This window comes from Henckelia pumila, chromosome 4, assembly GCF_033568475.1.
Source record: "Henckelia pumila isolate YLH828 chromosome 4, ASM3356847v2, whole genome shotgun sequence".
NCBI classification, from domain to species: domain Eukaryota; kingdom Viridiplantae; phylum Streptophyta; class Magnoliopsida; order Lamiales; family Gesneriaceae; genus Henckelia; species Henckelia pumila.
The window spans coordinates 87,654,890-87,726,978 of NC_133123.1; the positions used below are offsets into that span (position 1 = coordinate 87,654,890).

Sequence of the window (72,089 nt, forward strand, 5' to 3'; positions counted from 1 at the left end):
CAGTATAAAGAAAGAGGGAAACAGTTCAAGAGGCAGGGGAACAGTTCTTCTAGTTCCAGTGGTTCCAAGCAATTCGGTTCAGGACAGAGTTCTGGATCATCATCCTTGTATTGCAGCAAGTGTGGAGGTAGACACTCACCAGATCAGTGTGTGGGAGTCTTTGGTAACTGCAACACCTGTCAGCAACCGGGACACTTTTCTAAGGTGTGCCCTCAGCGTAACAGAGATCGAGCTCAGAGTGGGAGTTCATCTAGACCTGTAGTACAGCCTGAGAGGCAGTCGTCTGCAGCTCATTCTTTCCAGCCTCAGCAGCAAAACAGACAGGGAGGTAACCCTAGTGCGAACCAGCCTCCGAGACAGCAGGCACGAGTCTTTGCATTGATAGAGTATCAGGCTCAGGCAGCACCAGACAATGTTATAGCAGGTAACTGTTTGATTTTCGGTTATTCTGCTCATGTCTTGATAGATACAGGTGCTTCCCATTCCTTTATCTCTGAGAAATTTGTGTTATTGCATGCTTTGCCTACTGAGTTGTTACCTACTGTAGTAGTTGTTACTTCACCTTTGGGTGGAGGAATTGTTTCTGTCAGATTAGCCAGGAACTGTGAACTCTGTTTTGAGGGAAATCTGTTAGAGTTCGACTGTATTGTGCTTGGACTGTCAGATTTTGATTGTATTGTCGGTATAGATGCTTTGACCAAGTACAGGGCAACAGTCGATTGTTTTCTGAAGGTTGTCAGATTAAGACCTGAAATGACAGACGAGTGGAAATTCTTTGGTAAGGGTTCTCGATCTAGAATTTCTTTGATTTCAGTGTTATCTATGACTCGTTTGTTACAGAGAGGTGCATAAGGATTTTTGGTTTATGCAGTTGATGTACTGAAATCTAGCCCAGCTTTGGTAGATTTACCAGTGGTTAGAGAATTTGCTGATGTGTTTCTGGAAGATGTTCCTGGATTGCCACCTATTCGAGAGATCGAATTCAGCATTGACTTAGTGTCAGGTACTCAACCTATTTCCAAAGCTCCTTATCGTATGACACCTATTGAACTAAAAGAGTTGAAAGAACAGCTTGAGGATTTGATTGCCAAGGGATATATCAGACCCAGTGTATCGCCTTGGGGTGCTCCTATTTTGTTTGTTCGGAAGAAGGATGGTTCTATGCGACTCTGTATCGACTACCGCCAATTGAATCAGGCTACAGTCAAGAATAGGTATCCTTTACCCCGAATAGATGACCTTTTTGATCAACTGCAGGGTTCTTCTATTTATTCGAAGCTGAGAGTGCGAGAGGAAGATGTTCCTAAGACCGCATTCATAACGAGGTATGGTCATTTCGATTTTATAGTCATGTCGTTCGGTTTGACTAACGCTCCAGCAGTTTTTATGGGTTTGATGAACCGTATCTTTCAGCGCTATTTAGATGAGTTTGTCATTATCTTCATCGATGATATTCTTATCTACTCAAAGAACAGTACTGACCATGCAGAGCACTAGAGAATCGTTTTGCAGATTTTGCGAGTTGAGCAGTTGTTTGCCAAGCTGTCGAAGTGTGAATTCTGGTTAGATCGAGTTGTCTTTCCCGATCACATTATTTCAGGAGATGGGATTTCTGTCGATCCCAGCAAGATTGAAGCGGTTATGAATTGGCCTAGACCGACATCAGTACCTGATATTCGAAGCTTCATGGGTTTAGCTGGTTATTATCGTCGTTTCATCGAGAGTTTCTCGTCTATTGCCAAGCCAATTACCCAGCTGACTCATAAGAATGCGCCTTTTGTCTGGACCGCAGATTGTGAGGCTAGTTTTGTTGATCTGAAGAGGAGACTGACCAGTGCTCCGATTCTTTCTATTCCGATGGGTACTGGAGGTTTCACGGTCTATTGTGATGCTTCTAACCGAGGGTTGTGTTGTGTCCTTATGCAGCACAAGCATGTGATAGCGTATGCGTCGAGGTAGCTAAAACCGCACAAGATTCGTTATCCGGTTCATGATCTTGAACTAACCGCAATCGTTTTTGCTTTGAAAATATGGCGTCACTATCTTTATGGTGAGTCTTTCGAGATATTTTCTGATCATAAAAGTCTTAAGTACTTGTTTTCACAGGCAGAGCTGAATATGAGACAGAGAAGATGGTTAGATCTGTTGAAGGATTTCGACTGTGAAATCAAGTATTATCCGGGAAAGTCAAATGCAGTTGCGGATGCCTTGAGCCGAAAGCTTTGTTCTTTATCTCTTTCTACTATCGGTGTTTCTCAGTTGATCGATAATTGTTGCACTTCTGGTTTAGAGTTTGAAACAGATAGGGAGACTATCAGAGTGTTTGCTATTCAAGCCGAACCAGAGTTATTTATTGCGATCAAAGAAGCACAGAAGTCTGATCCGAGCGTTCAGGTTTCATTAGAGAAAGTCAGATCTGGGCATCAGTCTGAATTCCAGGTTAGAGATGACTTTTTGTTTGTGAATAACCATATTGTTGTGCCTGATATTTTGGAGTTGAGACAGCGTATTCTCCGAGAGGCTCATTGCAGTCGGTTCAGTGTTCATCCTGGAGGTCATAAGATGTACAATGATCTAAAGAACCAGTTCTGGTGGAAGAGAATGAAGAGCGACGTTGCGAGGTTTGTATCTCGGTGTTTGAATTGTCAACAAGTGAAAGCAGAGCGGAAGTGACCAGGAGGTCTGTTGCACAGTCTATCTGTTCCTGAATGGAAATGGGATCACATTTCTATGGATTTCGTCATGAAGCTACCGCGATCTGTTCGAGGATGCGATGCTATTTGGGTAGTGATCGACCGATTGATGAAGTCTGCTTGTTTTATTCCATACAGGATGATGTATCGTCACGATCAGATGGTTGAGTTTTATGTTAGCAATGTTGTGAGATTGCATGGGGTGCCGAAGTCGATCGTTTCAGACAGAGACCCTAGATTCACTTCGCACTTTTGGCACAGTCTGCAGGAGGCACTTGGTACTCGATTGCATCTGAGTACAGCTTATCATCCTCAGACCGATGGACAGTCAGAGCGGACTATCCAGACGTTAGAGGATATGCTGCGAGCGGTAGTGCTAGACTTTGGCACTAGTTGGCAGGATTCCTTGCCTCTTGTCGAGTTTTCTTACAACAACAGCTTCCAAGTGAGTATCGGTATGGCGCCTTTTGAGGCTTTCTACGGTAAGAAGTGCCGATCTCCGTTGTTTTGGGATGATTTGTCCGAGTCACCTGATTTGGGGCCGAAGATGCTTAGAAATATGGCGGAACAAGTTAAGATCATTCAGTCGAGAATGAGGTCAGCTCAGGATAGACAAGCGAAGTATGCAAATGTTAGACGTAGACCTCTGAGTTTCGAGCAGGGAGACCGTGTATTCCTTAAGATTTCTCCTTTCAGAGGCACTGTCAGATTCGGTAAGAGAGGAAAGTTATCTCCGAGATTCATCGGGCTATACGAGATTCTTGAGAAGTTAGGCGATCTGGCCTACGGACTTGCACTTCCTTTTTGTTGCGCGGATGGGAAGCTAATATGCGCAAGGTCTTGCGCTGAAGAGTAGCGCGATAGCGCAGACGATGATCGTTGTTTGTGCAAGGATTGCGCAAATGAGTAGCGCGATTGCGCGAGATGTTGCGCACTTGGAATTTCAAGGGCCCGAAGAAGCTACGCGGGCGCGGAACCAATTGCAAGCGAGCGCACATTACTTTCTGATTTCAACTCGCAATCTTGAGCGGGCGCCCTCAAATCTTGAGCGAGCACGTATAAGCTACTGCCATAAGACCAAAATCCTAAAACAAAATCAAAAGATTTGTAAAATTAGACCACTAAAATTCCCAAAAGTGCATTCAAAAAAATAAAAATTAACTAATTAACAAAAAAAGAAAATTAAAGCATAAAAAAAATAAAAATGAAATAAAAATAAAATAACACAAAAATTTTGGTTTCCTCCCAAAAAGCGCTTGGTTTAGAGTCGTCAGCCCGACTTTCACCGCTATTAAGTCTTCCATTTCTCTTTTACTTGCCAAATAAATTCCACGAACCGCCTTTTAAATTTTGCTCTCTTTTTCGTGGCCTCCTTTGTTGGTGAACTTGGCGCTTTATTCTTCACAACCGACTCAATTAAGCATAATTCTTCGATGGGTGGATTAGGTGTTTGCGTGAATAGATTGAAAATCACTCGTTCGTGAAAATCACCCTTCTTCACTTCAATTTTGGCATCCGCCGCAGCTAAAAAGGGTCTCCCAAAAATTAGCGGAGCACCATGATCCGCTTCAATGTCCAAGATTACATAATCCGTTGGGAAGATGAATTTATCCACCTTGACTAGAACATCTTCAACAATTCCTAGTGGGTATGTAATGCTCCTATCCGCCAACTGCAATGAAATCATGGTCGATTTCATCTCTCCCAACTCCAAGGTCCTGTAAATAGATAATGACATTAAATTAATACTGGCCCCTAAATCACATAGTGCAGTATTAAAATGAGATCCACCAATAGAACAAGGAATAGTAAAACTCCCTGGATCTTTTAGCTTTTGTGGCATCTTCTTTTGAAGCACGGCACTGCACTCTTCAGTTAGATTTACCACCTCATTCTCTAACAGTCTCCTTTTCTTGGACATCACCTCTTTGATGAATTTTGCGTAGTTCGGCATTTCCTCCAAAGCATCAGCAAAGGGGATGTTGATATGAATTTTCTTGAAAATCTCCAAGAACTTGGAGAACTGATCATCCAACGCCTTCTTCTTGAACCTTTGAGGATATGGGAGTGAAGGCTTGTACATCGGTTTCTCTTCAAGTTCAGGCTTCTTCTCTTAGACTTCCTTCTCTTTCTCTATATCAGCTGCATGTTCCTAGACTCCAACTTCTTTCCCACTCCTCAACTCTATGACATTACACTGCTCCTTTGGATTTACCTCAGTGTTGCTCGAAAACTGGCCTCTGTTGTTATCCTTCAAGGCATTCGCCAACTTCCCAATGCTAGTCTCCATAGATTGCAACACAGCACCCATGTTGGCCATGTGCGTCTCTAAGCTGTCCAGGCGAGTCTCAGTCCTCGCCATCCTTTTACCAGATTCCAGCACAAAAGTACTAACCACATATTCCAAAGAAGTCTTACCCTCATCCTTGTTTGTATTGAACCCCGGAGGAGGATTCAACACATTTTTGTTGTTAGCATAAGAAAAATTTTCATGAGTAAGCAAGCTAGGATGGTAAGTATTAAGGACAGGGTTACCTCGATAGCCTCCATAACTTATTTGATTGATGTACTGGGCTTGTTCATGATAATGAGATTCGTCCATTGCACCCGGCACACCTGCTTCTGGTTCTGAAACACTCAGTTTATTCAACGCAGCTACCTGTGTAGTCAGTGCAGATAATTGAGCAGTGATAGATGTGAGAGGATCCACTGCATACACTCCAACTGGCTTCTTGACTCCCATACGCTCAGATGGCCATTGAAAACTATTAATCGTCATCTGTTCCAGCATATCATAGGCTTGAGCGGGGTCCTTTGCAAACAGTAAAGAATTTTCACTTTGAGATCGTCGCATAGACTGCAAATAAAAATAAGAAGAAATCAATTAGTAACTTAAAATAAACTAAATAAAACTCTAAATTAAAATCTAGACTAATTGGTAACAAGACTAAAAAATAATCAAAATTTACTCTCCGGCAACGGCGCCAAAAACTTCTTGTGAAAAATGCTCGCAAGCGTACGAGTGTCAAGTTTTAATATAGTGAAAAATCAAGTATCGTTCCCACAGAGATTAAACTGAAAATATTCAGTGCTTGTAATTAAAATAGTCTAAACTTTATCTAGAAAATCAATATCTCAGAATTTTGCTGAATAAATTAATTAATGAGTTTTTAATAGCACGCACACAACTTTCAGAAATAATCAATCAGAGAAAAATGGGCTAGAGGTTTAGATTTCACCTGGTTTCAACAACAAATCAATCCTAATTAATTAATCTTCATGAATTTCAATGAATTAATAGTCAAGAACACTTAAGTGTATTATTCCCTCTCCCGAGTGCCGAATAAAATATATCAACTACAATTCAATTCCAATATCCCTATTAAGAATCTAATTGCAATTATCAATTCAAAACAATGTTCTTTTTAAAAGCTCTGTTAAAATTATACACTCTCCCGAGCAATATAAATAACTAACAGTGTTAATTCTAATGGTCCTATTCAAAATGTCCTCTCCCGAGTGCCAGATTTCAAATAAATATTACAAATAAATTATTGATCAGATAATTGAAAAGACAATCAATTCTAGAAAAACAATTAATTTAGAAAAAACTCAATTAAATCAAATCAAAAATTCATAAAAGTGTCTATACCAGGTTCCATCCGACCTCTAAAATTCAAATAAAACCTAAACATGTTCAAAAATCCAGACATGAATTCAAAATTAAATAAATAAAAGTAAGTAAACAAATCCGTCGTCGATGTCGTGTCCGGACTATCGATCTCCATCTTCGTTCTTCAATTTAAGCTCCAAATTTCTTCCGAAAAACTCCACGATCAAATCACTGATATGTGTTGTGTATGTGTTGCGGCTTCCCCTTAAATCTCACGCTCAAGAATCCCTTTTATATCGCATGAAAAAGTCCACTCAAAAGCCCAAGAAAATAAAAACTTTCCTTCCCGATAATTTTAAAACGCTGAAATATTGTTGGGGCGGGCGCTTCAGAATTCACGCGGGCATGCATACGTCTCTGCCTTGAATCTCCAATTCTTCACTTCATATCGCGATTGCTCTTCAATTCCTCTTTTGTAGCGCTTAAAGATGCGCTAACAATTACGCCCAAAAACCAAAAGCCCATTAACGTTTTCTTCTATTTTCTTCTATTTCTTTTCTGCTTCTTATTTTTCTTTTAATTCTTTTCTTTTCTCTTCTCAAATTCTTATTTTTCTTCTCTTTTTCAAATAAATTCAATAATCTGCTACAACCACAAAAACAACAAAACTCCGCATAAATCTGCTCGAAACAAATAATTAACAATTAAAATCATATATAAATTAAGTGTATAAAATACACTTATCAAGGGTATGATATGAATCTAGAAAGCGCTCGAAGATTCATATTGTTCCAAGATTTGTTTCGTGATTTACTATCGAGAGTTGAAGAGTTTGGAATTCATGGGAATCAAGTTGGAATACTTGATATTCAATTTTGAGGTTGTTATAATAATATTGAAAACCAAAAAGATCAAGGAAGTGAAGAAAATATTGAAGAAAAGTCAAAAATGCAAAGCTGGGTCCGAAGCCTATGCACGCCCGCGCCATACAAGTTGCGCGCCCATGCGTCTGAGTGATTTTTTTGAAGTATTGGACAGAGCCCTTTGCATGCCCGTGCATGTCTTGACACGCGCCCGCTCATGAGAGTAATTTTCAACAATGTCGGACAAAATTTTATGCATGCCCGCGCCTTCTCTTCGTGCGCCCGTGCACTTCCGAAAAACACACCGAACTATGTGTGTGTGTGTTAATTTTGAGTATTTTTTATATATTTTGATATATTGTGATATTTTGAGTGTTATAAGTCTATTAGGAAACTTCTAGATGATATCTTTGATATCTTTTGCAATATTTTGTATTGTCTTTAGGATTTTGGAATTATAATCCAACTAAAAAATCTTTAGTAATTCTATTAGAATTCCTAGTTTATTTTTCTTCTATATATTGTAAACTTCTCATTAATGAGAGACAGATTATTGAAGTTATTGAATTATTGATTTTTATCAATAATTAAAAATTATCTCTAGAATTTTTCCAAAGCTTTGCTTTGTTTTTATCAAATCAAAATTATCAAAGTTTAATTACTTTGTGGCGTTTGTCAATTGATTATCTTCGTGGATTTTCAGAAACAAGTTTCCTGAAGGTTTCGTTGTGATTTATTGTTTTCTTCTCGTGATTATCTGTTGCTAGTTTCGTTGTAAACTAGAGGTGGATATTCGAAAATTACTTGTTCAAAAGATCGGGACAAAATTAAAGAATCTTTTTGTTATTGGATTGAGGGTACGATTTTAATATAGTCGTGTTTGCCTTCCATGCATCCTAGATTCGCATCATTTTGGTATCAAAGCTTAAGGTTCCATTGATTCAAGTAAGTCGTATCTTTTTACTTGTTCTTCTTATCTATTCTTCGTTCTTCTTATTCGTTCTTCGTTCTTATCTTTCGTTCTTCGTTGGAGTCTATCCTTCGTCGAATTTATGTGTCGTTCTTTCAAACTTGTTTTCCAAATCTCGTGTCTTGTGCTACAAGTTATAAATTCAAAAAAAATCGAAAAATCAAAAAATTCAAAAAAAAAAAAAAGAGAGACAAAAAAAAATTCGGTCAAAAGAGAAAAAAAAATTTCGAAGGGCCGAAAAAGCTTCAAAAAAAAATGAAGAAGCAAAATAACTTGTGGCAAAGTTCTTGTGTCTTGTGAGTCTTTGGGTAAAAAAAAAATTCAATCTTCATTTGGTCAATTTCTTGTTTTTGTGCAATCTACGTGAGTCGATTGACAAGTGTTTACAAGTTTTGAACTTTTGAGTTTGATATTTAAAATCACAAAGCATAAAGCTATTCCATATTTTGAGTATAAAAAAAAAAAGTGTTTGAGTGATTCATTTGGAGTGACTTGTGAGATTTTGGGTGAGGAATATTTTTATTACTAACCTTTGTCTTGCAGGTGCGATGTCCTATAGAAATTATTTTGTTGGAGGAGATGATGAGTATATGGAGAGTAAAAGGAGATTTTATGGGTGTGGTAGTAATAGAAGAAAAGATGAATGTAGTAGTGAGGGTTGGGGGAGAGAAGGGAGAAATTGTGGGAGTAGAAGAGAGCTAAAAATCGAGGGGTATAGTGATGTGTATAGATATGATGAAGGAGATGGGAGAGATTTTTATTATTATTTGGATAGGTTGAAGAAAAATAAAATTTCGTCGTTCCATGGAGATATGGATTCGGAATCATATTTGAAGTGGGAGAAAAGAGTAGAGAATATATTAGATGGTCGTGATTTTTCTAAAGCTAAGAAGGTTAAACTTGTCTTACAAGAGTTTGCCGACTATGCTTGCACTTGGTGGGATAAAATGATGGAGAATAGGAAAAAACATGGAATGAGTCCTATTACTACATGGGATGAGATGAAGAGAGCTATACGGACATTAATCTAGAACGCTGGTGTCTAATTAACTAAGATTAAGGTAAAACAGGAATTTGATTTTCAATGATGAATATTTGATGGAATTAATTATTTTTAAGGAATCGATGATTGAATGAATAAATATCAAGGGTGTATTCGACCGATACCAAGACTTGTTTCTTATTGAATTCTTCAGTTTTAATTTCAATCTTGCATGATAGCTAATAGAATTTTATTATAAATTTCTTTTGAATTTTTGGTAGTTAAGTTCAAACTCAAAGCCCCCTTTTCTTTTATTTTAGAACACATTAAATTTCTCTTTCTTCGTGGGAACGATCCCTGCTCACACTACTGTATAATTTATTTATCTGATTGAGTTTAGTAATTTGGGAGTGACACAATTAAGCGTTATCCGGGCGGAATTTCAGTCTCTCACATCTGACCTATGAGGATGACCTTATTATTTTTTCTAATGACTCTATTCCTAACATCATAACGCTCAGAGATTTCTAATATCACTATGAGCATTGCTCGGGTCAACTGATCAATAATGGAAAGAGTATTATCTTGTCGTCTTTAAGTGCTCGGGTCAGCTGAACCACCACAGCCCTCTGAGCCACTACCACCCTTTGAGCCAACACTTCCCCATTTGGAAGGACCTATATCATTATCGTCGCATCCGGCCACTGAGTATTCTACTCGTGATGATTCTAAGGTTGTGCTTGCTCAGATGAAGAAGCAGTGGAAGATGATGCGAGAGCATATGACATATATGCATGACTTCACTGCAACTCTCGCCCAGAATTATCCTCCCACAGTTGTGCCTTATCCACCTCCTCCACAGTGGTCACCTGATGTTACTGCTGATGCTGCACCTTCTTTCCATGGAGAGGATGATGATGATGCCGAGTCCTGATGCTCGGTGTCGAAGGTACGTGTCTCTTGTTTTGTTCTTTTTATTGATTTTAATCATTAGGGACAATTATTATACTAAGTTTGGGGGGTGAATCAGTGTCTGATATTTTTGTTTGGTTGGTAGTTGAGTTATTGTGTGCTTCATAGATAAAATTTTTGTTTGAGTTTAGTTGTTGTTTAAGTGATAGTTTTGAAAAGAAGTCGAAAAATAATTGGATGCATGGCTGATGAAAAAAAAAATTTGTTGTGCTATAACTGAAATCCATGACTGTCTACCTTTCTGACAAAATATTTTTTTGAAAAAATGGAACCAATTAGATGAAAAATTTCCTATATACTCTGTGATTAATATTTGAATCTGATTTTTGAGACATACAGATATAGAGATGATTGAGGCATTCTTTGAAATTTTGGGCCTGATTTTTATTGAATAAATTTTGTCCTTAGTTGCCCATTTGAGCCTACACGCATATTAGTACTCTGAGGTACGAAAATATGAATTTTTTGTTCAAAATCATCGTTTACTGTTGATGATTGTCATTTCTGCACTGATTGAAATTCATGCGATTTAATTGTGGATTGAGACTTGTCTAGAACTAGTTCGGACACTCTTCGAGGCGAAATACAGGCATAACTGTGATTAGGAATGATTTAGGAAATTTTTTTGAATTCGTTTGAGCCTGTCAAGCTACCTATTAATATATGTATCCCTAGTACCTTATTTGAGCCTTATTGAAAATCGAATGGCATGCGTGTACGTGTGATAAACCTCCATTCGTCATTATTTCAAGGTCCTACATTTATTACCTGAATAGCCTAAACACTAATTCCTACCTTTAAGGGAGTAATTTGAATGCTAAAATGTTATATGATCCTATTTTTATTTGTGAAAAATGGAATGGTGTGGTGGATGAATTGAAAATGAAGAAGGTAGTTATGAAAAGAAACAAAAGAAAAATTGGTAGGAGTTGAAAAGGGGTTTGAAAGAAAAAGTTGTGAAAAAAAGAAGTTGTGAAAAAGATGAAAAATCAATGAAGTGTAAAATTGTGAATGAAAAGGAGTTGAAGTTAGATTGAGCATACATATAAATTACTCCTTATTTTCAATTCTTATCCTTCGTTTGTAGCCATGAGTGTTGTGAAAAATACTCGCAAGCGTACGAGTGTCAAGTTTTAATATAGTGATAAATCCAAGTATCGATCCCACGGGGAGTAAAATGAAAATATCTAGTACTTGTAATTAAAATAGTCCTAATTTTATTTAAAAAATTAATGATCAAAAGGTTTGCAATAAAATAAAATAATCAGGATGTTTTTGATAGCACGCACACAACTTTCAGAAATAATCAATGAGAGAAAAATGGTCTAGAGGTATAGATTTTACCTGGTTTTAACAACAATCAATCCTAATTAATTAATCTTCATGAATTTCAGTCAATTAATAGCCAATAACACTTAAGTTTATTATTCCCTCTCCCGAGTGTCGAATAAAATATATTAACTATAATTTAATTCCAATATCCCTATTAAGAATCTAATTGCAATGATCAATTCAAAACAATGTTTTTTTTAAAAACTCTGTTAAAATTATACACTCTGCCGAGTAATATAAATAATTAACAGTGTTAATTCTATTGGTCCTATTCAAAATCTCCTCTCTCGAGTGCCAGAGTTCAAATAAATATTACAAATCAATTATTGATCAGGTAATTGAAAAGACAATCAATTCTAGAAAAAAAAACAATTAATCTAGAAGAAACTCAATTCAATAAAATCAAATATTTATGAAAGTGTCTACACCAGGTTCCATCCGACCTCTAGACTCTAAAAAATTAGTTCATAATAAAATTTTGAATAAAACAATAATTCAAAAATTCAAACATATTCAGAATTAAATAAAAGATAGAAAACAAATCTGTCGTCGACGCCGTGTCCGGACTATCGATCTCCGTCTTCATTCTTCAAATAAAAGTTCAGACTTTTCTTCAGAAATCACGATCAACTATTGTGTGCCATAAAAATTTAAATATATAATATAATACCTTCTATATACCAATATTTTCTAATACATATTTTTAACACATCCGTTAATTATTTGGCTTCATTATTTTAATTCTACACTTTAAAATAATTATTAACAAATCTAGCCAAAATAATAGAGTAATTAGCATCGGGTCCTTACAATCTCCCCCACTAAAATAAGATTTTGTCCTCAAAATCAAATACACACACAAGACAACATAAAAAGTGGTTTAAACATCTACTACGGATAATACATAGGATAATCAGACTACATGGAATAATTCACTGCATTCTCAAACAAGTGAGGCCATTCCTGACGCATCTTTGCCTCGATTTCCCATGTAGCCTCTTCTACCCCATGTATATTCCACTTAACCATAACCAATGGGATGGTCTTGTTCCTGAGTTTATTCTCTCTACGATCAAGGATTCGCACTGGATACTCAGCATAGTTGTAAGGCCCGAGATTATTTAATTTAATCCGAACTTATTTAATTTTAATCCGAGTATATTTAATTTGGGAATATTTAGAGTTTCAATTTAAATTCTAATATTCTTAAATTATTTAGGATTGAACGTGAGTTGTGGAGATTGTAAGTTTATGAGGTTATTTGGTTATGATTGAAATTTTCAAGTGTTAGTAGGTTGGATGAGATTGGATTTGAATTTTTAAAATTATTTCTGAGGTCATTGCTCCATAATATTTCTTGGCTATTATCGTTGGTTTTTGATAGAATGAGTTTTTGGAAGTTGTTTTGATAGTTTTGTTCGGGACTAGCAAAAGTCTAAGTTTGGGGGTATTTGATAAGTGTATTTTATACACTTAATTTATATATGATTTTAATTGTTAATTATTTGTTTCGAGCATATTTATGCGAAGTTTTGTTGTTTTTGTGGTTGTAGTAGATTATTGAATTTATTTGGAAAAGAGAAGAAAAATAAGAATTTGAGAAGAGAAAAGATTAAAAGAAAAAGAAGAAGCAGGAAAGAAATAGAAGAAAACGTTAATGGGCTTTTGGTTTTTGGGCCTAATTGTTAGCGCTGCTTTAAGCGCTACAGAAGAGGAATTGAAGAACAATCACGCTATGAAGTGAAGAATTGGAGATTCAAGGAAGAGACATATGCGCGCCCGCGTGAATTCTAAAGCGCCCGCCCGAACAATATTTCAGCGTTTTAAAATTATCGGGAAGGAAAGTTTTTATTTTCTTGGGCTTTTGAGTGGGCTTTTTAATGCAATATAAAAGGGATTCTTGAGCGTGAGATTTAAGGGGAAGCCACCACACATGCACATCACATATCAGAGATTTGATCGTGGAGTTTTTCGGAAGAAATTTGGAGCTTAAATTGAAGAACGAAGATGGAGATCGATAGTCCGGACACGGCATCGACGACGGATTTGTTTACTTACTTTTATTTATTTAATTTTGAATTCATGTCTGGATTTTTGAACATGTTTTGGTTTTATTTGAATTTTATTATGAACTAATTTTTATAGTCTAGAGGTCGGATGGAACCTGGTGTAGACACTTTTATGAATTTTTGTTTTGATTGAATTGAGTTTTTTCTAAATTAATTATTTTTCTAGAATTGATTGTCTTTTCAATTATCTGATCAATAATTGATTTGTAATATTTATTTGAAATCTGGCACTCGGGAGAGGAGATTTTGAATAGGACCATTAGAATTAACACTGTTAATTATTTATATTGCTCGGGAGAGTGTATAATTTTAACAGAGCTTTTAAAAAAAACATTGTTTTGAATTGATAATTGCAATTAAATTCTTAATAGGGATATTGGAATTGAATTGTAGTTGATATATTTTATTCGGCACTCGGGAGAGGGAATAATACACTTAAGTGTTCTTGGCTATTAATTCATTGAAATTCATGAAGATTAATTAATTAGAATTGATTGTTGTTGAAACCAGGTGAAATCTAAACCTCTAGACCATTTTTCTCTGATTGATATTTCTGAAAGTTGTGTGCGTGCTATTAAAAACTCATTAATTATTTTATTCTGCAAAATTCTGAGATATTGTTTTTCTAGATAAAGTTTACACACTGAATATTTTTAGTTTACTCTCTGTGGGAACGATACTTGATTTTTTACTATATTAAAATTTGACACTCGTACGCTTGCGAGCATTTTTCACAACAACCCTGTCCTACTTCAGGTGCTGTTACTGGTACCTGTGCAACATTAGTCTGTTCTGGCTGATTCACTGCTATAGTACGTCTAGTATTCGGTGCTGGTCGGGGAGGCATATCTGATAATCAAAAATATTAGTGCACAAATTTCAAAATATATCTCAGACCATAGCTTTGTTTCAGTCTTCCTCTGATTAGAATTTTCATGCATCTTCAAGAGATAGAGTTCTGATATCTATGCTGCTTCATTCCCAATATCACATACTTCCAATCATTTCAGATATATAAGCAAATATGTAATTCTCAAAGTAATAAATAGACTCAAATCGTAATCATGCTTTGAGAATAAATAAATCAATCAAAAGGTCTCTATCTACCCCGCTAATCTAGTCTCAGTCCAAGAAACTTAAGCTCTGATACCACCTGTTGTGGGGCCTCGGGTTGCTAATCTCATTCTTAGGGCAATTAGTAATTAAACATCATTAATTACACAAGGAAGAAATAAGATCAAACAAATTTTTTGTTCAAATAGGGGTGCGCTCGGTCGGTTAAAAACTGCCGATCGGGCGCTCCAAAATTCTCCAACCTCAAGACTCCTATGGAAATGTGGAAAGAGAAACCAGCAGATTACTCAATACTAAAAGTTTTTGGTTGCTTGGCCTATGCATATATAAAGCAAGACAAGCTAGAACCAAGAGCCTTGAAGTGTATGTTCATTGGATATCCAGAAGGACTGAAAGGCTATAAGTCTGGAATTTAGAAAACACAGGCCCTAGATGTTTCAATACAAGGGATGTAACATTTGATGAGTCAAGGATGACCTATAATAACAATGAGACTGATACACAAGGTGTCAAGTTGGATAATCAGAAGTTACAAGTTGAGGTGGAGTCCACTGAAGTTAATAAAGACTCAGAACCTGAACCAAGCACTGAACATCCTGAGGATCAAGCTCAGCCGGGTCATTTTGCGAGAGTATGCCCACAACGAGGGTCAGGAAGTACTCAGGGTGCAAGTGGATCTCAAACAGTGACATAGCCAGAGAGGAAAGCATCCTCAGTGCATTCATTTCAACCTCAGCCATCATCACAAAGCCTTGCTGGAGGAATTCAAGCTGGGAGCCAGCAACAGAGACAACAGGCTAGAGTGTTTGCATTGACTGAGGAGCAAGCACAATCTGCACCTGATGATGTGATTGCAGGTAACTGTTTCATTTATGGTTATCCTGACTATGTCTTATTTGATAATGGTGCATCACACACATTTATTTCTGAACAATTTACTGCATTGCATTCATTGCCTGCTGAACCCTTAGCTATTGTAGTGTCGATTTCATCACCTTTGGGAAGTGGCATTATATCAGTGAAGTCAGTACAAAATTGTACATTGCAGTTTGAGGGTCATGAGATTGAACTGGATTGTGTTGTGCTTGGGTTTTATGATTTTGATTGTATAATCGGTATCGATATGTTAACCAAGTACAGAGCTATAGTTGATTGCCTTCAGAAGATTGTGAGGTTCTGATCGGAGATGTCTGACGAGTGGAAATTTGATGGTAAGGGTTCACGAGCCAGAATTCCCTTGATATTTGTTCTTTCCATGACTAATTTATTGTAGAAAGGGGCAGAGGGGTTTAGGATTTACGCAGTTGATGTACTGAAGACTAGCCCAAAATTGGCTGACTTGCCAGATGTTAGTGAATTCACTGATGTTTTACCTGATGAGATTCTGGGATTGCCTCCGTTTCGAGAGGTAGATTTCAGTATAGAATTTATGCTAGGTACACAATCGATATCGAAAGAACCTTACCGTATGGCATCAATTGAATTGAAAGAGTTGAAATAGCAGCTTGAAGATCTTTTAGCCAAAGGATACATCACACCGAGTGTTTCTCCTTGGGGCGCTCCGGTTTTGTTTGTCAGAAAGAAAGACGGATCGATGAGATTATGTATTGACTACCGGCAATTGAACAAGGTAACGGTAAAGAATCAATATCCTTTACCTCGTATAAATGATTTATTTGATCAATTGCAGGGTTCGTCAGTATATTCAAAGATTGATTTGAGATCAGGCTATCATCAATTGAATATGAGAGATGAAGATATCCCTAAGACTGCTTTTCGAACGAGGTATGGTCATTATAAGTTTATATTCATGCCTTTTGGTCTAACGAATGCACCAGGCAGTATTTATGGGATTGATGAATAGAGTATTTAAAAAATATCTAGATGATTTCGTGATTATATTTATCGATGATATTTTGATTTACTCTAAGAATCTGTGTGATCATGCCAACCATCTAAGAAATGTATTAAGAACTTTGCGAGAAGAGAAATGGTATGCCAAGTTGTAAAAATGTGAATTTTGGTTGCAAAAAGTTGTTTTTCTTGGTCATATTATTTCAGGAGATGGTATTTCAGTTGATCCAAGTAAAGTTGAAGCAGGGATCAATTGGCAGAGACTGACATATGTGCCAGAAATTCGAAGTTTTATGGGCTTAGCAGGTTATTACCGTCAATTTATCAAAGACTTTTTGTCTATTGCAAAGCCTATTACACATCTTACGCAGAAAAATTCAATGTTTGTTTGGTCTGAGGCGTGTGAAGCTAGTTTTCTTGAATTGAAGAAAAGGTTGACCACAGCGCCAGTCTTGACAATCCCTTCAGGTACTGGTGATTTTGTTGTATATTGAGAAGCTTCTCATCGAGGTTTGGGATGTGTTTAAATGCAGAGAGGACATGTTGTTTCTTATGCTTCTCGACAACTGAAACCACATGAAGTTAGATATCCAATTCATGATCTTGAATTGGCAGCTATCGTCTTTGCATTAAAGATCTGGCGACATTACCTTTATGGTGAAAAGTTTGAAATATTTTCTGATCATAAAAGTCTGAAGTATCTGTTTTCACAATCTGAGCTGAACATGAGACAAATAAGATGGCTCGATTTATTGAAAGATTTCGATTGTGAAATCAAATATTATCAAGGGAAATCAAATGCAGCAGCAGATGCTCTAAATAGAAAGGTATGTGCTTTGTCCTTGTCTACTATAGGTGTATCTAATTTGATTGAAGATTGCTGTATTTCTGGATTAATATTTGAGACATATAGAAGACCAATGAGAGTTTGTGCTATCAGTGCTAAGCCAGAGCTGTTGATTCGAATCAAAGAAGCACAGAAATCTGATTTCAATGTTCAGAAATCGATTGAAATGATCAGATCAGGACATCGGTCTGAGTATAAGGTTAGTGATGATGATATTTTGTATGTGAATAACCGAATTGTTGTTCCCGATCTTTCAGATTTGAGACAGAATATTTTGAAGGAAGCTCATTGTAGTCGATTCAGTATTCACCATTGAGAAAGAAAAATGTACAACGATTTGAAGAATCAGTACTGGTGGAAACAAATGAAGTCTGATGTGACTGAATTTGTATCCAAATGCCTCAATTGCCAATAGGTGAAGTCTGAGAGGAAGAAACCAGGTGGCTTGTTGCAGAGTTTATCTATTCCTGAATGGAAATGGGATCACATTTCCATGGACTTTGTGATGAAATTGTCACGATCATCCCAAGGATGCGATGCTATTTGGGTGATCATTGACAGGTTGACGAAATCTGCATGTTTTATTCCATATCGAATGACATATCGTCATGATCAAATGACAGATTTATATGTTCGAGAAGTGGTAAGATTACATGGTGTGCCAAAGTCAATTGTATCTGATCGTGATCCTAGATTTACTTCGCACATTTGGCATAGCCTACAACAAGCTCTAGGTACGCGTTTACATTTGAGTACTGCTTATCATCCTCAAACTGACGAACAATTTGAACAAACCATTCAAACTCTTGAGGATATGCTTAGAGCTGTAGTACTTGATTTTGGTACTACATGGAAAGATTCAATACCACTTGTGGAGTTTTCTTATAACAGTTATCAGACGAGTATAGAGATGGATCCATTTGAATCATTGTATGGGAAGAAGTGTCGATCGCCATTGTATTGGGATGATGTGTCATAGGTACCTGAGTTGGGACCAGATATGATTAGACATATGACTAATAAGGTGAAGTTGATACAGCAGAGAATGAGAACAGGGCAGCATATACAAGCCAGATATGCGAATGTTCGACGACAGCCGCGTTTGAATAGGTAGATAGAGTGTTCTTGAAGATTTCACCGTTCAGGGGGACAGTCAGATTTGGCGAGCGAGGAAAGTTATCTCCACGATTTATTGGGCCGTACGAGATACTCGAGAAGATAGGCAATCTTGCTTATCTACTCGCTCTTCCTACATCTTTATCTGGTATACACGATGTATTTCATGTCTCGATGCTTTGAAAGTATCAACCTGACGAGTCTCATATCTTGCAACATGATGAAGCTGAATTGGATGAAACTCTTAGCTACTTTGAACAGCCAATTCAGATACTTGATAGGAAAGAAAAGCAACTCCGAACGAAGACCATTCCATTGGTGAAGATTCAATGGAGTCGGCACGGAGTTGAAGAAGCTACTTGGGAAGTAGAAGACGACATGAGATAGAGATTTCCCTATTTATTCCACTGATGTGAGTTCTTATCCAGTTTTTTGTTAATCCTTATTCTTATGTGTATACAGACTGCATATCTTGATTGTTTATGAATTCAAGGACGAACTCATGCCTTAGTGGAGGAGAAATGTAAGGCCCGGGATTATTTAATTTAATTCGAACTTATTTAATTTTAATCCGAGTATATTTAATTTGAAAATATTTAGAGTTTCGATTTAAATTCTAATATTCTTAAATTATTTAGGATTGAAATTGAATTAAAAAGAGGGCCGAGGACTGAATTGCAATTTATGAATTTTTGAGGGGCTAAATTGCAAATAAGCTTAAAATTATCTAAATCTTAAAATATTACTCATCATGTATGCGTGTAAGTTCCCTAGTCTTTCAGAAAAATTGAACAGAAAAAAAATTTGTTTGATCTTATTCCTTCCTTGTGTAATTAATGATGTTTAATTACTAATTGTCCTAAGAATGAGATTAGCAACCCGAGACCCCACAATAGCTAAGGGAACTGTCCAACTCTATCTCCTCAGCCCTCAAGATATGAGATGGATCTGGCTCATACTTCCGCATCATAGACACATTAAACACATCATGTATCGCAGACAAATTCTGCGGCATGTCCAAACGATAATCCAAAACACAAATCTTCACAAAAATTACATACGGACCAATGTAACGAGGAGCTAGTTTTCCTTTACGCCCAAATCTCATAGTACCATGAAACGGTGACACTTTCAGGAAAACATAATCACCAACCTGAAATTCTAAAGGTCTACGCCTTTTGTTTGCATAACTAGATTGGCGATCTTGGACTGCTTTCATTATTTTTCTGATCAAGGCAACTTTATATTTCATCTCTTGAACGAATTTAGGGATAGCCAATTTTAGTTCTCCTACTTCTTCCCAACAAGTTGGAGACTTTCACTTTCTTCCATACAAAAGGAGTCATTCCAATCAAAGTATGAAAACTGTAATTATAAAATAATTCAACCAAAGATAACGATTCTTGCCAACTACCACTGAAATACATCACTAAAACTCTCAACATGTCTTTCAATGTCTGGATGGTCCTCTCTGACTGACCATCTATCTGTGAGTGATAGGCAGTGCTCATCGCTAACTTTGAACCCAAGGCTGATTACAAACTAGCCCAAAACTTGGAAGTAAATCTTGGATCACGATCTGATACTATGGTTACTATCACACCATGAAATCTTACCACATTATCAATGTACAACTTAGCCATTTTCTTATAAGGGTAAGTACGATCATTGGATGAAATGGGATGATTTCGATAGTCTATCAACAATCACCCAAATAGCATCACAACCATGAATAGATCGAGGTAAGTGTGTCATGAAATCCATAGCAATGTATTCCCAATTACACTGTGGCACTTCCAGACTGTGTAACATACCACTAGGTCTCATCCTTTCGGCTTTAACCTGTTGGCACGTCAAACATTTTGCTACAAAGTCAGAAATTTCCTTTTTCATACCTTTCCACCAATACTGGGATCGCAAGCCATGATACATCTTTCTATTTCCTGGGTGAACAATGTGTTGATTACAATGTGCTTCTCGCAAAATAGCTTCTTTCAAGTCTATAAAATTTGGGACCACAAATCTACCTCTGAAATGTAGAATTCCATATAAAGCTACAGCAAACTTGTCTGATTTTCCTGATTGAGACAATTCTTTCAACTTCTGAATATAAGGATCAGTCCTTTGTGTTGTTTTGATGTCAGAAATTATCTGTTGTTCAACTTGGATAGATGAAACTATAAAGCAGTCACCACTAGGTTGGAAAGTCCACCCTGAAGTCCCTAAGTACTCATGGACTTTAGAGATTGTAAGAGATGTTAACATCACATTCTGAACTTTTTGGCTAAGAACATCAGCAACTAGATTCATCTTACCGGGTTGATACTGAATATCACAATCAAAGTCCTTAAGCAATCACATCCAACGACATTGTCTCATGTTCATATCAGATTGAGTGAAAATATACATAAGACTTTTGTGATCAGAATATATCAAAAAATGTTCTCCGTATAGATAATGAAATATTTTCAATGCAAATACAATGGCAACCAACTCTAAGTAATGAACTGGATATCAAGTTTCTTGAGGTTTCAACTGACGTGATGCATATGCAATAACTCTCCCATGCTGCATCAAAACACATCCAAGTCCATTTAGAGATGCATCTGTACAATCGACAAACCCACCTGAGCCCGAAGGTAAAGCTAAAATAGGGGTTGGGGTTAAATTTTCCTTCAAAGTCTGAAAACTAGTTTCACACTCTCTAGTCCAAACAAAACGTCGATATTTTTGTGTCAGCTGTGTCATAGACTTCGCTATCTTAGAAAATCCTTTGATACATCGCCTGTAATATCCAGCCAATCCCAAGAAACTACGAATCTCATAAACATTCTTGGGTGTTGTCCAATTAAGAACAGCATCAATCTTACTGGAATCAACAGACACTCCCTGAGCTGAAATCACATGTCCCAAAAATACAAATCTTTCTAACCAGAACTCACACTTTGAAAACTTAGCGTAAAGTTGTGCTATTCTAAGAGTGTGAAGGACTAGTCTCAAATGATCTCGATACTTCTTCTTTGATTTTGAATAGATCAAAATGTCATCAATGAACACGATAACAAATATATCTATAAATTCTCGAAATATACGGCTCATCAAATCCATAAAAACCGCTGGAGCATTGGTTAACCCAAATGGCATGACGAGAAATTCATAGTGACCATAGCGCATCCGAAACGCTATTTTGGGAATATCTTCTTCACGAACCAAAGCTGATGGTAACCAGAACGAAGATCAATTTTTGAGTACATAGACGTACCTTGAAATTGATCAAAAAAATCGTCAAAGCGTGAAAAATTTATTTATTCTTCACGGTAATCTGATTTAACTGACGATATTCAATGCACATCCTCATCGATCCATCTTTATTTTTCACAAATAGTATAGGAGCTCCCCAAGGTAACATACTTGGCCTAATGTAACCTTTCTCCAGAAGATCCTGCAACTGTTCTTTTAATTCCTTCAATTCTGCTGGAGCTAGTTGATAAGGTTCTTTGGAAATTGGATTTTCTCTTGGCATCAGATCGATGCCAAAATCTATTTCCCTCTGAGGCGGAAAGTCTGGAATCTCTTCAGGAAATATGTCAGGAAATTCCTCAACCACTGGAATATCATAAAATTGCAGTCCCTTATCTAGTGTAGCATCTACTACATGGATCAAATACCCTTCATTCCCAGTAGAAAATAATCCAAACATCTGCATTGCTGACACTAAAGGAATACGGGATCATGAATCATCGCCATAAAAATTCCATTTGCCACCAACATACGGTTGAAATCTCACAAATTCATGAAAACAGTCAACAGTAGTTTGGTAGTGTGTCAGAGTATCCATTTTGATAATGAAATCAAAGTCAGACATAGACAGCTTAATCAAGTTTGTTATCATAATACTTTCATCCAAAATGGATTACACAATTTATCACTATCTCACATGATCTCAATTACACACCGGCAGGGGTAGACACAAACACTAGATCAATCAAAAAAGTGGTAGCAATCTCATGCTCAACACTAAATGCAGCAGATAGAAATGAATGAAATGCTCCTATGTCTATCAATATACGAGCAGGATGATCAGAGATAAAACATATACCTGCAATAACCCCTCTAGGTGCATCCTGAGCCTAGTCATGATTCAAATCATGGACTCTGTCCTGTTGAGGTCCTGGGAACTGTTGATGAGAAGAACCTCTTGGAAGAACCTTTTGGTTGGGAGAAACTGGGTCGTGGTGCAAACTGAGGAGTGAAAGATCTAGGAACTGGAACTTGAGGAATCTGGATAAATTGAGAAGACTCTTGATATTATTGTCCTCTCCCATTGGGACAAACCTTGGCATAATGTCCTAGTTGGCCACATGTACGACAAACTCCTTGAACTCTTATGCACTGTTTAGAAGGATGCCTTCCCCCACACCTACTACAAGACTCTCTGGAAACCCACGTAGATCCCCCCCCCCCCCACCCCACCACGAGAACTATCAGAACTGGAGGAAGTGCTAAATGACTTCTTCTTGAATTGTTTTCCCTTGGGTTTAAATTTTGCGGCCTAGGTTGCTGAAATGATTGTTAGGGTACAAAAGATGAGTTCGCTGGAAACTGTGCAGTTTCATTAGGTACTTGCATGGTATACTGTGTTCGACCCCTTCTCAACCATGCTTCATGTCTAATGGCTTTGTCCACTGCATCATCATAATCAACTAGGTTACTGGCCAAGACCAAGGAGTACATATTCTGATTCAGACCTTCCATAAACTTCTCGAGTTTAGCTCCATATTTAGCAGCAATGTGTGGCATGTAGTTGAACAGTGAAGACAGTTTTCTAGCATACTCTGTAGCACTTAAGTCACCTTGAACCAAATTGAAGAACTTAGATGTTTTATCCGCCACAAAAGAAGGTGGAGCATATTCTTGTTTGAACTTGGTACGGAAAACATCCCATGTAATGGGTCTATCAGCTTCAAGCAAAGCTGATCGCATGGCCTCCCAGCGTTCACCAATATCTTTCAATTGTAACACCATCATTTACACCCTTCGCTCAGAATTATAGTGCACCAACCCAAACAAAAATGATCAAACAAAGGTTGACCATGTCAAGTGTCATTAAATACTCTTAAATGTGACTTTTCTAAAAAAAAAATTTATTAATTAATAAGACGAAAAAGGATAATAAATTAGTGATTTTATTAGTAGGTGATTGTTAACAATGATATAAAGTATAATATTGGATGGTTAAATGAACGGTAAAGTATCATTCAGTACCTAAACCCAAACAAATATACATGTTCAGTCCCCCGTCAGAAAAATATTTGTTTAAACTCCCTATGCCCACATTTTTTTCTCGGTTGAAAATCAGTACAAAACATTGAAAATAAGGTACGAATACATGATATCCCAGTACAAAACATTGAAAATCTGGTATAAATGTATGATTTTTGAGTACTCAAATATATAGATAAATATTGACATTAGTGACAAATTGTATGTTTTGATGAAAATGAGTACAAAATATCAGAAATAGAGCACTAATATATGTTTTTTGAGTACGAAATGTGTTAGATCTGGTACAAATATATGATTTTTGAATACTAAAAATATTAATATTAATGACATATTTTCTTATTAATAAAAATGTTCATGTTAATTTTATACTCAAAATCTAAGTTTTTGTACCAGATTTTCAATGTTTTGTACTGGAATATCATATATTCGTACCTTATTTTCAATGTTTTGTACTCATTTTCATCCGAGAAAAAAATGTGGGCCCAGAAAATTCAAACAAATATTTTTCTGACAGGGTACTGAACATGCATATGTGTTTGGGTTTAGGTACTGAATGCGAATTTACCCTTAAATAAATTGATGATGTGAATGTAGTACATATTGATGGATTTTACATCTAATATTTTAAAGTAGGCCAATTAATTTAGTTTATATTTGATGACACATGATATAAAATAAATGATGAAATAAATTGATTTGGAATCTTAAAAAAAATTAATGCATTACACTTGTACTTATTATATTTATTTATTATTTACTCTATTAATTTGTTTGCGATTACAAAAATTGTTGTTTCAATTAAAAGTACGTGTTTACGCTTCAATTCGTAGTAATCACGCTTAAACTTAAAAAAATTAAAGTTTAACTACAACGCTTTGAAACGCTTCACACTTTTTAGAATGTTGTAAAAAAACACAAGGAAGCAAGGGGAGATGCCAGAATCAATTCAACAAGCTGTCTTGTCACTCCAAAACTTAGATATCCCAAACAATATAAAAATACATTAGCATAATTTTTAACAATAATTAATTTTTTATGTGATACACTAATAATAATTAGTGTATTTCTTTAATTCTAATGTATTGGGTGATTTAATTATTTCCTGGTCATTTGCGCAGACTAGGTTAGCTTTATCCGTTAAAAAACGTAGGGTAAAAAGTGATTAGTTCTGAAAATAAAATGAATATTGTACATGGCCATGGAAAAACTAAATAACTTTTCTTATTTCTTACGGTATTATATTTTACAAAATATTTCTTTTTTCTGTCTTTAATTTTCAGTTCTGTTCGGATATTTACTTTAAAAGTGATTAGTTCTGAAAATAAAATGAATATTGTACATGGCCATGGAAAAACTAAATAACTTTTCTTATTTCTAACGGTATTATATTTTACAAAATATTTCTTTTTTCAATCTTTAATTTTCAGTTTTGTTAAAATATTTTTAATATTTTAGTGAAAAATTTGAAGCATGTGTTTAGATAAAAATTTTGTAAAATATTTAATGAAACTATTTTTTAAAAAGTGATCTTCAAATATAGTATTTAAAATATACTTGAAAGATATTTTTAGATGTTTTTAACATAAAACCATAGAAGGCAAAGATAAACACGATTACTTTTTAAATATTACAATATTTTTATAGAATAATTTTTCAAGCACATATTTATTATTAAAACGGTAAAAATATTTTATAATTTTTTTTAAAAAAAACTTGTTTTTAAAAACGTTTTATAAATACATGTCCAAACAAAATCTTATTTATCAATGTAGTTCTCGTCCAAATCTAGTATCCTATACATCGTCCGTAACCATTTTGTTATCCTTATTTTTAAAATATTGTTTTATGAATGCCTTTATATTTTAATTAAAATTCAGTCATCATTACATTATTAATGATAATTTTACTATCAATATAGTACAGTAACTATCATCACAGTAATTAGGATGAGAATTGCACAATTATTTTATTTATTATAATTATTCTTTTAAAAACGAAAAGTACATTTCGTACGTAACCAGACCAGGTCTTAAGTTGCACAATGATTCAATGACCTGAAGAGGAAAAAATGAGATTATATGAGCATAAAGAAGATGAACAAATTAATATAATGGCATAATAACTAAAACACAAATAAATAAACGAGTGGTATAGATATAGAATAGATTTAAACAGTGTTTGAGATTGTTTATAAGCACATTTTTTAAAATAATATCACACACTGCCTTACACTAAATCGATTAATTTTTTTGAAAGGAACCAACCTAAACCAAGTATTTGCACCAAGGATCCATCATATTGAGCAAATTATCTCTGCTCCACCAAGGTACAAGCAAGGAAATGCGCAAATGATAAGACGAGGAGTGGATCGTTTATCCCAAAACAATAGTCCTCAGGAGTTCTAGTAGGGGTCAATGTATGTGACATCCATCGAGTCTCTGGATTTCAACAATAACAGATAATACTTTTATCGTGTAATGCTTGAATATGCAACAAGAAAAGTTCCTACAGGCAATATCCACAGCCAACACCTCCACCAACTCCTTTTTCTTTCCTGTTAAATACAAACTTCTGTGGCAACTAAACCAAAAAACTAAGACTGTTACATGATTCTGACACTATTATGACTCGTTTAGCTGCATATATTGGTCGAAATTCAAGTTAAGGTCATAGGCTATATTTTTGTAGCTGCTAAGAGAAACCTAATGGAAATTGTGAAGCAGCAAATGAAGCAACAAGACTCCAATCTTGGCTTGTGAAGATTTTGTGACTGTCAGAAAATATTAACTAAAGGCAGAGCTATCACAATTAGTGAAGCAAAGCCTGAAATGGCAAAAATAAAAGGCAAACTCCCATGTCACTTGTAACTTGTACACCACCTTTCTGTAACACTGTGAAGCAGAATTGTGGTCGGAACATAGTTGTTAAAAGCGTAAAGCGCAAAAAAGTGCTCAAATGCCTTTGGGCTTAAAGCGCAAAGCGCAAAGCGAAGCGCACGCTTCATGGAACAAAAGCGCAATAAACAAAACATTATCAAAATAATAAGAATAAAGTCAAGAATCCTTGCAAATGTGATAGATAAACATCAAATATCATAAGAGTCATCATCTTCATTCTCCAAATCTACGTCCTCAGCCCCATCGCTTGATTTGTATCCATCGGTATCTTCTTCTTCTTCAGTTTCATGATCAATGTTCAGCTCTTCATCCTCAACAAGTCTAGTTCGAGCTAAAGATTGCTTTCTTTTTGCTGAAATGGATGATGATGATGCTCCTTTTGAACTAGATGCATTTCTAGATCGAAAGCCATATGCACTTTCACCAACATCAGCCGCTTGTGCTACATCACTCCAACGCAAATCATCATCTTCAAAGACAAAATCATTATCCTCATTGGCACTATCACCATCATCCAACTTTCCCAATAACCATTCATTACTATCATCTATTTCTGACAAAGAAATAGGATCAATCATATCTCGCATGACATATCTCCGCCTCAATGCTCTATTATATTTGATATATATCAAATCATTCAATCGTTGCTGAGAAAATCTATTTCTTTTTTTCGAATGTATCTGCCAAAGAATTAGAATTAAGAAGTTACACTTCATACTCCATAATCTGAAATTTAGTATGTATTAAATTAAATAATAAAAAACACTTGAAACTTACATGTTCAAATACACTCTAATTACGTTCGCAGCCTGAAGAAGAGCATGTAAGATACAAAATCTTCATTGCAAATGCTTTCAACTCAGGTGTTGATGCACCATAAGAGGACCACCAATCAGCTTTAAAAGCGAGCGCCTCGGTCGCTTAAGCGCAAAGCGATGCGAGGCGCTCAGGATGCGCTTCAGAGAACTCTGAAGCGCAGCAGATCTTCGAGGCGGTCGCTTTATTGCGCCTCGCTTTGAGGCGCAAAGCGATCGCTTCTGCGCTTCTTAGAAGCCAGGCAGATTTTGATTTTTTTTTTTTAAACAAGGCTTAAAGTCACACATTGAAAGTGCACTTTTAAGTTTTTTAAGCCCAAATAACTTATATAATATTAATAGATCTGATATTAAGCCCAATAAAAACTCACGGCCCTCACACTGCATCTCTCTGCCTCACGCTCTGCTCCTCTACTCCTCTGCCTCGCCGAGCCTCTGCCTCGCCGCTGTGCCTGCCTCGCCGGTCGCCGCCGCACCGCCCTGCCGCTCCCCACCTTGTTTACTTAGCACTTCCCTTCTCTTTGTTGCCCAAATAGGTAAATCCTAATTTTATGAATTTTTGTAAATTATATTCAAATGTGTTTTTTTTTAAAATTTAATTAGCAATATGTGATTGTTATTTATTTTTTCAGTTGTTATAACAATGTCACAATCAAACCCAACACTTCCATCGAATCGAAAGGATATTGCTTGGAATTATGCAACTCTTCCGGATCCTAAAAATCCAAATAATGTGTGTTGTTGTTTTTGTGATAAAGTAACAATTGGTGGAATTTATCGGCATAAATTACATTTAGTTGGGGGCAATAGAAATGTGAAAGAGTGTTCGAAATGTCCGGAGCATGTTAAAGAAGAAATCAAAGAGTTCATTAAAAAAAAGAGAAATTTGAAGAATCAAATGAATGATATTCCTCATTTAGATGACATTGTTGATTTGGAAGATGATGAAGATGAAGATGATCTTCAAACTAAACGGAAAGGTAAACGACCAATATCCGGTTCAAGTGGGCTTGGGCCTACGGTGCAAGGTAAAAAAAGTAAACAAGCAGGGCCTATTGACCTTTATTTTGCGAAAGATATAGAAGAAATTGTCAGACAAAGGCGTACGAAAAATAAAGGCCAATATGATGAGAATAAAAAAAAATTAAGAGAAGATGCGATTCAAAAATTTGCTACGTGGATGTATGATGCCGGAATTCCTTTTAATGCTGTTAAATATGATTCTCTGCAGCCTTGAATTGATGCTATTGGGACTTTTGGAGTGGGAATGAAACCTCCATCATATCATGAAGTAAGAGTTAAGTATTTGAAGAAGGAGTTGACAAATACAAACTTGTGTCTCAAATCCCATGAAGAAGATCATGCTAAGTATGGGTGTACAATCATGGCAGATGGGTGGACGGATAAAAAGGGCAGAAGTCTGATAAATTTTTTGGTTAATGGTCCTAAAGGAACCGTATTTGTTGAATTAGTGGATGCTTCAAGTTATTCTCACACTGCTGACAAAATGTATGAGTTACTTAAGTTATTTGTGAATCGAATTGGTGAAAAGAATGTGGTACAGATTGTGACAGATAATGCAAGCTACAATGTCAAAGCAGGTAATATTTTAAATTGTAAATTCATGTTTAATTCTGAATTTTTTAAAATTTTTGAGTGACATTACTTTATTTCATATTCAGGTCGTCTTTTGGAAAACAATTTTCCACACTTGTATTGGACTCCATGTGCAGCACATTGCATAGATTTGATGCTTGAGGAAATATTCAAAATTCCTCGTCTCAAAAGTTTGCATGAAAGGGCATTGATGGTAAATGGTTATATTTACAATAGACCACAGTTATTGAGCATGATGAGGGAGTTTACCGGACAGAGAGACATGATAAGAACTGCAAAGACTCGCTTTGCAACCGCTTTTTTGACTTTAAAGCGGTTTCAAGTACATCAAGCAAATATGAGAAAGATGTTTACATCTGAAAAGTGGGCAACAGGTCGATATTCTAAAGAGGCGGCTGGGAAACGTGTTGCAGAAGTGATGATGATGCCTTCTTTTTGGAAATTTGCAGTTTTTGCATTGAAAGTTGGCGGTCCATTGGTGAAAGTATTGAGGCTGGTAGACGGTGAAAAAAGGTCCCCTATGGGTTACATCTATGAGGCAATGGACAGAGCCAAAGAAGCTATCGCTGCATCATTTAATATGAACGAAGAGAAATATCGTGGTGTTTTTGAAATCATTAACAGAAGATGGAACGTTCAACTCCATCATCCTTTGCATGCCGCTGGATATTTCTTGAATCCCGAGTTTTTTTACACAAATCCTTACATAGAAAATGATGCAGAAGTGTTGGAGGGTTTGTACAAATGCATAGCTAGATTGGTGAGAGGTGAAGATTTGCAAGATAAGATCACAAATCAATTGGAGAAATACAAAAATGCAGAAGGACTTTTTGGTTTACCTATGGCTATCAGACAAAGAGCTTCAAAATCACCAGGTAATAATATTTAGTGCAATCTCAATTTACATTCTCAAGCATTACAAAGTCACAAACTTTGGGAGGTAAGAAATTTAATTTTTGTGTTTCAACTTTAAAGCTGATTGGTGGTCCTCTTATGGTGCATCAACACCTGAGTTGAAAGCATTTGCAATGAAGATTTTGTATCTTACATGCTCTTCTTCAGGCTGCGAACGTAATTGGAGTGTATTTGAACATGTAAGTTTCAAGTGTTTTTTATTATTTAATTTAATACATACTAAATTTCAGATTATGGAGTATGAAGTGTAACTTCTTAATTCTAATTCTTTGGCAGATACATTCGAAAAAAAGAAATAGATTGTCTCAGCAACGATTGAATGATTTGGTATATATCAAATATAATAGAGCATTGAGGCGGAGATATGTCATGCGAGATATGATTGATCCTATTTCTTTGTCAGAAATAGATGATAGTAATGAATGGTTATTGGGAAAGTTGGATGATGGTGATAGTGCCAATGAGGATAATGATTTTGTCTTTGAAGATGATGCTTTGCGTTGGAGTGATGTAGCACAAGCGGCTGGTGTTGGTGAAAGTGCATATGGCTTTCGATCTAGAAATGCATCTAGTTCAAAAAGAGCATCATCATCATCCATTTCAGCAAAAATAAAGCAATCTTTAGCTCGAACTAGACTTGTTGAGGAAGAAGAGCTGAACATTGATCATGAAACTGAAGAAGAAGAAGATACCAATGGATACAAATCAAGCGATGGGGCTGAGGACGTAGATTTGGAGAATGAAGATGATGACTCTTATGATATTTGATGTTTATCTATCACATTTGCAAGGATTCTTGACTTTATTCTTATTATTTTGATAATGTTTTGTTTATTGCGCTTTTGTTCCATGAAGCGTGCGCTTCGCTTTGCGCTTTAAGCCCAAAGGCACTTGAGCGCTTTTTTGCGCTTTACGCTTTTAACAACTATGGTCACACCATGATCTGATGCAGTTCCCTAGAACCCTCAAACACAATTAAATAGCAAGTGATATCTTATCTAGTTTCAGCCCATTTACTGGATTTCACTCTTCCTTTACCATAACTGATATATATACTTGTAATGGAAACGCACTTTAATTATTCAGTAGGTGCATAGAGAAATTCAATCGATATAAGGGAAATAAAAAATTCAAACAATCAAGAAAAAAAACCTATCTTGGGATAGGATGGAACTTCAAATACAGAGGACACATATAATTACTATTAAAGTCATGCATTTAATCTTCAAAACCACACCCTGAAACACAAAAATATAAATATCAAGTATCAGAAAAACACAAAAAAAACAAACAAACAAGGTCATATGCCCAGCGGAGATGGAGATTCCGAGCAGAAAGGACGCAATATTTCTCGCCAATCATACACAGATCCTCTGTGTTTTATTTTTGGGATGGACATTCTTTCCATGGTGATTGGCGCGCAGGGGAATCTGTTGATTCAAAGTCTGACAAGCACTTTTCTGCGGGATTCCATAAAATTGTGTTAACCTTAAACTACATTTATTTAGAGAAATAAAGATGAGTATTGTCATTCATACCATAGAGTGTTTCTTGGCATATTTGAGAACAGATTTGCCATCAGGATGTAGTAGGACTCTCGAGCAATCACGACTGTGGATTATCTCATCGTAGATTTGAGGAGCTACTTTTTCTTTGTATTCCTCCATCAGTATCAAGACTACTTGGGATGCATATCTGTCCATGGACATAAGAGCGAACCCCCCTCTCAGTTGAGCTACTAAATCTTTTTCAACATCCTGTATCCTGAGTTTTATTAAGAGCCACACCAAAGTGCGCCTGAAACCGGAAAAATGTTGGTTTTGGATTTTATATGCAAACTTGAGAGAGAAAGAGAGTTCATGTATACGTGCCCGCATGGATGATGAGACAACTTCCGTAGATCTTCTTTTATTTTTGAGAGAATACCAGTTTGGTTTTCCAGTACAAAGGCATCTGATCCGAGGAGGAGTTCCCGAAGAAGACTGCATCCAGTTCGATTGGTCGCCATTTCGAAAAATATATCAGATATGACATCGAGAATTGGCTGCGAGAAACATGAGTAGTGTAACATACACCGTAAAAAAAAAAAAAAAAAAAAAAACTAGGATTAAATAAGGGACAAATACTTTGGTTTCTTCGGCCGGAAGAGGGAAAATATCCAAGCACCGGCTAATAACTCTAGAACCAATGTCGTGGTTTACGAGCCGAGGCGTGAGGCGTCGCAAAACGGATACCACGTCAGATATTTGCTTTGGTGTCCTGAGACACCGGAGAAAATCCTTGATGCACCGAGATCTGCGAGAAAACAGGAAAATGGAGAAATCGGGGTGTTTTTATTAAGGTTACGGACATATTATTATCATTACATACCCATCAGAGTTGAGACAGACAACAAGGAATAAATCGACATCGGCAGTGACAGAAGAAACCAAATGGTTCATCTGTTGTTCGTTGCAGGCGTGACAAAGAGATATAACTACGTTCCCACCTAATCGATCAAACATCAACGCACATATTTGATCTTTCAACTCCGAAAAGATCAATTGAACGTCTTCTGGTTTCCCTCCTCCGAGTATGCGACACAAGTACTGGTAACCGATCGGGTCCATTGCTTTCCAGAACAACTGGCCCTTCCATTCTTCTAAAGAGTTGAAAGGTGGCACCGGCGGCAGACGAGGGACTGGCCTGTGTGCGGCGGCAGGAGGCGTTGAACTATTGTCGTCACACTCATACATCGGAATTTCTGATCAGAGATTCAATCGCATTCGACCTAGCTAGGATTTCACTTTCAGAGAATTGGGGATATCTATTCTATCTAATTTTTTTTCTTATTATTTATCAATTATCTACTAGTATCCAACCAGGTACACGCACGTGTCATCTATTTAAATTTAAATTATATTAAGTTTAAGATCATCTTCAAAATTGAATTGGTACGTTAGTATATCTATATTAAATTAAATTTCTTTTTATTATATTAAGTTTAAGACCATTTTAAAAACTAAATTGTGACGTTAGTGTGTCTATATTAAATTAAATTTCTTTTTATTATATTAGGTTTAAGACCATTTTAAAAACTAAATTGGTACATTAGTGTGTCAATATTAAATTAAATCTCTTTCTATTATATGAAGTATAAGATCATCTTAAAAACTGAATTGGTACTTTAGTGTGCCAATATTAAATTAAATTACAAATTAAATCTATCTATATTAACATGGTAATGGCTTAGAGGAAATAACTACCATCACCAACTTCTCCTCAGAACTTTGAAAATAACTACAATTCTACGTTATCAATCCACTATCTCACTAAACTTCTCACTCACTCCATGTTTTACTTTTGAAAAAAACATATAAAAAAAATTCTATTTTACACTCGCAAGGCGTGTGTATTTTTCACAAGTATATATTAATAATTAATATTTTTTTTCTTAAAAAAGATTTAGCTATTCTTATGTGTAAATGTCAAATGACGGGATAATTATTGAATATATCCTCCAAGTTTCATCATCATCCCAATTATATCTCTTTTGTTTATCAAGTTTTGAATATATCCCTTATTAATTAAAAGGTGTCTCGAATATGTCCTTGAAACTAAATAATACATATTCTGCCCTTTATTTCCCTTTTTAACATTTGAAAGCTTAATTTCATCATGCTTCCGTAAGTAAATTAAAGCAAATTACCTCTTTGACCACATTGTGGTCGGGTTATGTCTATCGGGTTTTACGGGTTGCTTCTCACAACCGAACCACGCGATCGCAAACGATGATTCCTGACACAGACTCCTTTAGCAGCAACTAGCACAATCTTATTTCGTTTCCTACCTTAAGGCGGCGTACAGTAAAAGCTTAATTTTTAAATGAAAACAACATGATAGGGAAGAGCTTTACAAATTTATTCAGATAACATATTATTACATAAATCAACCTTCTTTGAAGAGGATGAGATAACTAGTTTAACTACTCATAGTAGCCTTTTTCTTGAAATACATAAAATTAAAACTCAATACAATCTTAAAAAGAGAAATATTACAATGTTTTTATTTGTAAGAAAACTGAAGGGAATGATCGATCTCTTCAGCTTCCTCGAAACCTTGTATTTATAGTTGTAGTTTCACTCGTTTCACCGATAAACTTCAGGGAATCTTACATTTATCTTGTATTTTTATGTTATTATTGATGACATCTTTTGGAAACCACATACACGCATGCGTCATATATATTAATAATTAATATTATTTTTTTTTCTTAAAAAAGATTTTGTTTTACTATTCTTATATGTAAATGTCAAATGACGATAACACTTATCCAAGAAGAATATCTCATTGTTAAACACAATTCCATAACTCTTGACTATAGTTTTTGGGTACATACTAAATTTATCTCTCTGTAAACAAACCTATAGTGGACCTTGATTCTCGATTTCATTGTCTGTGATTCTGTTGTCCGACCCTCAGTATTGCTTTCTATTTCTTACGATTTCTGTTGTCCCTTGGTGCTGTTGATCAGCATAAAAATTTAGACGTCAACATGCATCAAAATTTATTGGACTTAAAATAATTTCTGAGCTCATTCAAATTTCACAGAAAATTAGAAGCATACATTAACCTTACCCACGAACAGAAATCCCAGACAATTGAAAAGAACATAATTCAGAAAGGAATAAGCATAACTATATCATAAATATGCTATTTTATACCAAAAAAATTTAAAAATAACTAGAAATTAATTGTCTATTTGCTATTTGGAGAAGACATTTTGAAAATTTGTGTGCAACAGAGAAAGTGTATGTTGTAAAAACATGAAACACAAAAATTATTTGAAATTTGTATTATATTAATTCGTTCGTCGAATTAACTGCCTTGTCCTTATGCAGAGAAGACAAATTTGAAAAAATTTTGTTTAGAGGTAAAGTATTTTAAAATTGTGGATCAACGTGGAGAGGTTGAGGAGGAATGGTTGACAATATAAGGTTATTTTTCAAATCGTAGATAAGACTTATTTTATGAGTGTAATGTTTCAGAAGCAACTGATGTGTTTGAGTTGAAGAGGAAAACTAAAACGTGTAAAGGGCATTGTGGGCAAATTAAAAAACATACCAACACACCAATATATTGTATGTTGCACATCTTTAATAAAATAATAATAAATAAATATATATATATATATATACACATATAATATAGAGAAATGATATGGTGAACAATCATCGTGAGCACTCATGTGAGCACTTGCTGACGTGTCACTCACCTATTGGATGTGCATGATGTCACATTGGCATGTGCTCACATGGGTGCTCACGATAGTTGTTCACCATATCATTTCTCTACATATATATATATATATAAACAATATGTCTCTTAGACACCATATTTTTTAAGCTAAAAATGTTATATTATATATATATAAATAAAAATATGTAACTTATTATTTCCGGTTAGCATCTCAAATACATGTATAACATTGTTTTTGAGTTGGGAAGGGGTTACATGTATAACTTTTAAAACTAACTAAACTCACAAATAACATTCTCTTCTTAACAGCTATTCTTCTTTAACCTGCAAAACTAATTAAATTAACAAATACACAAATACTTTACAAATTATGGATGGTTGCACAATCTGTGAGCTATACTTTAAAAATAGGAAGAAAATCAAATTATAACTCATGGAAATTTCTTGCTTATGTAATTATTTCCTTAAAAAGATTTTGTTTTCTTATTCTTATGTGCAAATTTCAAATGACGATAAAACTTATCCAGAAAGAGTGCATCTTCAATTCCATAACGCTCGACTATAGTTTTTCGGTACAGACTACTAAATCTATCTCTAAGTTCATAAGGCATCGAAGTAAACAAACTTATAGTGGACCTTGATTCTTGATGTCATTGAATGCGATTATTTTGTCCCTCAGTGTTACTTTCTATTTGATAGGTTTCTGTTGTCCCTCCGTGTTGTTGATTGATAAATGCATTTTGTATGCATTATTTTATGTTATTTTTATGTTTATTTTGCATACATTTGTGTCATCTCATTATGTTTTGATGTGTTTTGATGTGATTTATTGCATATGTGTGCATTTCACTTTCCGAGTTAATTTTTGTAGGAAAATTGATTTTTGATGAATGAATTACGGAGAAGCCATGATAAAAATATCATTTTTTATTTTAGAAAGATCCAAATCCAATCTCTACCGTTCAAATTAAATTCAGGATGTTTTGAAGCTGCTGTCCAAATTTCAGCTTGATCCGACGACTAGAACTCGAGATATGATTTTTTCAAGAAAACTGCACACTGGAAAAAACACATGCACGGACCTAGGAACGAACATGGCACGGGGTCCGTGCATATCGCGAAATTTTTAGAATTGGGACAGAAAACTGCTCGCTCGAGCGCTTCTTTACGCGCTCGAGCGAGAATTACGGACAGGAAAAAAAATAAAACAGAAGATCTCTCGCTCGAGAGCCTGACGGCGTGCAAACTTTTTATTTTTGGAAACTCTTATTCGTGAAGGATGCAATCATTTGAAGATTTGGGGCGTATAAATAGGCTTTTTATCATCAGATGAAGGGTTCCAGACGTGTTCTATCATAGAAGAGAGGCGGCTACAAGCTTGGGAGAGAAGATTTCTCTTTTCTTTCTTCTTTTCTTCTTTTTATTTTTAGTTCATGATTAAAAACTTTGTTTGAATCATGATTCTAAACTTTGAGTAGTTCTTTCTTTTCGATCAAGGCCACGTGATTGAGCCAGACAAATTTATGTAGAAAACTTGGATGTTTATTTGGGATTTTTCAGACTTGATTTTATTTTATTGATTGTTATATTTATGTTTGTCTTGTGAATAGCCTGATAAACTGTTTGCTTGATTGTTAATCGATTCCAAGTCGACAGAGGATGGATTGATTTCGATCACTTTAATAATAAACACATGGTAAAACCGACTTAAAATAGAATTCCGTTTCAGTGTGCGGTTTTAGCTGAAAACTGAATTCTCATAGTTTTTCATGCGCTTGAATTTGACTAGAATTACGAAAAATTAATCCGTCAATATTTGAATAGGTTTGATTGTTCTAGAAATATACCTTTGAACAAGTTAGGAGAATTTCCGTAATTTAAGATTAAATCTGAGTCCTGAATCGGCTACTTGTTACATAATTTGTCTGGTACCTACGTGTGTCCTTGATCAATCTTTTCTCATATTGAATTTAATCCAAAGTTCTTGCTGTGTTTTTAATTGAACTTTATTTGCAATTTAAGTTCTTAATTTAAAATCTAAAATTTCATTACTTTTATTGGTTAGTCTAGATTAAGTAGGAATAATCATATTTTGGTACTCATACATATACAGTCCTTGTGAGTTTGACATCTGGACCTTTGCCCACTATCTATTACTTGACCTGGTACGATTGCCAGTATATTTTTATCACACCGATTTAGGCGGTCAAGTTTTTGGCGCCATTGCCGAGGACTGTTTGTGATATCAGAATTTTTATTTCACTTGATATTAGACTTTATTTTAATTTAGTTTATTAAATTCTGAATTCTCTTCTTTTCTTGGTTATTTTCAGGTACTATCTGTTGTGCATGCATAGCATTCGATCTAGAGAGCTTCTACCACTTGATTTAGAGATCGAACGCATGCTCAGCAGGATCCGAAAGGCTAAGAGATCTATCAATCTTGAACTTGAGAAAGAATTTGAATCAAAGAAAGGTATGGCGGACAACAGAACTGTTCTTGACTTGATTCGTCCACCAACTGAAGGTTATGGATCTAGCATCGTTCGCCCTGCTATGGATGCAAATAACTTTGAATTGAAGCATTCAATTATTCAGATGATTCAGTTGCAAGCCATATTTTTGGGCACATCTGTGTAAGACCCCTACGCTCATTTGGAGCGTTTTCTGTCTATCTGTGACACTTTCAAGATTAATGGGGTAAATTCTGATGCAGTGCGACTACAGTTATTCCCATTCTCTCTACAAAGCAAAGCTATGGAATGGCTAGATGATTTCCTGCGGGTTCTATCACTACATGGACCCAACTTGTTCAAACTTTTTTGAACAAGTATTTCCCTCCTACAAAAATGGCAAAATTATTCTTTGACATCATCTCATTCAAGCAAAAGGAGGGAGAATCTCTTCATGCGGCATGGACCAGATTCAAGAAGATGTTGAGGATGTTCCCTCAACATAATCTTACTCAGAGCCACCAGACTCAGACATTCTACAATGGGGCTGATCAGTCTGTTCGATCCATGTTGTATGCTGCTGCCAATGGAAGATTATTTAGGAAGACACCAGCAGAGGCATGAGAGATCATTGGGAACATGGCCGAAAGCAACATAGGATGGTCGGATGTGAAGAAGGAGAAAAAGGCTGGAGTTCTTGAAGTTGATGCTTTAATGGCCGTGAATGCGAAGATTGATGCTTTGGCGGACCAAATGACACTTATGAAATCATCGCCAGTTAATCAAGTGCAGGGGAATAAGACAAAAGAACATCAGTTTTTTGAGGTGGAGGCGGCTAATTTTGCAGGAAATCAAGAATGGCAGTCGCACAACTCATACAACAATACCTACAATCAGAACTTGCAGAACCAACCTAAGCAAGAGGTGCAGAAGCCAAGCTTTGAGGAGATCATGATGAAGTATGTTGTGGGAACTAAGGCAAGACTGCAGAATCAAGAAGCTATGTTGAAAAAGTTGGAGACTCAGATGGCCCAAATAGCAACCCAACTTTCGAATAGAGCACCCGGTTCACTGCCAAGCAACACTGAAACAAATCCTAGGGATGTGAATGCTATCATGGTCGTTACTAGAGTAAAATCTGAGGAACCTGAGAAGAATATCGACGGAGATGGAAAAAAATAGGACACGGGCAGCCCCGCACCACCATTGCCGGCAGGTAAGAAAGGTAAGACTTCAAAATTTGAAGTAAATGCTGATGTTGATATGTCTACTTTACATTTTCCTCAAATAGCTAAGCAATTATTGTTTGATCATCAATTTAAAAAGTTTCTTGAAATTTTCAAGAAATTGCATAGTAACATACCTTTTGCATATGATTTAGCTAAGATGCCGAATTATGCCAGATTTCTGAAGGATTTACTGAAGAATAAAAAGAAGCTGAACGATCTGGCGCAAGTCAAAATTAATGAGGAGTGCTCTGCGGTGATCCAAAATAGGCTTCCACAAAAATTTCAAGATCCAGTGAGTTTCTCTATACCGTGCAATATTGGTCAATTTTCTATTGATAATGCATTGTGCGACTTAGGGGCAAGTATCAATTTGATATCTTATTGAATTGCTTAGAAATTAAGTATGGGGGTGATTGAACTCACTACCATATTTCTTAAGCTTGCAGATCGCTCTGTCAAATATCCTAGAGGGGTAGTAGAGAATGTATTAGTTAAAGTGGATAAACTAATTTTCCCTGTTGATTTTGTTGTTATTGATATGGATGAGGATTATGTGGTTCCTATGATTTTAGGCCGTCCATTTCTTGCTACTAGTAGGGCTTTAATTGATGTTGAAAAGGGGGAGTTAGTTTTCAGGATGAATGATGAGTAAGTCGTGTTTAATATGCTGAAGTCGGCTAGCAATAGCCAAATTTCAAAATCTTGCTCTACCGTAAATTTTATTGATTTGATTCATGATGTTGGAGAATGTCAGCAGGTTCAGCTCTCCAGAGAGATCGATCCCATGAAAAATCTCAATAGAAGTGAAGCAAGCAGTTGCAGGATTGATAAGACTTCATCCAAAATGGTGGATGAGTCACCTTGAATTTGGCCACTAGAGAGGGGAACATAGTCGGGCTATAGACTATAAATTTAGCGCTGACTGAGAGGCAACCCAGTGTTCTTTTCCTTGCTCTTTATTTTAGTTTAGTTTTTTTTGTTTATTTTTATTTGATTTTTACTTCTTTCTCATGCCAGTTTGCCATGCCTGACTGGTATATCAAGTCCGCTGCTACCGTCCCAACTAGGGGTGCAAACGAACCGAACCTTTTCGTGAGCTTTACGAGCCCGCTCGATAAATATTTGATTCGTATTCGAGCTTATCGAACTCGAGCCAAATTCGAACATGTTTGAACTTTTTTTCGAGCCGAGCTCGAGCCGAAATTACTCTGTTCGATAGTTCACGAATAGTTCGCGAGCCTTAATATTTAATTAATATAATATAATTATATAATAATATATATACATTTTGAGCTTTTCGAACCATAATATCCGAATAGTTCACGAATAGGTTCGAATATTTCGAACCAAACTCGAACTCGAACTACAGTTCGAGCCGAAATCGAGCCAAAATATTTGAAATTATCGAACTTCGAATCGAGCTCGAACTCGAATATACTTTATCGAGCCGAATTCGAGCCTTAAAATTTTACCATTATTCGGCTCGATTCGGTTCGTTTGCACCCCTAGTCCCAACTGATACTGCCGAGAAGAAAGCGGACGAATTTATAACCAGGGGAGTGTTATTTTTGTTTTCATTGAGTTTATGTTCGTCTTTGCATTTGTTCGTTTTGCATTATGTTCATTGTTTCTGAAGATTGAGGGCAATGCTTTGGATAAGTATGGGGGTAGACTAGATTATTTTATTGTTTGTTGTGTTTGTGTTGCATTCGTAATGTTTCGTGTTTGTTTGCATATAGTTTGTTTTTGTTGTTGTTTGCATGTGTGCATAAGTAGGATGAGGAATGATATTCAATGATTATGAAGTTGAAAAAAAAAATAATTGATTTTTGGTGAAAATTTTTGCTCTTAATTAGATATGAGAAACCGGAGGTTGCTAGTGAATATTTTTAAGCACGCATGTTAGACCAGTAAAGTGTAGCGATATCATTGATGATGTTTGTGTCTGTTTGACCATTGCACGACATTAGGTGTTTAGTGATCTTGATTTTGTCATGTGAATTTCAATGATTTTTTGACATTACACTTAGGATCTTGGGCGCACCTAAATTTTTGAAAATTTTTAATTGATATGAATTTTTTAAAACAAATTTAATTCCATTCGGTTGATTGGCAAGTAATTGAAATCCTAATTACTTTTTTCTTGACTAAGTATGCAGATTAAATGAGGTTAAAAGCTTAAAAATCTAAAATTTGAAATAAATTTAATAACGATTCCATTCGGGCCTGGAAAGGGATTGAATTCCTAAAATTACCGATCCATGGCTAAGTTCGCGGGTTCAATGGGATTGTGGCTCCGTCCGGGCTATAGACGAGGGTATTGAAATTCGAATCCTATATATCCTTGTTATAGCTAAGTTTGAGGGTAATTATTGGGGCTTAAAAAAAATGGGATGTAAAATCCGGAGGTGTGTAATTTATCTCAAGAGAGGTGTTTTTGTGTTAGAGGTTGTTTAGAGGTAGGGACACTTGATTGTAAAATTTACACTGATTTGTCATAGGTTGCTAAGTAGTCTTAAAATAGATTCTTGTTAAGTTGCATGTAACTTTAATAACATGGCACACACACACGTTCACGCTAAAACGATGCTGTATTATGGAAAATCAAGAGTATGTGTGATTTTATCTGGTGCATGTGACTTCTCAGAGGCTAATTCTCATTAATTTTTCCTACTTTCTTTTTTTTGTGTTTGTTTGTCATATGTCTTGCTCGAGGGCGAGCAAGATTTAAGTATAGGGGTGTTGATAAGTGAATTTTGTATGCATTATTTTATGTTATTTTTATGTTTATTTTGCACACATTTGTATCGTCTCATTGTGTTTTGATGTGATTTATTGCATATGTGTGCATTTCACTCTCCGGGTTAATTGTTGTAGGAAATGGATTTTTGATGAATGAATTACGAAAAAGCCATGATAAAAAAATATTTTTTTTTTATTTTATAAAACTCCAAATAAAATCTCCACCATTCAAATTAAAGTTCAAGATGTTTTAAAGCTGCTGTCCAAATTTCATCTTGATTCGATGGCTAGAACTTGAGATATGATTTTTTCAAAAAAACTACGCGCTGGAAAAAACACATGCACGGACCTGGCACGGGGTCCGTGCATATCGCAAAATTTTTAGAATTGGGACAGAAAACTACTTTATCGAGTGCTTCTTTACGCGCTCGAGAAAGAATTACGGACAGAAAAAAATAAAACAGAAGATCTCTCGCTCGAGCGCATGTTTAGGCGCTCGAGCGAGACGGCGTGCAGACTTTTTATTTTTGGAAACTCTTATTCGCGAAGGATGCAATCTTTTGAATATTTGGGGCATATAAATAGACTTTTTATCATCAGAAGGGTTCCAGAGGTGTTCAATCATAGAAGAGAGGCGGCTACAGGCTTGTGAGAGAAGATTTCTCTTTTCTTTCTTCTTTTTATTTTTAGTTCATGATTAAAAACATTGTTTTAATCATGATTTTAGAATTTGAGTAGTTCTTTATTTTCGATCAAGGCCACGTGATTGGGCCAGAAAAATTTATGTAGAAAACTTGTATGTTATTTTGGGATTTTTCAGAATTGATTTTATTTTATTGATTGTTAGATTTATGTTTTTCTTTTGAATAGCCTGATCAACTGTTTGTTTGCTTGTTAATCGATTCCAAGTCGACAGAGGAGGGATTGATTTCGATCACTTTAATAATAAACACATGGTAAAATTGACTAAAAATAGTATTCGATTTCAGTGCGGATTTTAGGTGAAAACTAAATTATCACAGTTTTTCATGCGTTTGAATTTGATTAGAATTGCGAAAAATTAATTCGTCAATATTTAAATAGGTTTGATTGTTCTAGAAATAGACATTTGAACAAGTTAGGAGAATTCTCATAATTTAAGATTAAATATGATTCATTACTCGACTACTTGTTTCATAATTTTTCTGGTACCTACGTTTGTCCTTGATCGAACTTTTCTCATATTGAATTTAATCCAAAGTTCATGTTGTGTTTTTAATTGAACTTTATTTGCAATTTAAGTTCTTAATTTAAAATATGAAATTTCATCACTTTTATTGGTTAGTCTAGATTAAGTTGGAATAATCATATTTTGGTACTCATACATATACAATTCATGTGGGTTCGACATCTGGACCTTTGTCCACTATCTATTACTTGACCTGGTACGCTTGCTAGTAGATTTTTATCACATCGATTTAGGCGGTCATTGATCGGTAGACAAATTTAGATGGAGTCTAGGAAATAAACAATGTAAGGCCCTGAAATTAATTATTTCGAGATTAGCATAATTGATTATTATTTAATTTGAAATTATTGAAGATTAATTGAGCCGAGATTGAATTGATTTAATTTGGAGTTTCAGGGACCGAATTGCAATTAAACCGGTTGACTAGTCAAAGGAGATTATTATATTATTTGTTATATATAATATCTACCTCTCACCATCACTCTCCAATCCCCTCTCTTTCTCCTTCCTCTCTCCCTCACGCCTAAAGCCGAGAAGCCATGGCCAACGATTCTCCAAACTTTTCTTCCGTCCGATTCGCACGATCCATCCGTTAGAATTTTGAATTGAAGACATATTCACGATCGCCGCAACGAGGGCTTCATTCTGACGTAAGTTTTGCTACGATCCACGAACTTTGAATTTTATTGGGTTGTTAGAATTTGATACTCTTCGAGTATGTTGTGCTTGAGCTAGCATAGATCGTGTATTCGAAGTCGGTTCGGAAAAAGAACGAAGTTTGAATTTTATATGATTTTTGAGGCATGAATTCGAAATGAGGTTTTGGATTTTGGTTGGATTTTGATTGTTTTGTTGATTGAGAAGTTGATATGAGTTATATAGAATGGTTGGATGGTGTGGATGATTTTTGGTTTGACCGTTTATAGCCGTTATGTCATCGAAATCGAGTTTTGAATTATCGGTTTTATTATTCGGTTTGAATTCCGGGTTTGTTTGAGTTGATGAATTGATATCGAATCCGTATGTCCAACATTTTCAGATTTGGTTGACGATTCGGGTTTGGAACGAACTTTGAAGTTGAATCGATTCGAGAGTTGAAGACGGTATATTATTGAGCTTCTTGTTTTGATTGGTTTTGATTCGATTCAATATTGATTTAGTTCGTTATTATTTTCAGATTTGAATCCTCGACGAACTTGAAAAGGTAAAATGACGACATTCGAATGATTGGGACGATTAACTCGAATTTGATTTAATTCGAGTGTCCAAGAGAAATCACATACTTGTATGCTATTTGAATTATTTGATTTTTATTTGAATGAGTTTAATTGCACTTGCATACATCTTGAGCCGAAGATTCGAATCGTTTTGAATTTAGACGATTTAGGGAACTATATTGAAGTGGCTTTGGATTTTGAGTTTTTCCAATCGCTAGAATACTTCTTATAGTTGCTCTAAAGTCTAGGGGTTTGAGTTGAACGACATCCACCCCGAATGGGTGTGTCGGTGAGTTGTTCGTGAAAACTTGACCCCGGGATCCCAACTGAGTACCGATTAATATTGATTATCCGATTAGATAATCCCGAGTTTTGAAGTCATGCATTGCATTTTAATGCATTTTCAGTTAAGTGCTGATATGCCATTTGTTGAATTGATTGACTCGTCGTTTTATATGACATGAATTGTTATATTATTTGAAATTGTTTTATTTGTCTCTTTTACTGGGAATTATATTCTCACCGGATTATCCGGCTGTCGTTTTGTTTGTATGTGTACTTGACGGCAGGTGGGGCAGGATCGAGTCAAGAGATGCATGACTAGTTCGAGTGGGAAATGATAGAGTGAGGACTTGGTTTTAGAAGTCATACCTTGTATTCGAACTCCCGTGTATTCCATTTTGAATTGTAGAACTTAGAATCGACGCTTGTTCTACATTTTTATGTATTTGAAAAGTTTGTTGTTGGAAAAATATTAGTTGGATCATGTTAGAGTCCTTATGGGTATGACATTACACTTTTGGAGTTATTTTTGGTGCAGAAACAGCAGGCCATGCGCGCCCGCGCAGCTCAGAAGGCGTGCCCGCGCGTCCTGCACTGTCTCGGAAGCCCGGACAGGGCGTCATGCGCGCCCGCGCCTCGTTTGGCGCGCCCGCGCGTCACCCCGATTAAAAAAAAAAAACCTACTTTTCGCGACGTGGTTTTGCGTTTCCGAATGTAAGATGTGCGTCGCTAAATGTCTTATTGATTATTTTATTTCTTTTGATTTATATGATTTATTTATGTTCGAGAGATTAGAATCCGGGTCCTCACATTAAGTGGTATCAAAGCGATAAGATTCTTGGAATCGAATTAGAGTGAGCGGGTAGATCGAGTCCGCATGAATTGAATTCTCGCATGTGATTGATTTATTTAAATAATTATTTAAATATGTGCGAGCATGCTTTATTGATTCTTGAATTATTTGAATTACATGACTATGTGATTTAAATTTTTAAAGCATGAATTACTTTAAATATGAACTGTATTTTTATTTCGGATCCGAGTTCCACCATCTGCTTGAGCTAGCAGATCAGAGATTGTTTGCGAGGTAAATTAGAATCCGATGAGATCCGAAATTCAGTGATTTGTAGTCAAACGAACTTATCGAACAGAGATGTGGAACACCGAATTTTGAAATGGAAATTTGGTATCCTTTTCATACTTTATATCAGAATTGTCTCCTGAAGAATTTTAGCAGACGACAATCAGCAGTAACTCTTTTGACTGATCTAGATCACACCACTACTGCACTGTTAGATGTAACTCTGACATCGATGGGAATTATATCGAGGAAGTTTTAGTCGTTTAAATTACCGATTTTGAAGAGTACCGGGAATGCTGTTGGATGCAGAAGTCGAATAGAAGAGATCGATCAGTTGGGTGATTCTCTGAACTACACAGATGACCGGAGAATTCGGTTAGTGTGGTACCGACTTAGAGCATTGATAAAAGTTGGTAGAATTTGAAGAAGAGAGAATTAGGGAATCGAGGTCTGTCATTAGCCCGTACACTCTGCCAGAGTTCGTCATCTCGATATTATCGAAAGATCTCCGAAGGGAATTTCCTTTTGTCTTCAACTCCGACAAAAATACTAGCCGTTTCAGTTGCTTCTTTCGACCGCAATAACAGAGTCTATGAGAACTTAAACAGATGATGAATCAATCTTCGAGGCAACAGATTCTAGTTGTACTCTTATCGAGGATCAGACTCAGATTTCTCCGATGATGACCGCAGGAAACAATAGAGTATGGTTTCTTTTCTTATTATGATATGATCGGTTACACACCTTATCTTTCTTATTATTGATATTTATTGATTCATCTAAATTTATTGAATTTGATTATCAGTAGTCGCAATTCTTTGAATTGGCGAGATGAGATGGAACCAAACAGTATAGTACTTCAGATTCTGATTTGATTGAGATTTTGATTTGATTGTGACTGTGCAGTATCGTAATTCAGTTATCAGCTTTTGATTTGATTGTCTATTAGCTGTTTTATCCAGTTCAAAACTATTGAGGATTGTTTCAGGGAGTTGACAGATTCAGATCCGAGTCAATAGACGAACAGAAATCCTCCGATAAGGATTCTCGATTCCAGGATTCTTTGTTAGTGATCTGCCGAATGACCTTCTGATTTTAGAGTTTCGCGGAGGTATTGTCTTGTTCACAGCTGATGTCCTAGAATCTAGCCTGAAGTGGTTGATAAACCAGTTGTTAGAGAGTTGCTGTTATCATCCAGATGAAATTTCTGGATTGCCTCTGAGTCATGAGGTTAGATTCAGCAATGACTTGAGATCAGATACCCTCAGCCGAGAGTTTGATAGAAAGAAGTATTGAAGACTGGACTTGGATCGATGTATGACTGCTTTGGAGTAAAGTCGTACCGTTTGAAGTGAAACTCGTCTACAGTATTGTAGATCATTCGAACTGAATCTATCAGAAGTGTTTAGATGGAAGTAGAAATTCTTATCGATCTTTTCGGTCTTTTCGAAGAATAGTACTGATCATACAGAACATGGGAGAATGGTTTTACAGAATTGAGTGCCTAGACGTTGCATCTCATGATATTGAAGTCTGAATTTTGATTGTATCGAGATGTCCTTTCCTCGATCATTTTAATTCTAGAGCTGGAATTTCTGTGATCATTGCAAGACCGAAGCTGTTTTGATTGAAGCCAAACCGACATCTGTACCTGAGAATTGAAGATTTTGAGTTCTATAGCAGATTTTCGAGAGATTCTTATCGTCGTGGAGCCAATTTCTCATCTAACTCCAGAGAATGCACTTGTACCTAAACCGAACCTTAGGAGATCAGTTTGTTTGACATGAATAAGAGATCGACCCGAGATCCAGTATTTCTTATTTTCCTCTGTACTGATAATATTCAGTGCATTGCATCTTTTTATCCAGATTATGGAGGTATTATTATTCAGAGGGAGTATGTGATAGCTCAGTCATAGTAGCAGCTGAAGCAGTACGAGACTCAACATCCGATTCATGATATTGAATTGGCAGTAATCTTATTGCTTGTAAGATCGGGCATCACTATCTCCAGTGATATTTTCGAAGTCTTTTCTGAACTGAGAAGTCAAAGTATGAGTTTCACAACCGAACTGATTTTGAGATTGAGGAAAAGAACTGATATAATGAAGAATCCGATGGTGAATTCCAGTATGATCTGAAGTAGAACAGTGCAGCCACTGAAGTTTGAACAGAATGATCTATTATTATTTTATCTACTACCATTATTCTATTTTGAGTCGATGGATCTGTTCTTATTTTATCTACTATCCTTGACTTCGCTGACCGATGAGTGTTGCACTTCTGATTTAGAGTTTGGAACAGATGTGAAGTCTATCAGAATTATCTTAGCCGAAATGAGCCAGAATTGATGTAGAAGATGGAGATAGCGCAGAAACAGATTCAAATTGGAGAATTTGATGAAGACGAGTCAGAACTGGGCACAGCTTGAGTTTTAGGACAATGACGATACCTCTGTTGAGAGTAATTGTTTTGTTGTGCCAGAGATTTTGATTGAGACAGAGTATCTTGAGATTGGCACTTTGTAGTTATTCAGTATTCTTTCAGACGACCGAAAGATATTCAGAGGATTGAGGAATCGAACTTTATAGGAATATATGAAGAATGAGGTTCGAAGTATGATTTCGTAATTGCTAGTCTGTCCACTTTTGATAGCTGATAGAGAGAAGGAACCGACTGTCTGTGGTACAGTTAATTGTCAGAATGAAAAGAAGATTACTTTTCGACGAATACCTTTCTGAAGCTATTGATCAGTCTGAAAATTTGAAGCCACCTAAGCTTTAATAGACCGATTGCAGAAATCTGCTACTGTACTCCGTACAAAATGAATTCCTGACTCGACCCGATGTTGAGAAGTTGGTCAGAAAGAATTTCAGATTGTTTTGCTCTGTCGCAGTTTAGCCATGCAGAATAGAATTGGGAGTGTTCGGCATGTGGTCACGGAGTATAGAACTGTCTGATTTGGAGATGCTATCTGATTAGAATCGAGATATTGCTGTAGTCTACTTCTGTTTTTGTATAGAATGGATTTCAGACATGACAATATGATTAGAATTATCGTCAGGAGGATTTTCAGATAGTTGACTTGTCAAAGTCTGTGACAAGTCTGTCCTTTCAGAATGAGATTTTGAGTTAACTCTCACCTTGAACTCAGTCTTTAAGAGACTTTTGTTATTGGATTATAATTGGGTTCAGTTTATTATCCTCAGAACAACGGACAGCCAAGAATAAACGATATATACTTTAAGAGTTTATGCTGAGTTGCAGTGCTTGATTTTGGCACTAGCTGAAAGGATTTCTCATCTTTTGCGAAGTTTCTGTACAATAGATATCAGCCGAGTATCTTGATATCGATTTTTGTAAATGAGTTGTACGAGAAGAAATGAGAATCCCAATTGAATTGGGATGATTTTCTGAGTTCCCTGACTTGGGATCAGATTTGATTCGAGGTTCGATAGACGAATGGAGATTTCCTATCTATGATGAAGACGACTGGAGAAGAAGGATGAACGAAGTATTCGAATTCCGACACAGATCTCTGTGCTGATGTTTAGTGAGGCCGAGTAATTAAGAAGATTACTCCTTTTAGAGGTTTTGGCAGTTTTGATAAGAGAGAGACCTGTCTCGATGAACTCTCGAGTTTCTTTGAGATTCTAAAGGAGATAGACGATCTCACCTACCGACTTTTACTCTTTCAGTTCTCTTTGTTTTCCACTACCTTGATCTTCCGTATTCATCCGGTATTCTCGACGTGATTATTGTCTTTTGTTGCCAAGTTCACTGATTTTCTTAGATGTCGAGACAGAAATTGATGAGTCGCCAGTTTTGTTTGAGACGACCGATTCAGAGTTGACCGAACTTAGTAACAGCTCCTTAGCGGAACCGATTCAGATGAGTTTGTGTAGTTGAGCCGATACGAATTTGAAGAAACGGTGCAAGAAGCAGAGTTTGATCAAAACGGCGATTTCAGAAATATTTTGAGAGAAGAATCATTCTAGCAGTCTTCGAACTGTATCTTGTTTTCTGAGATGAAACTGCTTTGATTTCGAGGACGAAATCGATTTTTAGAGGGGGAGAATTGTAAGGCCCTGAAATTAATTATTTCGAGATTAGAAGAATTGATTATTATTTAATTTGAAATTATTGGAGATTAATTGAGCCGAGATTGAATTGATTTAATTTAGAGTTTCAGGGACCGAATTGCAATTAAACCGGTTGACTAGTCAAGGAAGATTATTATATTATTTGTTATATATAATATCTACCTCTCACCATCACTCTCCACTCCCCTCTCTTTCTCCTTCCTCTCTCCCTCACACCTAAAGCCGAGAAGCCATGGCCAACGATTCTCCAAGCTTTTCTTCCGTCCGATTCGCACGATCCGTCCGTTAGAATTTCGATTGAAGACATATTCACGATCGCCGCAACGAGGGCTTCATTCTGACGTAAGTTTTGCTACGATCCACGAACTTTGAATTTTGTTGGGTTGTTAGAATTTGATACTCTTCGAGTATGTTGTGCTTGAACTAGCATAGATCGTATTCGAAGTCGGTTCGGAAAAAGAACGAAGTTTGGATTTTATATGATTTTTGAGGCATGAATTCGAAATGGGGTTTTGGATTTTGGTTGGATTTTGATTGTTTTGTTGATTGAGAAGTTGATATGAGTTATATAGAATGGTTGGATGGTGTGGATGATTTTTGGTTTGACCGTTTATAGCCGTTATGCCATCAAAATCGAGTTTTGGATTATCGGTTTTATTATTCGGTTTGAATTCCGGGTTTGTTTGAGTTGATGAATTGATATCGAATCCGTATGTCCAACATTTTCAGATTTGGTTGACGATTCAGGTTTGGAACGAACTTTGAAGTTGAATCGATTCGAGAGTTGAAGACGGTATATTATTGAGCTTCTTGTTTTGATTGGTTTTGATTCGATTCGATATTGATTTAGTTCGTTATTATTTTCAGATTTGAATCCTCGACGAACTTGAAAAGGTAAAATGACGACATTCGAATGATTGGGACGATTAACTCGAATTTGATTTAATTCGAGTGTCCAAGAGAAATCACATACTTGTATGCTATTTGAATTATTTGATTTTTATTTGAATGAGTTTAATTGCACTTGCATACATCTTGAGCCGAAGATTCGAATCGTTTTGAATTTAGACGATTTAGGGAACTATATTGAAGTGGCTTTGGATTTCGAGTTTTTCCAATCGCTAGAATACTTCTTATAGTTGCTCTAAAGTCTAGGGGTTTGAGTTGAACGACATCCACCCCGAATGGGTGTGTCGGTGAGTTGTTCGTGAAAACTTGACCCCGGGATCCCAACTGAGTACCGATTAATATTGATTATCCGATTAGATAATCCCGAGTTTTGAAGTCATGCATTGCATTTTAATGCATTTCCAGTTAAGTGCTGATATGCCATTTGTTGAATTGATTGACTCGTCGTTTTATATGACATGAATTGTTATATTATTTGAAATTGTTTTATTTGTCTCTTTTACTGGGAATTATATTCTCACCGGATTATCCGGCTGTCGTTTTGTTTGTATGTGTACTTGACGGCAGGTGGGGCAAGATCGAGTCAAAAGCTGCATGACTAGTTCGAGTGGGAAATGATAGAGTGAGAACTTGGTTTTAGAAGTTATACCTTGTATTCGAACTCCCGTGTATTCCATTTTGAATTGTAGAACTTAGAATCGACGCTTGTTCTACATTTTTATGTATTTGAATACCTCGTTGTTAGAAAAATATTAGTTGGATCATGTTAGAGTCCTTATGGGTATGACATTACACTTTTGGAGTTATTTTTGGTGCAGAAACAGCAGGCCATGCGCGCCCGCGCAGCCCGGAAGGCGCGCCCGCACGTCCTGCACTGTCTCGGAGGCCCGGACAGGGCGTCATGCGCGCCCGCGCGTCATCCCGATTTAAAAAAAAAAAACCTACTTTTCGCGACGTGGTTTTGCGTCACCAAATGTAAGATGTGCGCCGCTAAATGTCTTATTGATTATTTTATTTCTTTTGATTTATATGATTTATTTATGTTCGAGAGATTAGAATCCGGGTCCTCATAAACAAGCATTTAAATTTCGACGTTCACATGCACAATTATCTATTATGGTTATAAAACTAACGAAGTAAAACACATTTTAGACTTCATCAATTAAAAAAAAGACTTAAATTATAATTTTAAGTGACATTTTTCTTTGACATATTTTTTTTATGAAGTAAATGATTGCATAAAAAATTGTAAGTGGAGAGAATTTTATTTCTCTTTGGTTGATGTTTCGGTCGTGAAGATTGCATAAAAAATTGAAAATGAAAGGAATATGACTTGTCTTGCAAGACATAAATTCCTTTATGATATTTTTCTAATTTTAATGAGATTTGATTTATGAGTTTTGTCTGTCTAAACATGTTATGTTCTATATAATTATCTTCAATTGAAAAGATTTGTTCGGTTACAATTGAGATATGGTTTTTTTGTATTTAAAAGAGTCTATTTTTTAATGAACTTTGGTTCCTTATTGTGTAGGGCCTTGAACCAACTCTTAAAAACCAATCAGAAGCCCTACACTCCATCTTCTCCCCATCGCGATTCACTTCTGAGAAACCAGGGAATCCCTTTGTGCCGTTCCTTGCACATGAACACCCATCACATGATAACTTTGTTGAAATTTCAAGATTTTCTTAACATCTTGATCGACTCGTTGCGAGCTTCACTATCATACCATTTGTTCTCTATTTAAAGCATGTTCCACCTTCCCTTTCTCACCCATTCGATCGTATAATCCTTGTTTTATGTCAAAAATATGTGTTTTTGCATGTGGATGTGATTTGGAGATCAAGATCTTAGACTCATGCATCATTCTTTTTCTGTCATGTGCATCATAGCTCGGGTTCTGTTTTTTCCATGTTCTGGGTGGCTCGTGTTGCCGAGGGCCTTGGTACAGTGGAATGGTAAGAACCTTAGGGTCGTTTCTTGATGGTGGACGTGGGCTGGTTTGATGGTCTGTGAGCAGGGACGAGCCGGTTAAGGGGTGATGCGTTGAGTTGGGTGTTCCTAACTAGCGAATGGTTTGAGGTTCGGGTTTGGAAGGCTAGCTAAGTCTGTTAAGAGTTGGGTTTCAGTTAATTTCATCTGCCAAGTCTGAGCTTTAGGGGCCGATGGAGAGTGTGTGTATGCGCATGGTGCTTGGGCTGGTCCTTCCGGCATTGGCTCCGACCATGGGTAAGCTTGGGGGTGAAGCAGACGGTGCAAGGAGCAGGGGAGTCTCGGGTGAGTAGTGGAGTGAAGGTGTGGGCTGCTGTGCGTGCATGGGTTTCAGGAAATTGGGCTTCAGGTTTGGTCCGGGTTACTTATATTGGGCCGGTTAAGTTGGTTTAGGAGCCCAAATACCTTCAAAGTTTAAAAGTGTTATTGGGCTTAAATAGTATTTATAATTGGGCTAGAATTAAGTTTATTTTGGGTTGATTATTTAATCTAGATTAATGTGGACTTAAATAATTTTTGGGCCTAAGGTATTAATTTGGGTTTGAGAAATTAATTAGGTGTAATTGGGCTAGATTTAGGCTCAGGGCTTAAGTTAAGGGGCAGCAACTCGAACCAACCGTGATAAAAAAAATAATCCGTAAATATATATTTAATAGACGTATATGTAATATATATTAAGATAATGACATGCGAAGAAAATATTTTTGGAAAGTTGATGTAAAATATCATTTATGTTTAAGGGCCTTTGGATCCCAAAATTTTGGGTGAAGTGACACTTATGTTTATGGGCCTACGGATCCTCAAAGGTTGAGTGAAGTAACCTAATAGGCATGGGAAGCCACAAAGGTTGGGTGGATCTCGCAGCCATGTACGTTGGTTTTATAGATTGATCAATCACTTATGTTACGGACATACTTCACTGATATGCCCCATACAGTAAAAGATTTTATGATTTTTACATGCCATAATTTATGCTATGTATTTATTTATGTTATGATTATGTTTACAACACATTATTATGTATACGATTTTACGATCATGCATGCATTAGACTTCTCAGGTCATTTTTATATACGACACGTGTTTGCATATGGTTTTATTTAATAGTACTTATTATTAAAGGTAGATCTAAATGATGTGCTGGTGAGTTTCATGCTAGTACTGAGGATGTGGTCTCGACGGGCGGTGAGGGCTTTTGAGCATCCAGAGTTGGCTAGCATACCCGTGACCTCTGCAGTATTTTATATTTTCGTATTTTTATGAGTTTGTACTGAGGATTGTACTAAACTAATTTCCGCATATGTTTACTACTTTCACTATGATTTTCTTGTGGATTGGGTTTAAAAATTTGTGTTAGGATCGGTTGAAAGTCTAGAAGGGGAGGGGGGGGGGGGGGGGGTGGGGTTGAATATACTTTCAAACAGTTTTAGTTAAGTAAAATGGAACTCGATCGATTTAAGAATGAGTTCAAGGCTTATCTTAGTGTCGAATGTAGTTTGGCAAACAAAATGTATGCGGAAAGATGTCAAGCTACAGATTTAAAACACTCAGTGTAAATCAGTTTCGGGGTAGGTATGAAGATAAAAGGTAAACTGAAATAACACAAGTAATTGTTTATGGATGTTCGGAGATTTCAAACACTCCTACGTCACCCCTTCTTCCACATCGGAAGGATATCACTAGAAGACTTTGATTTATACAAGTAATTTGCACAAACCCAATCCGATTTAGGACTTAGATACTGCCTAAACAAGAACTCCTAGTATAACACCTTGATTTCAGTCCTAGACTGATTTTACAGTAGAGTAGATATAACTCGAAATCTTTTACACAAAGATCGACCCTTCAATGGTCAGAATAATACTTTGAGTGTTTGTGCTTTTCGAGTTTCTTGATCAAATATTGAGCGTAAGATGCTTTTCGTTCTTGTAGCAAAAGCAGAGATATCAGAGTGTTCCTTGTACTCTTGAATTTGATCTAGATCTCTATTTATACCCTTTGGATCTCCAATGGTCATAAGTTTGAATTGTCCTTCTGATAAGATTTGAATTATTCCCGTTGGATTTTTCACTATCATCAACGATTTTTGGAGCCGACATTCCCTTGGCGTCGCGGCACTAACTTCTGCAGAGATGTCAGAGTTTGGATGATCTTATCCAGAAATGGTATGATAGTTTTGACGCAATCAGTTTGACACGGGTAAACTGATGAATTCAGTTCGGCAGGGTAAACTTCTTTGTATCTGTGTAATAGTCAGTTGAGTAAGGATGGATTGATGGATTCAGTTTAGCGCGGTAAACTGAATTGTGTTCCTTTTGGCATGACCGCTTATGTTTAAGTCTTGTGTTTCAGTTTAGCACTGTAAACTATTCTTGTAGGTCATCATGACATCATCAACTTCTGTATATCAGTTTAGCCTTCCGTAGATGCTTAAGTAGTTTGGCTTTGTTTTGTAAACATCAAAACTAAATTTCCCAACAATTTCCCCCTTTTTGATGTTTATCAAAACATTTCAGTTTGTGATATCATAAACATATATATGTTGTCATTGTCATCATCATAAACTGATATATATGTTTGTCATAAGAACAACTGATATTTATTTCAAGGTTAATCATGGTAATAGAACTCTTTCCCCCTTTTTGATAAACTGAGAAGTATCAAATCTCGAAGGAGATATACAATAGTAGATAACATAAAAGTCTTGATATGATAAAAGTAAAATATCTTCGATCAGAAGATGATATGTGAAATGACGAAGGATGAGTTGTTTGAATAGCTGCTGAGGTAGGGAGTTGTTGAGCTTGAGATTCATATTGAACTCGGAAGATATTCCGTGATAGGCTAGTCAATGAGGTCAGTTGCTGAGTAATCCCTTGGAAATTGGATTGAACTGAGGTATGAAAGGCTTGAACAAATCCATTCAAGTTGTCAACTTTTGTCTCCAAAGACTGATGAGAGTTTTGCAGATGAGACAATGAGCTAGTTGATTGATTTGAATCTGCTAGGAGCTTATCCAGTAGTGCAAGCTTGTCTTGAAGTTTTTTGAGCTCAACATTCATCGATTGTCTCAAGAAAGAGATGTTGTTTGTAGTCTGTTGATTTTCTTTAAGACTAGTGACAATCTTGGACATATCATAAACTGAGTTCTCAATCTGAGAGAGAATTTGAGACCAATCATCTTCAGCTGTGGAAGTTGGAGATGGAAGTTCTTTGTCAGAGAATAGGATATGTGCTTTGGTAAAATCTTGCTTTTGTCCTTTAGGAGGAGATGAAGGAGTAGTTGTGAGCGTGTCAACCTTTTCTTTACCCTTGTCTTGAAGAGTTGAAGATTCAGGAGCTGGGTGATCAATCATGGCTAGAGAGTGAGGTAAAGACTCAGTTTCAATAGCTTTGACAGGATATGATGAATTATTGATAATATGTTCACGTGGTGAAGATTCATGCAGTGGTTCTAGCAGCTCTTTATCTTCAAGGAGATTTGGAGGAACTAAGGAGTCATTAGTCAAAGTGACTTTTAAAGTTGCTTCTTCAGCAACAGGCTTGGTTGGAGGAGGTGCATGACTATGTTGAGATGGAGTGTCCAAAGTCTGTGTGACTTCCTTTGTTTCGGTCAAAACGGGTACGATGGGCTTTGAAAAAGATGACTCATCGACCTGAAGCAAGCGAGGTTCTGAGATATCTGTCTGGGATAAGGTGAAAGACTCGTCTGCTTGATCATGAATTGGAGAAACCGGTGTGTCCATGATAATTTGCTGAGGTTCTTCAAGTCCTTTTTGAAGAAGCTAGAAGACACAACTTCTTCTGCTGATGGTGCTGAGAACATATGAGGTGAGTGATCCTCTGCTTCAATGTGAGAGATAACTTCATCAACATTCATGAGTTGAAGCTCAGGAAGAGCTTTGTCAGTATCGGAAGGGTGTAGTTGCTGCTCAATGGTTGGATTTGGAGCAACTGAAGTTTTCCTTTGAAGTTCTTCAAAAGCCTGATCAATAGACTGATTGGAGGAGTCAGTTGAAGTATGACTTTTCTTTTTCTTCTTGTGTTTGGAAGTGGATGAAGAATGTGATTTGTGTTTCTTCCAAACAAAGGGTTCTGGAATCTCCAATGTTCGATCAGTCTCCCAGAATTTGACTTCTGATTGTATATTGATGAGATCAGTTTGCAGTTAGAGTGAATATGGCTCTCTGTCTTCATAAGAAGTTCTAGCATGTGGATCATAATTATTTTGAAATTCATCAACAATTTCTCCCAGCTTCTTTATTCGTAAGAGATCATAGAAGTACTTTATTCTCATCAAAGCGTCTTGAATATTGGCAGTCTTGACTACTCTTAGCACAATCTCTTCAGTTTTGACAAACTTAGACAGCACAACTGTCTTGGTGAAGTGCCTAGCCATTGTAGAAGTCCTGTAGTGATGCCAAGTGTCAAATATTTCAGTAGTGCGCTTTTCAGCATATTCAAGTACTTCATCCATGGTTAAGTCAATTTGCAGCTGAATAGCATTTGATGGTCTGTCAGGATCTGAAGAAGATGCTATTTGTGAACTCCCTGCTATCAAGTCCAAGCCTGAGTGAGTGTATTCCACAATTTGTTTTGAGGATAAACCATAGATTGGAAGTGCAGGAGGCAGGACTACAATAGGTGAGATAAACTGTAGAGCAGCTTTCCGAGTCTTAACAACTGTTCCCAATTCTTCAGGTAAAGGAATTTCCAGAGATGGTTGAAGACTCTGAAGTTGTTCAATCATCATAGGTTGTTTTCCCTTTGGATCAGTTTTGGTTTTAGTCTCTTCAGCTGTTTTATCAACACGGTGAGTAACTTCAGTTGAGGTCAAACCAATTGATTTAGGAATCACAGAAATGATCAGTTTTGATGGGGAAGACACAACCCTTGCTTGTAAAGTTCTTGTTCGCTTGGTTTGAGGCAATTTAACTACTTCTTCACTGTCAGTCTCATCACTATCATGAATGACAAGATTTCTTTTCTTTTTGATCAACTTCTTTGTTGGGGTCTTCTGTACTTTTGCGATCATTGAATCAGCAGAGTCTCTAGATTGAAAGTTTGCGAGATATTCGTGATTCAGAATTCTAAATTTGTGCAGTTGAGAAGAAGCTTGAAGGGTAACTCCGAGAGTTTCAAGAAGTTGACTAGCCTGAAGAATATATCCAAAAGATTGCTTTGTAGGTGTCATCATTTGAACGAAGACATTGAAGAGAATGTTACTCCAATTGATCTTGACACCTTTCATGATAGCCGTCATTACTTTAAACTTTCCAACAGTTAACCTAGCGAAAGACCCTCCTTTGGCCAGAATACTTTTGGCAACAATGTCAGCTAACATTTGATATTCAGGCTTTAGGTATCTTTTGAGTCCAGACAAAGAAATTGGTTGACTTGACCCCGAAAACAAACTTTGCATCTCATTGATATCAGTGGTTGAGATAATGTTGAAATCAGTGTTACCTGAAGTAGGTAAACTGAAAGCGCTGGCAAAGAATCCTTCACTGATCTGAACCGTATGTCCTCCGAGATATATCAATAAAATTCCATCATCGCTGAGCTTACATTGATGATATAGAGATAGGAAATCATTTTGATAGATACTCAACTTTTTGATATCCAGGAATTTGTGAAGCCCAGATTGTTCCAATGCAGTGCAGACCTTGGATATTTCTGGTTTGTCCATTCCGTATAGTGATTCAAAATCAACTGCAAGAGCATTGAGAATGTAAATTGCAGATGAAGTAGCCATCGAGAGTTTTTCCTGTGAATCAAAAGAGTAATCGGAAGAGAAATTAGTCGGAAGCTTAGGGTTCTTGAACAACTTGGTTGGAAGTAAGATAAAACAAAAGACTTGGTCAATACGACACAAGAGTGACGTGGCTTACCGAGGAATTTAAAAATTCAAATTAAATAGTACAATAAGGCGGGAGATAGTACAAGTATTACCAAAAAAAAACTATAAAAAGGGATGAAATAAAGTAGTAGCTATTTGCCATAAAATAGGAAATGAGTGATAATATTCCCTTGTTTGGTTTTGGTCAAAGTCCGTATGTGGCATGTGAAGCATGTCGTGGCAAATATTTTGAAGCTGAGAAGATGAAAATTGAAGAGTGTTTTTGAAAAAGTAATGAAGGTCTGGCTAAAGATTGAAGAGCTTCAAATGTATCAGCATGCTCAGTTTCCTCCGAGAAAATTTGAGGAAGCTAAAGATATAGCTCAAAGAACAATGTACTATATGATAGTGGTAGCGCTTAATCGTGTCACGCCCAAATTACCCGACTCAATCAGATAAACAAATAATATAGTAGTGTGAGTAGGGATCGTTCCCACGAGAAAAGACAAATTCAATGTGTTCTTAATAAATAAAAATGGGGGTTTGAGGTTGAGATTAACTACTAAAACTTTTAAACAATTAAAATTTACTAACATGCAAAATTAAATAAAAGACTGGAGAAAGTCAATAGGAGACTAGACTTGGTATCGATCGACTACACCCTTGATATTCATTCATTCAATCATCGATTCTCTAAAAATAATTAAACCTATTAAATATTCGTCATTGAAAATTCAATTCATGTTTCACCGTAATTTTAGTTAATTAGAAAACAGCATTCTAAATTAACCCTTACCAATGAATTAACCCGATAACAGCAATCTAGATTTAAATCCACGGTAGCATTCAAACTAGTAAAACTGACGAACCTAGACAACACAAACACCAGCGGTTGTATTTAGCCTAGTCAATAATTGATCCTACGAAATAATAAATTCAACAGCAGAAATTATCACGCGTAGTTGCCTCGCAAATTAGTTCATTCAAACAATTACAGATTTGAATTCTAATTTAGCTATCGCTCGCAATACAAAATCCTAAGATGGCCAATCCTAAAATCTCGCATACAAACATAAAATAAAACAGATCAAAGATTGATACTTAATAAAGATTAAACACTACGAATCAAATCTCATGAATAAAATATATCAAGGTTTCGTCTCCCTCAACCAAGTATAAAAGTTTAGCTACAACGACTCATAACCAAATTCATAAAAATTCAAATAAAAGAAGAAAACTAGAGATAGATATTCAAGAATAAAACCTAGCCTCCAAAGTAATCTACAAAAGTCTGATAATGATCCTCCAAAATCGGAATAAAAGTCTAATAAAGGCTAGGAACTAAAATAACAAAGTTACCAAAAATAATATTTTTTTCTCGACAGACTACGCCCGCTCGATCGGCAACATTCTGCGGATCGAGCGGCGTAAAATTCACTAACTCTCTGCCTGATGTAAATGAGTGCCGCTCGATCGGTGAACTTCTGCGGATCGAGCGGCACAAAACTCCCAAAGCTACTGTCTCCATGTAAAGGCTCCCGCTCGATCTGCAACATCCTGCGGATCGAGCGGTGAAGGAACCTTCAGAATTTCCCAGCATTTCCCTTGCTTCAAAGCTCCGTCCTAGTCCGCCAAAATATGCGACCTAACCACAAAAACGAGAATCCCATCATGCAAACACGGAAAATGCAAAACTAACAAAATGCAAAAAATAAAACATGCAACTAATGCAAAACAACAACAAAAATGACACTAACAAATGCAATAAAAACACAACTATCAAATACCCCAACACTTAATCCTTGCTCGCCCTCGAGCAAGTTATGCAAAAACAAAATGAAACAGAACAAACACATAAGCAAGGACGAATCACGCATATCATAGCCTCAGAGAAAACCACTTTCATCTAAAACAAGCTCATAGATATTCTCAATCGTCAATGATACACCTTCAGTCGAATGCGAACGTGTGTGTGTGTCATGTTGTGGGGACCTCGGGTTGCTAATCTCATCTTAGGGCAATAAACGATTAATTAACAATTAATCATATAATAAAATAATATTCAAACCAAGAGCTAATTTTTTTTGTTTTTTTAAAGTCTCAGCACCTCGCTCGATCGGGTAAACTCACCCGATCGAGCGAGCTAGAAAATCCAGCTCTCGGGTCTGAATCCCTTTTGGCCTCGCTCGATCGGTGGAACTCACCCGATCGAGCGAGCCCAAAAACTCATGTCTCTGTTTTGGAAATTCACAGGCCGCGCTCGATCGGTGGAGTTCACCCGATCGAGCGGGCACCCTGTCCAGAACATAAAAATGAATCTTTGCTGTACAATTTGATTCCAAATCAAATAAAAACGTCATATAAACTTCTCAACATGATAATTTTACATGCATTCAAACTAATATCAAGTGATCTAGAATAATGAACTCTCAAGTATAAATTAATACTTGACAAAAACAACATATACAAATGTTCTTGCTTTCTAACATGTTTACCAAGTCATAAATACATGTCATTTGCTTAAAACCCGAGTCACCACATGCTATGACTCTTCTCGAACTATCCAAGCCAACTCTAGCTTGATAATGCCCCAACCTGATGCAATTCACACATACAAACAAAGCAACAGCCGGATAACTCAGGTGAGAATAAATCTCAGTATGAACAACATGCATATACATCATTTAAGCATGTAACTTATTCAATCATGAATGTCATATAATAACATAACATGCTAGCATTTATAAACGCATATTCTAAACCATAGAAATCTCTAGGTTAAAGCATAAATGCAATGCATGTGTCAAGGAATAGGCTATCAAATCTGATATCAATAAATCGTAGTTCTGGGATCCCGGGGAAATAAAATCTTTAACCAACCACCGACTCTCCCAATCGAGGTGGTGTTAAATATCTCAATTTCCCTGATTTTGGTGCAACTATAGTGAGTCATCTAGCTCTGGAAAATAAATCTATATTCCGTGCCATGAGTCATCTGACTCTGGAAGTAAATCTACATTCCATGCCACTCACTACAGTTCTCCAAACGTCATCTGCACTCTAGGCCATTCTGCCCTCTGTGCTTTTCAGGCTAGATTTCAAGATGAATGCAACATGTTCTATATGCATTAAATGCTATAAAACATCTTGAACACATCAATCATATAATCATATGAGCATATAATCACTCAACGATACCGAAAAATCTGTAAGTATCACATGTAATACATAAAACATGTTCTATACAGAAAATACTATAAATCAAAGAATACAAGTAAACATTTACATAAATATTCTGGAAATTCAAGAAGATATCTATCTTGAATAATCTATCCCATTTATGTAAACATAAACAATAACATATATGAAAACATGCATGTATGTGGATTTAGGCAACTCGATAATCAGAAACAATCTCGAGTTATTCTGCCCATCTTATTAATGTTTATTCATACCTTTCCTTCTGAATCTGAGAAGCTCCAATTCCGGACAATAACATCAAAGAACTCTTATCAAAATCTTCTCATATCATTGCAATCATTCAAGGCGAACTAGCTTCAAACCTTCTTCCCTCTTTCTTGGTTCAAAGGCTAACTTCTCGAACTCGTCAACTCGAACTCGATCTCTTGCAATTCAAATCTGAAATGCATTGATATATCATTCAAGAAGAGCTTTCTATATCATTTCATTCTTATTTAGGATCAAACAATCTAACAACTTGATCCCATGACTGGAATTCAAACTAACGGCGTAACGGATCAAAACCGGAAATTCCAAAAGCATAAACATCATCTTGTTAATCATTTAAGCTCAATATCATCACCAATTCATCCACTTATACACGTGACCAGCAGCTCTTAAAAATTCAGATTGTACAAAATTCTTCAATAATTCAAAAACATGTCCAAACGACGATCTTTTCTCGATCCGTCTTAGATATGCTATCGTCGGATATACTAGAACACGTTTATACAATCAAATCATAATTCTAACAACAAATTAAAATTCAAACATGGTAGAACTTCATAAAACTTACGTCAAAACGTAGCACTCGGAGCTGTGATCGCAAATATATGTTCAATCGGAAATTCTACCGGGCGGATCGAAAGATATCGGAGCTTAAAGGGACAAAAATGGACTTGGAACCCTTGTTTCTCCATTCCCACGTTTGATTCTGGAATTTTGGCTGAAAAATGATCAGATTAGACGTTTAAAAATACAAGTTGCAAAGAAAATTGCACTTTGGTCCCTGAACTTTGACCTAATTGCAAATCAGTCCCCAGACAAGCGATTTAATTCAATTTCAATCCTAAATAATTTAAGAATAATAGAATTTCATTCTAAACTCTAAATATTCTCAAATTAAATATTCTCGGATTAAAATTAAATCATTTCGGACCTTATCGCATTTTAGTCCTTGAACTACTCAATATTTGCAAATGGGTCCTTGCTCGGATTTCATTCGCAAATTCAATCCTTGATATTTATAATCTTGGAATTCACATCTTAAATTCCATAAATATTAATTCAAATATTTTTAATCTTTTTAATTTAAGAATTCCGGATATTAAAATTTTAAAATCCGAAAAATCCTCAAATTAAATATTTCTGACCCGAAATTGAAATCTCTAATTTCCATACATTCTTAAATTCATATTTTCTCTCTTATTCGGAATTTAAATCTTAAATCCCGTAATTAAGAACTTAATATTTTCGGGCCTTACATTTCCTCCCCTCTAAGGAATGATTTCGTCCTCGAAATCGCATTCGATCTGACTGCGGATTCTCGTAAGCTGTATAGCTGAATGAAGTAATACTGACTTCAATTCTCTGATCTTTATATATCTATTCTGATATCTTCTCTTCTATCGTATCTTAATCTTCTTTTTGATTGCTTCTGCAATACATATAATCACTGAGTCAACTTATATCTAAGTTTCTCTTTCTCGTGATCTAACTCTGCATTAGTTAGTCTATCTTGCTTACAATCTTATCGACTTCTGTTGTATCTGAATTGAATGCACATACATATTCTAGCTGATATTCTTCAGCCAATGCATATGGATAACAATTCATCTATCTGACAATTCACGATTGAGTATTAATCAACTAGCTAGATCAAATACTCATAGCTTCTAAAATCTCTTTCTGAACCTAATGATGCTTGGGAAAGAATTTATTTTCTGATCATACTGTTCAGGCTTCAAATATCTATCTGTTACTCATCTACTAGCTTTGTTAATGCTGCTCTATTCTTATTCTGTTCGAAGCAATCTTCACATTCTCTATCGTTTCTTGACTCATATCTGGTCTGATAGCTGATATTTCTGTAACATTGTTTCAATATAAAGACAATTCTGTGTTTCTGATCAATCAATCATCAAAATATTGTCTTTATATCTATCAAATAGCTGTCACAGGAATCATAGTAATCACGTGGCAAATAATCAATCAACTAGTACCGAATCTAGTACTATAGTTCTGAGCATATCCTCGAAAATCTGGATAATCACATCTGATAGTCCACTAATCAGAGGATGGTATAATGAAATCTCATACAACCAAACACTCAGAACATCTGACAATCAATGCCACAATCTAGAAAACAAATCTAAAGTCTCTATCTTGATAATAGATTTCCATAATTCCTGTAATCTGATCATCTTGCTAAATGCATGACAAGTATCTTTTATGTTTGTATCATATCTAATACAACATATTCATAAATCTGTCGAAATCTACTACACTCTAAACCGCAAAATCATGACGATTCGAGTAGATTCAAACTAAAGTCGTTCACAAAGTTGATCTGTTTTCAAATTTTATGTAACTAATCTGTTACATAAACCACTTGCGTTCTTCTTTTCTGCTTCTTTTACTGGACTTTTAGTATTGGTACTATCAATTCTGTCATATATGTTTTCAGTTCTTCTTCCAATACTAATTTCCAAGTACTGACTATGTGTAAGTCATACATGTTTAGACAACTGAATGGATATTAAATCTGTTGTCATATGTCTCTTTCAGAATCTGATATTCCATATCTAGAATATCTGGCATAATCAAATGATTATTCACCACAAAAATTCATTTGTTCTGCTCTGCTGTCTTATCTCTTATCTTAATCTAGCATTCTCAAGAAATATGTTGTTTTTATCTTTCCAAACCAATTCGAGTTTAGCTTGGATCGTAACAATTCTGATCGTTTGATTATCTGTCAAACATAAACATTCAACAAGTATATATCTGTACTCAATAAATCCAGCAATTAGCTAAAACCCATAAATATTACTGATGATCTGAATCTGAATTTCTATCAGTTACGAGCCAAATACATCAAGATATACTGAATAAACACATCAAATAATCAATAATTCTCAAATTTCAAATCAAAGGAACTCGCTCAATTCAAAGTCATCCAAAATCAACTATTCTGAATGAAAAAATCTGCTAAGTGAAAACAACTCACTTGCATTTCAAAACTCAACGCAAATGAATCAAAACAGACTCTAGCAAAGGAATAAGAGTCAATCAAAATCGATCGAGGTCGAATACAAAAACCTCAGAATCGATAGCAAGAAATTCAAGAATCATGATTTCTATGATGGAATAGCTTCAGCAAAATTGAAGAAAAAACTCAACTGTAACTGATTTTTCTTATTCTCTATTGATATGAGTTTATTTATTAATTCTTAATTCTCAGCTGACAATAGTCGAATATACTCTTTTCGACTTAACTTATTGTCATAGAATTAATCATCATTTCGGTACTACACACTAGTAGAAAAATCGCGTAAGACTTCGGTTAATAACCGAAGTCGTTGGAACTTAATTACCGAAGTAGTGTCACGTGAAGTAATAGGGTCTCTTTTACTTCGCTGGATCACCGAAGTCTTAGACCTTAAATTACCGAAGTCTTTGGTTGTTTTTTTGAGGCAAAATTGGACCGGTGCCGAAGTAAAAACAGATTTTTTACTTCGCTAATTTCATAAGTTGCGAAGTCAAACATATGTTTATACTTCACTAATTATTGAATTTGATGAAGTAGCAAATATGATTTTACTTCGGTTGTTATACGAAGTGAAAGATTATGTTTTACTACGTTAATTTCATTTATCACCGAAGTAAATGCAATCTTCTACTTCGTTATTAATGAAATTACAGAAGCCGTATAATAGCTTTTACTTCAGCAATTTCATTAACAGAAGTGAAATAATATATTTTACTTCGTTAATTTCTTAAATTTAATTCGTTGATACTAAAATTGCCGAAATAATAGAACACATTGCTTGTAAATTAAAATTTAGGCACAATAATGCCATAAATATATATTTGAAACTAAAAAATACACTAATAATAAATCCATCACAAAACGACGAACATACATAAGTCAACAAGTCTATCCACCAAAATAACGTGAAATTATATGCACATATCCATTGAGTATTTTCTCAAAACTAAACGCGTACACATCCACACGTATTTCCTCAAAACAAATTACTATCCTAATGTGAATGACATATTTAAGCACCTACATGCGAGTAGACAAATTCCCTCCATTCAGTTCTAACTTCGTCAAATTGTTCTTGACTGTAAGACTGATTCTTGACGGATCCTGCAAACTGAAATTCAAAAAAATATAGGAATGTCACGGTAAACCAACAAGACAGCAGTTGCAAACTAAAATCCAAAACAAAGAAGATCATCTTTGTTTCCAAGATCAATTCTCAGCAATTAAAATTTTGGGATACCAGAATTTAGCAGACTTGTGTTAGCATATTATGCCCAATTTATCAAGCCAAGCTAAATACAATCCATACACTATTGAAATAGGAGAAGCATTACACTTGCAATAAAGAGACAATCTCATCCTATCTTGCAATAAAAAAGAAACAAAAAACAAGGCAGCTAGTTGCAAACTAAAAATCCACAACAAAGAATAATAAGCAACCTATTTTGTATGCTTGCTGACATGTTTCAGCTTATTATGAGTTTTAAAAGTTTCCACATAAATTGTTGTTCAAGATCCTCTTTGCAGATTGTGTTAGCATAAGATGCCAAATTTATCAAGCCAAGCCAAATACAATCCATACAATTGCAATAAAGAGACAATCTCATCTTATTTCTTGCAATAAACAAAGAAACAAAAAACAAGGCAACTAGTTGCAAACTGAAAATCCAGAACATCAAATTATATTAAACATCAAATTCTATTAACTTCAAATATACTTCAACCTCAAAAATTTCGCGCAAAAAATTAATTTTGTGCACAAATTGCATTAAATTTGCTAGTGTATATATTTATACTAGCAAATTTAATGCAATTTGTGCACAAAATTAATTTTTTGCGTGAAAAATTCAGAAGCATGTACTCAGAAGTTAGGACAATTGGAATGTAAAAAGGTCAAAAAATTCGTTTAAAATCATGTCATACCTCAATTGCATGGAGAGGTTTACATCATTTGCTTCTTTAAAAGCCATAGGTAATGCCTTATTCAAGAGCAAAGCCGCTCAGCGGCATCAACTGGTACTCGACGCAAAGTGGTTGATAACGGGTACACTCAAAAAGAATTTTTCAAGTTGTTCACCGCCCGATGGTTTGGAGTACTTTGCTTTCTGTGTGATTTGTTGATCCTGAAAACCAACTCCTCCCCATCTTGTAGGCCGTGGACTGTGACACTGATATGTCCACCGCCCGATGGTTTGGTTTCCTTTGTTTGACATGCAATCACGATACAATCACTTCTTCTAATAATCAAAATTTCAAAATATTGCAATTGTAAATAAAAATAAAGACATACGAACTAAGAGAGCATAAATAAATTATTTTTGTTACAAAACAAAACAAATTATAATTTAAATATTAACAAATACAAGGAATAATTATGATCGAATGAATTAAAAAAATAACCAACAACAAGTCTGTAAATACGTATGGCATGTAAGGGACCATTGGTTCCTTAAGTGCAAGTCAAACTTTTAAATTGCACTTCTATATATTAGAGTTAATTGCAATATTGGCATTTGGGATATATATCACTGTATCATTAATCAATCATCACAAGTCAGTATACATGATTCAATTAACATATATATATACATATATATATAGGATCAGAACTAAAGATATTAAATTAAGATATAATTAGGAAAATCCCAAGTCATGATAGACCTAAGTATTACTAGCTATTTGATCAGGACATACCTTACAACACGAATCAAGTTTTCATCCTCTTTCCTGGAAAATTTTTTTAGTTTAGATAACATCTGATTTAAGCTAAAATTAACCAAGAAAATGAAAACAAAAATTGTGAGCAAAACAATGACGGGAAGAAGCATCACATGAAACACTATCACATGGAAATCGATGCTGAGGTGTATTCCACAGATTTCCAACAAACACAAATGCAATCCTTTGCAAGAGACAAAATGAATGCTATGAGTACATTCCATTCTAAAAAAAAACAAAATGAATGCAAACCTGCACAGTTGCATGCTTTGAGCATCTGAAAAATCAATACCATCCCGATAAATAAATCTGCATTTAAAAAAACATTAATATGTCAAAAAAGCGGGTCAGGTCCAGAGACATCAACAAAAAGTAATTAGGGAAGTTATGATCCAACGATTCTCTACTATCGTAGATCATAATATACCAAAACTGTCAGCTTAACCACCTAATTAGGAATTGATACAGAAACAAATGTTTCTTGCACGAACTCATACTCTCATTTTTTAAGGGCTGGTCTCATCAGCACCACCAACAATGACGGCTTAAACATTTACATATACATGTATGAGGAGAAAAGGAAAAGGATATCCCCAAAGTAATGCAGCTCCAATGAGATTAGTAGGAACGGAACTGCTTCCAAAACGCTAAAAACATACAAGGTAAAAAAATCCAAAAAAAGGTTATGCTTCCATTTGAATAAACATCAAGCCCTCGTGGGAATAAAGAACAACTCATATGCATAAGAAGGTACCACCAAATATCTCAGCAATCTAGTTAAGTATTACATATATTGTTGCAAAGTAAATATACATGTACACAACTACAATGGCCATCAAATACAGGGGCTATTCTCTTTCAGCACTATTAAATCCAAAAATATTATGAAATGCATATATCCCAATGGCAGCAATATATCTCATGTAATTATCATTCGAACTGAAATGTAAAATGTAAAAGACTATTGTCCCGAATAAAAACCAAATCTTATTCAATTATCATAAAATGCATATTCTCATCTGTATATATTCCAATGGCTATAATTTATCATAACCATTAATTATAATTATAATAGAACAAATTCCAGAATTAATATTAATCTAAAAATTAATATTTCTTAAAGAAAACATGACAATGCCACTAAGTACCTCCCAGGGTGGATCCAGTTTCACATCCACAAATGCTTTCCAATATGCTATTGTGAGCCGAATATTGATCCCCTGGAGAAATCAAATTTTCAGGATTAACTTTGTTTGGGCAAAAAAATCTGCTAGTCAATTTGTTTTGAAATCTCGCCATTTCTTAGTTGTTGAACTCATAACAGCAAACTGACCTTGTGAACTCATCACAACAAACTGATTAAAGATTGACTTTTTTGAATCATCAACTTATTAAGGATATGAAAGTGGGCATTAGTGAATACATGAATCAACGACAACATACTACAACTTAGTAAAATTTTAATATATCGTGCAATAGATGTAATCTTCAACATTCTGTTTCAGAAACTGGCCAAGTTTGAAACTCATAAGTATATATTTTTCAACTTCCAAATATTATGATGGGGCTACTGAAAAGACATACAATTTATATTTATATCATTTCATATTCATTTGGATGGACCTGAAAACATAAATAATTAATATTTCTACTGAAATTGAGTAATTATGTGAAAATGAAAATTTACAGATTTCTTTATCGGGGAATAGATAATTATCTTAGAAGAATGAAAAATGAATCAATTTAATATAAAATCCATGGAACTGTTTTTAACAATTAATGGAGGAATACATTTATAATTATATTCACATTAACACCTCTCAGTACAAAAATCAAATGGCTAGTATGTTGTGAAGTTTGACAGAAGCATACAACAGTGTAGCTAGGTATAGAAATCATATCCCAGACTATTTAATCCAATACCATTAAAAATATATTGGCACCAAAAATATGAGTTCTTAATCTCTCAACTTTAAAATTATGTATATCTTTTAACTCTAGATATATTGTAAGCATACCCAAAGACTATTCTTTTAGTTAGGGGCAAACCATAATCAAATTGAAAAATATCAATCAAATAATATAAATATTTAATCCTATGTCTAAACAAAATTGAGGAAAGAAGCGAATATTTACTGTTGTCGCATATACTACACATTTGGTGCTGAATTCCTTGATATTCTTTAATTCTCAAGCCTATTAAGAAGTTCATAAAGTTTACATAAAAAAGGTTTATTAGAATCCATGGATAAAGTAATATAAACGAATTATAAATTTATCCTATTGAAACAAAAAAAATAGTCGGAGAGACAATCTGCATAGAAAGAAACAAAAATGTAGACAGATTACTCCAAATAAACCCCAAAAAATAGTATTATATATAAGAAAATCAAAGTACAGTAAATCAACTGACAAGGTTGTGAGGTTGTTGAGGTTCCATTTGCAAATAAACTGAGTCATACATAGAGTACTCAACACCTTCATAAAGGAATGATTCATAAAAATATGGAGCTTGTGTCCGCCCGCCGGCTCTTTCCTTCAACCATTTAAATTCAGGTTCCACAAGTTCGTCTCCCTCGATATGAGACATGCCTTGCAACTAATAATCCGCCCCTCTAATCTAAAGAATCACAAAAGGACACATCAAACATTCGTGAAATTCAACATGCCTAGCACACCATAATTTTTAGTAACTGGAAAAAAAGCACAAACCCAACCCATATAAGTAAAAAAATGTTTTTTTTAAAAAATATATAAAAATTAAAAATCGAAAGGGGCGTAGCATGGTAAACATAAAAACGACGACAAAAATCAACGGGTGGAGACAGAAATTTCATTGCAATCGTCGAAAAAAAACTAAACGAAAGGGAGAAAACTTAAACCCTACTCGAAAGTCGTAGCCCCTTGAAACAAATCGCTAGCAAGAAAGACTATGTACGAAAATTAAAACATTGGGTAGACTCACGTACATTGATTGCTGCGTTCCAAAAAACCCTATGTGCTAGAGAGAAAAGGGATCGCTGTATAAATCAACTAAAAGGGTTGAACGATGTGCACGACAGAGAGACGAGATTTCGTTTAAACCGAATTGATGCAAAAATAGAAGGCTTCAGATCATTGGCATTCGAATTCAAGTGTTGACGAGCAGCTTTCGGCGGCAGCAGAACGTCGGAGACAGAGAATCGGTGTCGTAGGGCAAGAGAGAAAGGGGATGGAAAGAGTGAAGTTTTTTTATCGGTTCATTTTTTTAATTCAGCAAATTTATATTATAAATTTATTTGTTACTTTTTGCTTCACCAAAATTATTATGCCGAAGTAAATTCTTACTCAAAATGAGCAGTGAAGCCCGTGTTTTTTAAGATCCGAAGTATTAAATGTTTTTTTACTTCGTCAAAATTATTACCGAAGTCTATTGTTATATATTACTTCACAATTTCTAATCGCCGAAGTAAAAAGTAGCGAAGTAAAAACCCAAAATTCTACTAGTGACATAACTCTTTTCTACGCAATCTGCTAGCTGTTTCTGAAGTTCTTCAGTTTAAGTAATTCTCTTCTATACAAGTTGTCATAATACCATTGTACTAGACACCACTCTATATAGAACTGCATTCATGTCGTAGAAAGGTCAAAATATGTCATTGAACTATGTCCGTACATTCTAACCACTGACATAGCTGTCAATTCTAGGTTAATTCTGTACTAGTTCAATATATCGACTAGACTTCTACTGACATTCTTCCACGGTAAAACGTGATATAACCAGTACCGAAATAACAAAATCTACTTTCTAAAACTCATATCATAAATTGCTAGTCATGTCTATTTCTTTATCAGTGCACGGATTCAATCAACTGGTAACTGGTACTTAGTTATTGCATTAATATCTATAATGCATTCTAGCTTGATATCTCACGCCTTATATCAGCACATTCAATCTTATTTTCTCAATTCTTTATTTCATCTTCTATGACTAATCTTACAAATGTATTCCATCTACTCAAAGGCAAAATTTCAGCAAATACGATGAATATAGGCTCATCAGATACAGATTATAGCATAACAAATCACTGATCTATGAATGTATGCTATGCAATCAATATATAAGCGGTTAACTAGAATTAACTCACTTACCTATAATATTCTTATCTGATACAACTTGAGCCTTTCAGCTAGGGGAGCTATGCTTATATATCTTCATCTGCTGGCATTTAGACTGACTCGATCTTTGCTGTTATTGTCACTATCGCTTGCTTCATAGCTATACAACTATGAAAGTTTAGTGAAGGTGATGATTATAGTGTTTCCATAATTACAGATGCTTGAATAAAAAAAATTCAACTCTGCCTCATACTACCAGTTCATGATTTCGTTCTTCTATTACTGGCTTGAAATCAACTTATTCTTCTAGTCTGCAAAGTCTACTGTTCTATCTTCTTTCGCATATACGGAAAGAAACAATTCTGTTTACTTACCTGCCAAACAATTTCAGTACTTCTTCTGGCAACTTCACCAACTTCTTGCTAAGTCCTGAAGTTGATATAAAATCAAGCTGATTCTATGTTCATATGAATATTCTTCTCTTGAACAACTGATCCAGCTCTTCAAATCAACTCCTTTCTAGACATAGCATAT

The 72,089-nt window shown here is 35.6% G+C and overlaps 4 protein-coding genes across 4 annotated transcripts; 2 read left to right on the forward strand and 2 right to left on the reverse strand.

Annotated features, from left to right (window-relative positions):
• Positions 1-19,256: 19,256 nt before the first annotated feature.
• Positions 19,257-20,695, reverse strand: LOC140861378 (uncharacterized). Its single transcript, XM_073264398.1, has 4 exons — positions 20,200-20,695; positions 20,002-20,081; positions 19,800-19,872; positions 19,257-19,681 (listed from the first exon to the last, which is right to left on the reverse strand). The coding sequence occupies exons 1-4, from the start codon at positions 20,693-20,695 to the stop codon at positions 19,257-19,259; spliced, it is 1,074 nt and encodes a 357-aa protein (XP_073120499.1).
• Positions 20,696-28,767: 8,072 nt separating this feature from the next.
• Positions 28,768-30,683, forward strand: LOC140861379 (uncharacterized). The gene is made up of 4 exons (XM_073264399.1): positions 28,768-28,984; positions 29,066-29,875; positions 29,976-30,094; positions 30,192-30,683. The coding sequence occupies exons 1-4, from the start codon at positions 28,768-28,770 to the stop codon at positions 30,681-30,683; spliced, it is 1,638 nt and encodes a 545-aa protein (XP_073120500.1).
• A 374-nt stretch (positions 30,684-31,057) lies between these two features.
• On the reverse strand, positions 31,058-32,710 carry LOC140866649 (pumilio homolog 12-like). The gene is made up of 5 exons (XM_073271677.1): positions 32,286-32,710; positions 32,042-32,210; positions 31,787-31,959; positions 31,454-31,712; positions 31,058-31,375 (listed from the first exon to the last, which is right to left on the reverse strand). The coding sequence occupies exons 1-5, from the start codon at positions 32,648-32,650 to the stop codon at positions 31,274-31,276; spliced, it is 1,068 nt and encodes a 355-aa protein (XP_073127778.1). The 5' UTR covers positions 32,651-32,710; the 3' UTR covers positions 31,058-31,273.
• A 6,282-nt stretch (positions 32,711-38,992) lies between these two features.
• On the forward strand, positions 38,993-39,487 carry LOC140861380 (uncharacterized). The gene is made up of 2 exons (XM_073264400.1): positions 38,993-39,127; positions 39,230-39,487. Exons 1-2 carry the CDS (start codon positions 38,993-38,995, stop codon positions 39,485-39,487), a joined length of 393 nt encoding a protein of 130 aa, XP_073120501.1.
• Positions 39,488-72,089: the final 32,602 nt, after the last annotated feature.

Excerpts from the sequence above, each read along its gene's own strand:
- LOC140861378 (XM_073264398.1), bottom strand. The coding sequence starts at position 20,695 with ATGAATCTAGTTGCTGATGTTCTTAGCCAAAAAGTTCAGAATGTGATG. Across the intron at positions 19,873-20,001 it reads AGTTGTACATTGATAATGTG|ATAGATGGTCAGTCAGAGAG; the intron begins GTAAGATTTCAT and ends TATCACTCACAG. Across the intron at positions 19,682-19,799 it reads TTTAGTGATGTATTTCAGTG|AAGTAGGAGAACTAAAATTG; the intron begins GTAGTTGGCAAG and ends CTTGTTGGGAAG.
- LOC140861379 (XM_073264399.1), top strand. The coding sequence starts at position 28,768 with ATGGCAGATGGGTGGACGGATAAAAAGGGCAGAAGTCTGATAAATTTT. Across the intron at positions 28,985-29,065 it reads AAGCTACAATGTCAAAGCAG|GTCGTCTTTTGGAAAACAAT; the intron begins GTAATATTTTAA and ends TTTCATATTCAG. Across the intron at positions 30,095-30,191 it reads ATTGGAGTGTATTTGAACAT|ATACATTCGAAAAAAAGAAA; the intron begins GTAAGTTTCAAG and ends ATTCTTTGGCAG.
- LOC140866649 (XM_073271677.1), bottom strand. The coding sequence starts at position 32,650 with ATGTATGAGTGTGACGACAATAGTTCAACGCCTCCTGCCGCCGCACAC. Across the intron at positions 31,960-32,041 it reads TTCCGGCCGAAGAAACCAAA|CCAATTCTCGATGTCATATC; the intron begins GTATTTGTCCCT and ends TGTTTCTCGCAG. Across the intron at positions 31,713-31,786 it reads TTGTCTCATCATCCATGCGG|GCGCACTTTGGTGTGGCTCT; the intron begins GCACGTATACAT and ends TTCCGGTTTCAG.
- LOC140861380 (XM_073264400.1), top strand. The coding sequence starts at position 38,993 with ATGCCGAATTATGCCAGATTTCTGAAGGATTTACTGAAGAATAAAAAG. Across the intron at positions 39,128-39,229 it reads CACAAAAATTTCAAGATCCA|AAATTAAGTATGGGGGTGAT; the intron begins GTGAGTTTCTCT and ends TGAATTGCTTAG.